Below are 61,369 nucleotides of genomic sequence, written 5' to 3'. Positions count from 1 at the left end.
AGCTGCATTTGCATGGGGTCCAGTTTTTCTTCTTGTGTGTAATACCTATCAAAATCCTTCAGCAATTTACAAAATTTGGAGAACAGATCTTCCTTTAGGTTTATTGCAGCCAGCTCATTACTTTCCATGTCATGGATTCGTTTAATTTCATAATCCTCTCTAAGCTGGCGCATGATTTCCACAGACTGACCTTGGTAAGCGGGTGCGAGATGATCACAGTTCAAAACCATCTGGACCATCCCAGGACTGCCTTTTCGAGATGTGCGACCAAATATTTGTTTCTCGATTCTTTGGTTGTGTGGAAAATAAGTGAGAAGAACGAAAAGACCACCACACATATTCACACTTTCATTAACCTTTATGTCTGTCCCCCGTCCTCCAAGATTTGTAGCAATGATGATTCTGCCTGCACAGAATTCCTCTCTTTCAATGTTGTGCTTCTCACTGATTGTGTACAGAGTTATCTGTTCTGCCTTAACTCTGCCTCCATCTTTTATTCTCTCATGTAGTTCATCTGCTGTTTTAACATCTTCACAAATTACCAAGACAACTTGTCCTCTTTCTGCTACGTTCCATGAAGTTTCACAAATAGTCTGGATCCACTGGTGATTTCCACCTGTCATCTCGACTGGAAGCTCCACCACCCTTTTATGGCGATGTGCAGGCACAGCATAACTGTTTACTTTATAATGTCTTGCCAGGAATTCCCGATCTGCCTTACCTCCTAATGTACCAGAAACACCAAATATACCTCTCCCACTGAGGTACCTTTTAAAATAATGGACATTTGACATGTAGTTTGTCACATTGGATAACGGTGAAATTGCAAGCTGGTGCTTGAACTCCAAAAATTGCTGCAGACCATTCCCCCACTTCTTGTTTTTCTCCAGCACACCACTTGCTTTGAAGTCCACTGGAATTATTGCATTATACATGTGTCTGTCATGACAATCTTTCTCAGCAGTCGGTGAGCTGTCGATCAGGTATTCTCTGCCCTGTGACATCTCAACAGCCCTTAGTGCATTCTCAACAAAAACTGGTAACTGATTTTCAACATAACTTTTCATGAAAATAGGGATGACATTGAATTTGTTGGATTCTTCAGCTGTTTGGAGGTCATCAGAGTACTTTATAGATGACTTTATTGTGCTCACAGTTGCATCAATGAGCAATTTCTCAGACATTATTTCGCACGCCAGTCCTCCTTCCAGCAGTAGCATTTCAACATTGAGGTCACCTTGTTTTTCCCGAGCTTGAAAACATTTGGCTTTCTTGTTCTCTAAAGAATAGCACTTAAACACTGCACTGTTCTCCAAGACCTCCTCAAATACAGTCAGAAGATCGTACTGATGTGAAACTCCAAGTTTTTTCATGACTTCAGATAATGCTTTGGACATTTTGTCCTCATTCCCATCATCTTCATTTTCTTTCTTGCTCTCAGCCTGATGCATCATTTCGATATCCTCCTGGGTGTAGAATCCCAAAGTTACTCCAGGCAACAAGATCTCTGTGACGAGTGGGGCGGGGCCGAGAGCCGTGGGAACGGAGCGAGGCCGGTGGAGTGATTGGGAAATGAGCGACACCTGCTCCACTCACTGGTCTCGAGTCCACCGGAGGAGATTGGGAGGATACAAAAGAGGAGCGACAACAGTGAAGGACGAGAGAGGACCAGGCCTGGGTTTTATTTTGTGTTGGTTTTTGTTTGTGCGCGGCAGTCGTCCGTGAGGGGCTGTCGCGCTGTTTTGTGTTTATTTGGTTATTAAAGTTTTATTTGAATGTCCGCCGGTTCCCGCCTCCTTCTTCCCGTGATTATGGAGTTTTATCGTTACATCCAATGGTTACAAACAGCGCGACAGCCCCTCACGGATGACTGCCGCTCACAAACAAAAACCAACACAAAATAAAACCCAGGCCTGGTCCTCTCTCGTCCTTCACTGTCGTCGCTCCTCTTTTGTATCCTCCCAATCTCCTCCGTGGGACTCGAGACCGGTGAGTGGAGCAGGTGTCGCTCATTTCCCAATCACTCCACCGGCCTCGCTCCGTTCCCACGGCTCTCGGCCCCGCCCCACTCGTCACAATCTCATTTGCTGAAAAGTAGTCTGATGTTTCCTGTCCCATAACAGCTGCAGTTACAGCTTTATGAAAATATTGTATTCTTGTCGCCCATTTTATCTCCCCTGTTTCAAGCATTTCAATTGGTTGAAAAGTAGATATCATGGGCCATATATTAGAAAGCACTTGCTCCACATGCCTAAATCCAGTAGATTCATGGGACAAGAATGTTACTTGAACTCCATTGTCCAAGGTCATATAGTCCACTTCATCCACTATTACAAGCTCAAACTGCCTTTTACCGCGAGTAGCCCTCCTCTCAAATTCCTGTTTAAGTGTGTCTGCTGCAAAGACTTCCACTGTCCCATATACTATTTGTTGCTTGTAAATATCTTGAAGGGGTGGATAGGCACTTGAGTAATGTGGAGGTACTACAGATGAGGTGACATCAAACATTTTAAAAAATCTCGATGGGCGAGAACTGGAGAGCTTGTCACAATGTCCACTTTTGTTCCACGAATGGCCAGAATTGTTGCAAACAAGGCTAAAATACAGGACTTGCCTTCACCTGTACCAATCTCTAGAAGGCACCCTTTATTGTCTGTCAGATGTGCATGGAGAAGCAATAGCAATGTTGCTAATTGTGTAAGTCTTGGAACATAGCCTTGAATCTTGCAGTCTTGCACTGCTATTGACATTCCAATTAATACATCTTTCAGAATTGTGATATCTGGGTTTGTAGGGTTGAGAAATATTATCTTCTCTTTCAAATCTTTGATTTGTTTCTTGGTAAGTTTCCCCGATTGATATTTTGGGAGTTCTGACTCTATGTCTCTAAGCACAACCTTCAACAGCACCAAGACTTTCTCTGGGCAATTTTCTTCACAAAGTTCCTTCACAATTGTATCAGCATCTTTTTCCTTGTCATTTTTTATTTGTTCTTGAAGAAACTTTAAAGGGTTTTCATTCATAAGAGCAGAGAGAACAAGGTTGCAGTCCAGATGGTATGTTTGTGCTGTGTGGAGAACTGAGTCGAGTTGACTTGCTAGACTTTTGCAAAAGAAGATTATTTCTGTTGGTGTCCAGATTCTGTTGAACAACATTTGACCCAAAATGGCCCTACTTTGTATTGAAAGCTCTGTCTTCATGTCAAGTACAGTTATTAAAATGCATCGGACTAAAGTTGGATTTGTGGCATGAAGCTGCTCCATCAAACCCAAGAGAAAGTTGTACCTCTTCTCCCAGGCAGGCGGCTGATCTTCATCATTTTCAGCATCTTCAGTGCTACTGTGTATAATGAACTGTAGAGATGCCTCAAGAACTGAGAGCTTCTCTGTAAGAGACAGTTCATTATATCCTATAGCATCACCAAACTGAGAGCATACTGAATGGTCTTCTCTACAATATTGAACTGCGAGTTCATTCTGGAGCATCTTAATCCTGTCACAAATCTGGAACTGCTGCTTCTCTGTATCTTCTGTGATCTTGAACTTTAACAAAAGCTCTTCATATTTTTCTTCAACGTCAATGACCTACATAAATAAATGTGCAAAACAAAAATGGGTGTCATTAAAAAGTGATATTTTATCATATTCTGTATATACAGTTATGCTGTAATTTAGGTCATTCAAAGTCATACCTCATCTCTCTCGAGCGCAGCAACATCTATTTGCTGATGGAGATCTATTTGCTCATGTTCTATTTTTTTAATTTTTAAAATGCTTGTTAAATGAGTTTAAATATATGTAATATATTAAACTATTCTGTATTCATCCAAATAAAAAATTCTTATTTTTTGTCCATGGATGTTCTTGCTTATTAATAAATATTCCATCTTTTGATTATTGCTGTTGCCTCTGTAATTCTGTGTGTGATTTTTAATTTCCAGCCCATTTTAAACCAGCACTATAATAATTTTTAAACAATAGTTGACTTAAATAAAACAACCCAGCATGTTGGGTAAAAACATTTAACCCAACCAGCTGGGTCAAAATAACCCAGCATGTGTTCTTTCCAATATTTACCCAGCGCTGGGTTGCCAAATAACCCAAGTTGGGTTGTTTTTAACCCAGCATTTTTTAGAGTGTAGTTTGTCTCTAGCTGTTGTATCTATGTTTATACAACTAATTTGTCATGGCAAAGAGTGCCAAATGAAAATGTGATCAGGTGTTGTTGGTTAGGTTTTGACATAACCATCATGTAGGGATATGAATCACTGATCTTATTCAGTATTCCAAAAATTCAATATTTACGCCAGTATAGCTGCTATACATGAGCTGATGAGTGAAGCATGCCAATTGTATTGACTGTGCAATAGCACAGACAAGTGAGCACAGACAAACACGCATCCTTTTCTCAAGACATCACTGAGAGGTTTGTAATTTTGGACGTAAATGTAGGTATCAAAGAAAGTAAAATGATGCACCTATTACTAATGTTACTTGACAGTAAGTAGAGAGAGACGGCGTGCACACTTCTGTTGCATGCACTTGATTGCTGATTGCTCACTCAGCACACGAGTCAAGCCACCTTTATGGATACAGCACTTTATACAGTACAGATTGTTTCAAAGCAACTTTACAGTGTTAAACAGGAAAATAACAATTCAGTGATGCAAAAACAGGAAACAAATTCTGATGTACAACAGCTCTAAAAAGATTGTTGATTCAGTTCAGTTCAATAACTGTGTAAAGTTAATCAATTATGAAATTGTCCAGTCCAGTTCATCTATTAAGCAGCTCTGGAGAAAACAGTAATGTCGTCATTATCCAGGGAAAAAAAATATTATGTGTGGAAAGTTCAGAACTTAAATGTTCTAATTAAGTACACTTAATTTTCCCCCCTTTAATTTAAATATATTAAATTGACTTTAACAGTTAAAACAGTTGAATTTTATATAACTTTGAAATTTAAATTAATTTGAGGACCATTTATTATAGTATTGTTACATCTAAGAATAAGTGATTTGGATTTAAAAAAAAATTAAAAATATGTTTAGTCATTCTTCCTCGCTTTATTTGTGATGAGTGCATATTAGTTAGCTCTTTGACAAAAAAGATCTGAACAAGGGCAAATGGAAAAACAGCTTAAGCATACAAAAATAAAAATATTAACAGAAAATGTCAGAGCACACACACACACACACACACACTAACTAAAAGGGGTGGAAAGTAACTAATTACAAATACTTTAGTTACAGTACTTGAGTACATTTGTACATTTTTTCTACTTTTTCTTGAGTATAATTAAATTGTGGCACTTTTACTTTTACTTGAGTAGAATAAAGCTAAAGTATTCAACTTCGCTACATTTATTTTTCACCAAAAGTACAAAGTACACAAAAAAAAAAAAAAATAGACAAAGAAAAGGCGCAGATGGAGAAACGGAGCAAGCCAGCGTTTGATGGGCGCTTTGCAAACTCCTGGGGTGGAGCCCTGCACTTCAGGCAATAACAGACAAAAACCAATCAAAACTTCCAGTTCAGCTGGGGGCGGGCCTTTCAAACAGTGCTTTGCTTTGACTGTCAATCACTGGCGTTGTAGTTTTAAATCATGTTAGCTCCTCAAATGGGTCAAACCTTTGATATTACCAGAGCACACAGCAGTATAAGTAAATATAAACTTGGTCCATAGAAGGGCAGTTATTGCATGGATGGAGCAAGAACAATGTAAGTGTCTAAAATACATGCACATAGTTCAGCTGAATGATAAAAATGACCCTCTACAACAGTGCAGTTAAACTAAATGTACGAAGCAAAAATATCCTCAACGTTAACAACAACATTGAAATAAGAGCGCATGCATTTTACGTGCATCTGGATGATTGATCAACCATGATTTATCTGTCAGTCAGATGCATTTAAAAGAATTTTTTCTGTTTGTGTGCTCTGGATGTGTGTGCACATGGGCGAAACAAGATAGACTATGTATGACCGGACAATTTATTCATATCCAAAACGAGACAATGTGAACATTACGGAGCGCTAAACAGTCTCATGCAGTGTATGTTTCATTCATACTTGAAGCCGGAGGAAGCTTTTGTGCAGAAAGTCCAAAATGGACTAATAGAAGTAATAACTTATGGCGTGCAGGAAATCCCTAATCTGGACAAAGGCATCCCGGTATTGCTGGAGCTAAAAACTTAAGGTAATCCAGTAAGGTAATAAAAACATCATCAAAGTAGTCCATGTGACATCAGAGGTTCAGTTAGAATTTGTTGAAGCATCGACGTACGATGCTAATGACGTGTTTTCTTTGTTATTGGGCGCACCAGAAAACATGTCAGCAGCGTCGTACGTCAACAGTCACAGCAGTCGCACTCACAACAGACCCGGAAGAGAAGACAATGCTGAATAAAGTCGTAATTTTTGTTATTTTTGGACCAAAATGTATTTTCGATGCTTCAACAAATTCTAACTGAACCTCTGATGTCACATGGACTACTTTGATGATGTTTTTATTACCTTTCTGGACATGGACAGTATACCGTACATACATTTTCAATGGAGGGACAGAAAGCTCTCGGACTAAATCTAAAATATCTTAAACTGTGTTCCGAAGATGAACGGAGGTCTTACGGGTCTGGAAAGACATGAGGGTGAGTAATTAATGATAATTTTCATTTTTAGGTGAACTAACCCTTTAAAAATAATGTGTTTTTTGAACATTAAAGCATGTTAACATATTGTGTTACACCAAATACACAAAATATTGATCTTTAAAAAAAAGCATCATATGACCCCTTTAAAATTCAAATGTTGCCCAACCCATACTACACATAATTTTTTACTGGCACCTTTCTATTCACACTGTTTTAAACCCTTTCTTTTCTTTTAAAACTTCACTTTTCGAAATTAGTTATAAAACAGTTGCTCCTGGCAACAGGGGATAGGTAGTATGTTTGCTTAACATAGTGTCAAACATGACCATTTATGAGACTAATGTCATGTTTTGCTCCAAAATCACTATATCCTCCTGACTACCAGCTATGGATTTTTGTACACTGTAGAAGACATTATGTTTTAGGGATTTCTAAAATATGACCTTCTGTTATGAAACAGGACATTGATTTTTTTACATGTCCACTGTAGAGGACACCAGGACTTAAAGCATGTTTATTACACATTTTGGGAGACGCAACAAATGAATAGAGAAAAAAATTATATATCAATATTCCTATTTAATATTAGATATTATTATGAAAATCTTGCTAATTATTACTACCGTTATTGCACGTATTGTTACAAAATCCACTGTTTTTGCCTTTTCATGTCTATTCATGTCTTTTTATTTTTTTAAGAAACAGGACTTTTTAAAGTCCCGACATGGCATAACATATGAATAAAATATGAATGTCAATTAGCGTTGCATTATAATTGTGTGTTTATTGTCTAACCGAATTTCATCAGTCAAAGTGTCTATATCTGCATGTTATTCAGCTGTAGTGATATCTGATGCATTTGTCCACATAAGGGATTTCCTGGGTCTCACTTGTAAAACAAACATTACAGTACATAAGTGTTATGGTGAGTTCACACCAGACACGAATGAACCGTTAAGCGCGAGTGATTTACATGTTAAGTCAATGCAAAGACGCGATAGACATCCTGTGGCGTGATTTACGCGAATGACGCAGCGCGAATTGAGCGTTTCGGGCATTTGACGTGCGTAACGCGTGATTCGCATGAGTTGAAAAATCTGAACTTAGGCGAAAATTCGCGCCGCGTTAACCAATCAGGAGCGTGCTATAGTAGTGACGTGATTACGATGTAGCGAGCGGAGGCAGAAATCTGAAACAACAATGGAGGACAGAATCATTGTCGTTGAATGTGGATACCCAGAGCTGTACGATACATCTTCATACTTTTATAGAAACCGGAATAAAAAGCATTTTGCTAGACTTCCGGTTGACGGCTGATTAGTATGGCGGATTAGTCTTTGAGCTTATAAGTTTAACAAGAAAATATTATTTCTATGTTAAGACTAGAATACTTATGGCAAACATTTTTACATTAATTCTAATTATATCCCATTGCAAATACACTCACAATAGTATAGTAAAAATAGTTATTTGTGATTAGACAAGTGTTGTGGTATAGTGTAATGAGAATGCAGCAACGAGACAGGGATTCCTTTTGGAGGCTAGCTCCATTTATCATTTGAAAACAAGAAAACTATAACAATCTAAACTTGAACAAAAACATCACTGCCTCCTTTTGTTTTTATTTAAACATATTAATAGCCACAGAAATGTAGTTCAGGGAAATGTGTAGGCCTATATAGCCTACATTACAATGAAACGAAATATTATATCAAACAGTATTGCCTCTTTTTATTTTAATTTTAACATATTAATAGATTAATTGAATAAAGACCAAAGATTATCTGATAGATTTACCCAAAACAAATTATATTTTATGTTTAACCACTAAAGAGACATCAGAGCCAGCGGCAAATGTCAGAAGGACTAGCCGAGTTGAGACTGCTCTCGTCGGTAAACACGAGCACTGAGCTCCCGCTGATCGTGTGGAGCTTTTTTAAATAGGCGCTGTCTTTATAAATAAACTGCATATTTGAGTTTTAAACAACTACATTCTCGCCTGAAGTACTTTTAAAACTACATTTCATGACACTATAACAGTAATATTTTGAAAATTATCCAAATAAATGGTGGTTGAATTCACAATGTTGCATGAACTCAACTGGCAGAAGCCCCTCCCATGACGCGAATTCGCGTCTGTTGTGAAGTGAATTTCACACGCGAATAAAGCGAATTTCACGCGCCAATGAAGCGAGTAAACTCAAAGTGTTCAAGCGTCCAACTACACGTGAATAATGCAATTTATTCGCACAAGTTGCGTCTGGTGTGAACGCACAGTTAGGGTTAGGGTTAACCCTGCTCCATAATGCTCACATCGTCTCATTTTGGGTAAAATAGAAAAATAACACCAAAGTACTTTGTAATGCAGTAACTTAAGTAGTTTTTCAGTAAACTACTTTTTTACTCTTACTTGATTCATATTATTTATTATTTATTATTATTTTTCAGTACTTTTACTAGTAGCAATACATTTACTTAAAGGGTTAGTTCACCCAAATATTAAAATTCTGTCATTAATGACTCTCATGTCTTTCCAGACCCGTAAGACCTCCGTTCATCTTCGGAACACAGTTTAAGATATTTTAGATTTAGTCTGAGAGCTTTCTGTCCCTCCATTGAAAATGTATGTACGGTATACTGTCAATGTCCAGAAAGGTAATAAAAACATCATCAAAGTAGTCCATGTGACATCAGAGGGTCAGTTAGAATTTGTTGAAGCATCGAAAATACATTTTGGTCCAAAAATAACAAAAATTACGACTTTATTCAGCATTGTCTTCTCTTCCGGGTCTGTTGTGAGCGCGTTCACAACACTGCAGTGGCGCTGCTGACGTATGACGCTGCTGACGTGTTATCTTTGTTAGCAGCTAGCAGCGTCGTACGTCAACAGTCACAGCAGTCGCACTCACAACAGACCCGGAAGAGAAGACAATGCTGAATAAAGACGTAATTTTTGTTATTTTTGGACCAAAATGTATTTTCGATGCTGCAACAAATTCTAACTAAACCTCTGATGTCACATGGACTACTTTGATGATGTTTCTGGACCTGGACAGTATACCGTACATACATTTTCAATGGAGGGACAGAAAGCTCTCGGACTAAATCTAAAATATCTTAAACTGTGTTCCGAAGATGAACGGAGGTCTTATGGGTTTGGAACGACATGAGGGTGAGTCATTAATGACATTATTTTAATATTTGGGTGAACTAACCCTTTAAGTCCAATTTCTGAGGACTCTTTCCACCACTGCCATTATCACAGCAAAAATCTTTATTACTACTTGGATATCACATTTTTTGATTAAAGGGGTCATCCGATGCTACATGCACTTTTACAAGTTGTTTGAACTGAAATGTGTGTTGGCAGTGTGTGTACACAACCACTATATTATAATTTTATAATGATAAAAATCCACCCAGTGTTTTTTTTTTTTTTAATCTACTGAAATCTTCACCCCTTTCTCAAATCGATCTGATCTCAGATGCCTGTCTGTGTGACGTCACAAAAACAGGCCCCTCCCACGATAGTTTGATTGACAGTAGCGTTTCAGCACAGACTGGACTGGTGTCTTACCTCAGACCCGCCCTGAGTGAGCTGTGAGCATAAGGTTTTTTATGAATCTTTGCAAATCACATTTCCTAATAATGTGCTAATTAGCAAATTTCATGATGAATGCGGCTAAAGTAAACAGTCCCTCAGAGAGTAGCTCCGAAGAGAGGGGCGGGGTCAGCAGAGCTCATTAACATTTAAAGGAAAATGCTACAAAACGGCTTGATCTGAAAAGAGCAGTTTTTGACAGGGTAAAAAGGGTGTTTTTTACAGTACCACTGATAAATTTTAACCAAACTATGTTACAGACTTTTCATTAAGACCCAAAAAAAATCATATCAACTTGTGGAAAATGGGCATCCGATGACTCCTTTAATTTAATCCGAGTACATTTAGATTTATAATGGGTCTAGTTCTCATCTTATTGATGAACAGGTATCGTAGTTTGTAAGTAAAGTTGCAAATTCCACCATTAATCTCAGCTGCCTCTATAATAATCCTCTGATTTCTCTCTGTTAGCGAAAGGACAGTTGCGCTTGGGCTTTAGTGCAACTGTGCCTAGTGTGAGTATGCCCTTAAACAATTTTATTAAATATATTTTACTCATTTTAAAATAGAAATAGGTTACTACCTGTATAAATTGAAAGAAATAATAAAATAACATGGCGAAAAAAAAATGTAAATTATTTTAAAGCCTTTAATCTATTGTTTGAATAATTTATAATTATTTGTACTTGTTATGGACGTGATTTTCTTATTGCTTTTCCTATTTTTTTTTTAAATTGTCTTTGTTGATTATTATATTTATTTTGATGTAATTTATGTTATTGCCCTTGTATGTTCATGGTTCTAAAGATTGTAATTAAAAAATAAATTAAAAAATAAATAAACAAAGGACTATTATTTTGTTGAATGGAATGCTGGATTTGCACATCGTTTGATACTGAAAGATGGAGTGGTCCCAGCTATGAAAGATCCCGGTCATGATTCAGAACTGCAGACGGTAAGTGAAACGGCATCAAATGTCTGTGTTTTGTGCTCAAGGAGCTCAGCTGTTTTCGTAGAGAACCGTAAAGCAGCATATTTCTTTTATGAAGTAGATAAAACTAAAGACTTTTTGGAGATATGAAGGATGCAGTACTACTATATAGGTACTCAAGATCAACATGAGATTGGGTGAACCTGTGGGATATGTCCCCTTTAAAAATATAATGAACCACAAACTAAGCATATTAAATAATGGATTTTTCCATTTTCCAGATCTTATTTATTTGGGTTACAAAGCAAGTAGGCTATATCCGTCTTATTCATTTTGTTTATAAATGTTAGATGTTTAATATATGCAGATTTGCCATTGTGCTTTTTATGGCTGATGTGTTTTAATTAATAGGCTAATAATGAATCAAAAACTACAATCACTTTAAAGTAAGGGGAAATCCAAAGACCATTTATTTATTTGTTACAACATGGGTAAATCATATCCTTATTCATCCTATTTATCCTTATTAATTTTGTTAATAAAAGTTCAAAATTTAATAAGTAAATTTGTCATTGTACTATTTTACTGTATAGCCTACTTTTTTATTAATAATAATGAGCCACAAACTAAGCATCCGTTTTAAAATAAAGGGGAAAACCAAAAACCTTTTATTTACTTGTGTTACAATGTGAGTATACATCAGTCTTATTCATTCTGTTCATAAAAGTTTTGTCATATTATTATTGCTGATGATGTGCTTTTTTTTCAGTAAGAGTAATACTTTAAGTCAATTTGATTCAGTTTAACTCATGTTTTACTGTTGCATATCAGTAATTTTAATGAATATACAACTTAATAAAATTAATGTAATACATTTTGTTCTGAAATTTTCATTTATTTATTTTTAACATCACAAATCACTAACATTTTGATTTACTGTAGTAACAGTAACTGTGGTATTGTGACAGAAATGTTGCATATTTATACAGAATCTTCTTATATTATTAATGTATAGGCCAATTTAATGTAATTGTAAGGGAGTTATGAAATATAGGCCAAATTACAGACATTTTTTATATAAGCAGTTTGTGCTTTCATGTGTTAATAGACTAAATACCATAAAGCCATTCTATGTTATAATTATTAAAGCTTTAAAAACAAGATATTTACAGATTTTTGTTCTCAACAAAACTCAAGCTACTGATACTGTCAACTCAACATCATACATTATATATATATATATATATATATATATATATATATATATATATATATATATATATATATATATATATATATATAGTTACGTCCTTCGACGTAAGTTATTATTTGTATTTATTTGCATTGGTATATATTGTATTGTGTGCTACGGATTATGCACAGTTCTCTTTTTCCCTTCCTCCCTCTCTCACCCTCTCTCTCTCCTTCTGGCAGCGCTTGATTGGGACCAGCTGCAGGAGATTGCGTGGTGAGTGGGAGCATTTAAATGCTGGGAAGCAGAGCAGTGTTGGAGCGCTTCTGTAGTGTGCGTGTCGTGAAGCTCCGCCACGGGTGTCGTGGCGTTCTGTTCTGTTCTGTTCTGTTCTGTTCTGTTCTGTTCTGTTCTGTCCTCTGTCTCCTGCCCCAGACAACAGTTGGTTGTCTAGTGTTGTTAAACGACGGTGTTATTGACTACGCTATATCTGAGTCCTCTGTAATCCGATCCCTAAGAGTTTTTGTTTATTAACAAGTATTCGTTATTTGTATCATTTATTCGTTATTTGTAAACACCTATTTGTTATTTCTGAAGCAGTAGGTTGGCGATTGCCATTTATTTTTGTGAACATCGTTTTCTCCTGGGTTTTTTTGGCCAGAGAGGGAGTCAGGGAAGACCTCTGTATTTCTTTTGGGAATGTTTATTTGATAGGCAATTTGAACTTTTTATAAACCCTTAGTTAGTTTCCCTTTGGTTTGTTATTTTGGCCTAGATCCCCTTCCGAAGATATGTGCTTCCAAACATCACTTTTCACAAACATTTTTTCTCGTGAATAACCCTCTCTGTGGTCATTGTGAGCTGGGACAGGAGAGGAACAAAATTTTTCTTTAATTTTATTCTTGTCATCGGCCTTAACAACCCTAGACTGGTCGGGTCATGACAAGGTAGAAGCATCTGGTCCCCCCAGTGTTTCCATATCATCAAATCCATCCCCCTTTAGGAAAAGTTTGGACACCCCTGTTTTAAAGTATTGGATGGTTTGTATTAACTATTATGAAAACATTTGAGAGTTGTTTGCACCGTGTTGAGACCATTATTTGCATGATTTGTAATTTGTATGAAATTAATGAAAATGAACGATCTTTTTAGGAAAATTACAAAGTGTTCAGATCGCTGTGATAACTGCTTTGAGAACAGTGCCCTGAATTTGGAGAAATGTGTCAAATCGTTATCAGTTTAGGGACAATTGAAAATATACCATGTTCATTAGATAGTACGACAAATTAGAGTTTTGTTTGTTGTGTTTGGACAAATGGTTCATAAATGTTTGTGTAAAACCAAAAATAGAAGCGGCAATTGTTTTTTTTTTTTTTTTACTGATATATTAAAATTTTGATTGCATACAAATTACAATGTTTATGACAATTACAAAGTATTCAGTTCACTGTTAACTGTTTTGAGAACAGTGCCCTGAGTTTCGAGAAATGTGTCAAATCAATTGAGAAAAAACATAACAAATTTTATAGTATATGATTTTATAGTTTTATTAGTTTAATTTGTCACATGGGTGATAGGTGTTGGGTAAATGTGTATTTTCAATTGAGTATTTGTGTATCTATAGCTGAATATGTTCTATAATAATCAAGAGAGAACACGCCTATAGTTTTGATGTTAATATTTACTTTTAATAAATGCATAATTAGAAAAAAATGAAGTGCTTTATTTTGCGGTATGTTTGAGCTGTTTTTTTTTTATAATTTTGTGTTTTAATTTTGTGTTTTAGTTGTTTTGTTTGGTATTACATTACATTCGAGAAAAGTGTCTAATCGACTGAGGAAAAACTGTAAATCAGTGAAGTTTTGACTGAGATTGTGGACAACTTTACTAAAATTCACCTCCCTCATTTATTTGCCTCACTGCCTCTCCCTCTCTCTACTGTAGAGGCTTTTGGCTTTGATCTACTAAATGTCTGTCTGTGTCTGTACAGACCAGATCCTGTTATTCCAAAATGGTTACAATCCCATCCGGAAAGACGAGTTACGTGAGGAACTTCTTGAATATAATTTTACAACTTGATTTATCTGGTTATTTTCTCTAATACTGACAATGGTTTACAAAGACAGCTGGTCTTAGTCAAAGTATAATCCCATTTCATAACCCCTTGTTACACTTAGGTATTGGATAAATATTATAAACTAACTCCACCCCTAAATGTGTATTACTACGTTAAGCATGTCACTGTGCTACAGGCTCCGGTGAGGACATTGAAATTTGGACTGAGCCTGGCCAGCTGTTCCCTTTCAGTCGGTCACTTTCGATGTCACGTCGGATGACTGATGAATTGGCATCTCACTTAGAGAGACCAATCTACTTTGAGTGTAACTAAACGAGCCAATGCACATTGGCATGCAGTTATTGCATCCAGCTGCTGCTGATCACAGCGTGAGTATAAGTAGACAGCTGGTGCAGTGCATATTCAGCTTTTCTGGCGGCCGCCAGGGGGATGCTACTTCTGGCAGTAGCAGGACTGGTCTTACTGTGATGGTGAGGAATTTCCCTCCGAAGAACCAACCTCCGAGGGCTCCTCCTTCCACCGGCACTTCGCAGCCAGTGGAGCCACTGAAAGAACAGGCTGGACCCTCTTGTGGGGCACCACTTGAATCCTTCGGTGCTCCCCCCGATGATCGGATGTCGATCGCTGCAGGGTGAGCCAGACCTTTCTGGAGATGATGATCCGGCAGCGCTGGCACCTTCTGGGCAGCCAGTAATGCCGGATACGGATCCAAAAATGGTGACTATGCTTGCCCGGGCAGCTGAGAGGATCAGGCTCGAGTGGAACCCTCCACCACGTCCTGAACCCTCGAGGCTGGACGATTGGTTTCTCAGGGGGGCTCATGCTGGTTCTCGGGGCCCCATCCCAGTGCCTTTCTTCCCGGAGGTGCATGATGAGCTCACTGGGTCGTGGACGGCACCTTTCACTGACAGAAACCGCCCCAGTGGCTCGTCCTCCCTCACCCTCGATGGTGGGGCAGTGTGGGGGTATACAGAGATCCCGCTGGTGGAGCGGTCGGTTGCAATGCAATTGTCTCCAAATACCGCTGCCACCTTGCGGGGCAAGCCGTTACTCCCCTCCCGGGCCTGTAGGTACTCGTCGGCCCTGACCGTCAGTGCTTATGTGGCCTGCGGAGAAGCTGCTTCTGCCCTACACACCATGGTGTTGTTGCAGGTTCATCAAGCCAAGGCACTGAAGGACCTGGATAAGGGTGGGCATGACCCAGAAGTTCTCAAAGAACGCTACGAGCGACGAAGGTCACTGCCCGGTCTCTGGGCCGTGTGATGTTTACTATGGTGGTCCAGGAACGCCATAGTAAACTGAGGCCATAGTAGACTACATGGTAGCTTAGCACCATTCATTCTTTAGGATCTAAACAGGGATGAATTTAGAAGCTAGCAAACACTTCCATGTTTTCCCTATTTAAAGACGGTTACATCAGTAGTTACACAAGTAAGTATGGTGACACAAAATAAAAAGTTGCGATTTCCTAAGCGGATAAAGATGATCACTATAATGTATGGTGGAAGAGCACTTCTCAGGAAAACATTAAATAGGGAAAACATGGTTTGGTGGCTTCTAAATTCATCCCTGTTTGGATCCTAAGGAATGAATGGTGCTAAGCTAAATGCTGGCATAGTGGCGCCGCGCGCTATAGCGATTGAGTGCACGCACTGAGACAGCAGAGGTACGTATCAACTCGTCTAAGTAGAGGGAAGAACATAGTGGAATGTGGAAAAATGGTGGTGTTTTCCTTTAAGTGACTTGACCAAAAATTCAATATTAATATTTAAGCCAAAATCCCAAATTTTGTGTGTAATTCAGCTAATTTTGCATTTAAGTTGCAGTTTTGTGTAATATAATTTTGAAACATATGTATAATGTATAAAGTTTTGATTCATGCTTATTTTTTTTTTTTAAAACGGAGTGTCTATTTACTGCCTTGTTGGCAGAGGCTATTTACACTAACTCCACCCACAAACGTGTGATTGGGCAAGTCAATAATATAAAAGAGTTAGTCTAACAGCACCTCCAGTGGCGCAGATGGTAAAGCTTGTGCTGACCCGGGTTCAAATCCGCCTTGTGACAAACTTTTTTTTCTTTTCAAATGTCATATCACATCGGAAAGGCAATTATTTTAAATTAAAATTAAGGAAATAAACGAAAAGTTGAAAGTATTGGGTAGGATAGGTGTAGGGAGGGCTTATATTGTCATCCATTTAATAGTTTGAATTAAAATTATAATTTACACTCAATACGTTATTATTGCATACTGTTTTATAATGTAATACAATACTGAGGTGCGATAATATCCACTATTTGCAATAAGTATGAATGGAAGAAAATCTTGCTATTTTTGCATAGTGTAAATAGCATCTATTGCTATTTGCACTTTATGTAAATAGCCTCTATCACTATTTACACTTAGTGCAAATAGCCACTGCCTTTTTAAAATGTGTTTTTTATTCACACGATTTTTGACCATGTTGTTTGCCACAATAATTTTGCATTTATTTTTCCGTTTTGTGCAATATATTTCTACAGATGTTTTGATTCACTGATTTTACAGGTGTTTTAATTCTCAATTATTATCATGCTTATTTTGACCTGTGACTTCAATACTTTTGGCAGAAAATTAATCCTCTAAAAGCCTTACAAGAAGAGTAAAGCACATTAAAACAACAAAGGGGAAATAAATCTGGAATGGGATGCTCAAAAAGTACATGGGAGTGATGGTCAGGGGTGCACATACTTTTGGCTGTATAGTGTAGAGCGGAACTGATGCTTGCAGAAACTTACCATAGTTGGGACAGAAGCGACTGCCACCATCAGAGGTGCAGTGCATCTGAATCTGGGAACGGTCACGTGTTTCTGTTAGGATAATAGAGGTGCCGACTTTCTTGGTGCTAAACTCATATGAAAAACTATCCCTGGTGTCATTTTCATATCTGAAGTAGATGAAGCGATAGTCTTGCCAGTACTCCTTATAGGATATTGTGTCACCAGCATTGATGCGTGTATACTGGGGAACACAATTATACGTCACTTTCTTCACACCTCACTGATATTGCAGTTATTATTCATTCTAACCAGAAAAAAAGTATAAAATTACACAAGTAATCTTGTGTAGTGATGCACTTTAAGTCATTACCTCTTTGTCCTGGGTGGCAAAGTACCAGGTATAAGGAGTCTGATTGATGACTGAAACTGAAGGCCAGGAACCCATCTCTAAGCATATTCTGTAACATTAGACATTAAACATAGGTCAGTATTTGATTGTGATGCAACATAACTAAAAACAAATACAGCTGCATTAATTATAACTAAAGTAAAAAGAAACGGAACCCATCACACATCACCAGCCAAGTTAGAAACGAAGTTGTGAACGCTTTCATTTATGAAACTTGTTAAAATATATGAGTAAATTCTGAGTAATTTGCAAGTATAACAGACCTTCTCGAAAACTTTCTTCCGGATTCACAAACACTTAATAAATTTCCGATTTTATAGTTAAACCTGCGTATGTTAATGAATTCCAATCATTTGTAAATACGGCACTAGTGTACACATTCACAATTAGCATAATCCCCGCCTATGAATTACAGCTACGCAAATTGTGTGTCCAGGAATGCAGTGGAATATTCTGGTCTACTTTCTCAGGTTTAGCTCCTGCATATTGCATAAATGCAGAAAAGGCTAATAGGCCACATGCCTAACAATAAATATTCAGTAACGTGTCCACCAAAGAGTTTTTAGCCAGCTGAAAAAATGTCAGGCGCTCTTCTTAAAACGACCCGCTGGTGGCGCTTAAACACTTTGGTGGCACAGCGTTTTTCCAGCTGAGACTCTTTGGTTGCTATGATTTGGAATATCCACGGCAACGTATAACTAGTATCTGATTTTTAAGAATTTTACTAAATATAAAAAAGCAATAACCAGTAATATTGACTTCTCCATTGTAGGCAGTCACACAAGGGGAAGTCGTGGCCTAGTGGTTAGAGAGGTTGACTCCTAACCCTAAGGTTGAGGGTTCGAGTCTCGTGCCGGCAACACCACGACTGAGGTGCCCTTGAGCAAGGCACCGAACCCCAAACTGCTCCCCGGGTGCCGCAGCATAAATGGCTGCCCACTGCTCCGGGTGTGTGTTCACGGTGTGTGTGTGTTCACTGCTGTGTGTGTGCACTTTGGATGGGTTAAATGCAGAGCACGAATTTTGAGTATGGGTCACCATACCTGGCTGTATGTCACGTCACTTTCACTTTCACAAGTGGTCAGTATTTGTCCCGCCCCTCTTCTATTTATGGCTGGGTAAATAGTGACAGTGACAAGCGCTGCGTTTTACAGTTATCAACTATAAAAGGAGCAGGTGTACATTTTTTTTCGTACCAACTAACATTTTGAAAATACGAACATTTTCATGAATTCGAAAGTTTGCGTCAGAACAGCTTTACGAATGATTTACACAAATATTTATTCTGCTTGTGTTTCATGAATGAGGCCCATTGTATCCATTTAGTAGTTGTTAGCTACTCTTGTCTATCCCTTTGTTAATAAAACCCCTTTTATTACACTTGTCTTCCTTGTGTTGACAATACAGTAACCGCCTCTACAAGTTAATGATATCTCACAAATCCTTCAGATTGTTCAGACTACAACTTCCTATAATTTATGTCATTCTTATTTATTCAACAGTCTTCCATAATTGTTCTTTACTGTGATGGTGAAATTCCTAGCTGGTGCCCCACAAAATAGTATGACCAAAACTAAATATTAATATTAATATTGAAGCCCAAAAGTCATTACACTGGTGGTGTGACTTAAATTTAAAATCACTACATTTAGTGGTGCCCGTGTGAGGCTATCTAACATCTGCTAGCATATCACTACAATGGGGAGGCATTTTTAGTGTACAGCATCTGAAGATGCATACAACTTTAGCAGCCTTGATAGCTGCAGTGCATTAAAGTTTGATAGTTACCTTCATCAGATGAAGAAAATGGTCTGCTCTGGAAAAAATGTTTTAACGCATATAGCAGATTGTTTGCAAACTTCAAAGCTGAAGCTAGCAAATAAGAAAAGTGGCATTTTTGAAAGCCCTGAGCAACGTGTTTGTTTTAAGCTCTGAAGAATGCTGTGAGGTGGTGTCAGAAGAAGTGGACAACACAGTGTTATGCAAAGTGTTCACCCATTTACAGTCATTTATTATGACGCCATGTGATTCCCGTGTTTACAGAACATATTCTGCTAATATTAGGCACTCACAAATGCGACGCCTTGACAGAAAGTTACTTCAGAGGAGGGCATTCATGGTGGAGGAACACCATGGTATTAGAATTGTGGTGTCCATACTTAATACTTTGTAGGCTGTGACAAGATGTACAGTTATTCATTTAGTTTGAATACATGAAGCATCAGCACCTGTATCTCAAGACTCATGTCTGTCGGTAGAAGAACATTTTAATCACAAAACTGAAATAATGTGACATCAAACAATGAGGATGGACAATAACAACTTTACCAATTGTGTCTGATGCTAAACAACAAAAATCTTAATTTAATCACAAGGTTAGAGTAAGTGACCTATATTCAGGGCTCGAATTGCAGGGGGATGGCAAAAATGACAAAAAGCATCCACTCTGTAAAACCACCCCCGCCCCCCTTACCATTCTCTTTAGATGAATAATGTTGCGTAAAACCTATAATGCAAATGAAATATTAAAATTCCCTATAATAACTTATGAGATACATAACATAACTCGATATTGTAACAAGCTGGGCACAAGCTCAAGAAAGTTTTCAACATTTTTCACACAAAAATGTTCAAGCGCAATTTTTGACATTCTTAAAAAGAAGACAACAGAAGGTATGACATTTCCTTGATTGACATTATAAAGTCAATCAAAGAAACAAAAAACAAACACTTATTGAGTCCAGAAGCATTCACTGAGTGATAAATTCTATTAGAATGTAGTTAGATTGCCCTTATAATTCTAATTATTAAAGAAAAAATATCTTTATGAGTTTTATATATATATAAAGCAAGAGTGCTTTCCTAAATATCAGCATGTGCGAGATCGCAAATGTGAATGTGTTATGAATTTTATACAACATTTGTAGAGCAACACAGCAGTGTTTTGTTCCTGATTTAATCTGTTTTTGAACGAAGAGAGCGAGCCAATAATTCAATGGTCCATTCATAAAGACTAGAGGTCAACAGATTGATCGGCCGGCTAATTAATCTGGCCAATTTTTGGCATTTTTTTAATGAATTGGGATTGACCGATTGTGCTGCAAATTAGGCTGATTAATAGACAGGCACATCTGTGAGCAGCTAGGCATTGTTGTGGAACACGTAATGCTGCCTCTTGTGTGAAATTCAGATGAAATTTCTGGATAAAACGTGCACATTAACATCATTATAGTCATTAAATGTGTCTGTGGGTCCAACATAGCCTCCACACTGTAATCGCTCATGAGCAGGGCACTTTTTGAGCAGTTATGAGCAGCACAGGGATGCAAACTTGTGGATTTGAAGTAAAGTTTTGTTTGCATTACAGGACCAAACATTCACATACTGTTTCAGGAATGACAAATGTGAGTAAATCCACTAAATTGTTCCACTAAAAAATCAAAAAGTCATTATTGACAGTGATAAAATGTAGCAATGGACGGAATTAACTATTTGACAAGCTGATGTCAAAATAGAGCTGTGCATTAATGCAGAGTAAATTCAGAGTAACAAAACTACAGCAGCAACAAGTCTGTGTTGACTGAATATAAAGCAACTTCTACAGTTAAAGATAAAACTTAAGGCAATGTTTAAAAATGTAGTTTTTAAATTAAATCTTATACCATTTCAAAATATTTAATCCATTATTATTTAACTGTAAATGCTAAACTTTACACTTAAGTACAGTAAAAGTAAAAAAAAATTGATACAAGTTATTTTATAATAAATTCAAAACCAAGATGAGAAAACTAGGAAGTGGAAATGGTAATGGAGCTAATGAGTAATAATATGCTGCCATCTACAGGATATAATGGTAAGTACATGTCATTTTCATCATAAAATTCTTTTATTCTTTTATATCAGTATTTTTGGCAGTTTTCTTCATGTCATCTTCATGAATGAAAAGTGAATCTTTAAAGTGATTTTTTTTTTGCACAACTGTAGAGTTAAAAATATAAGCTAATGTGTCTACTACTGTCTCCTAAACTACCGTGTTACTGCGTCTAGCATTAATATATTGTTCAGTCATGAAACTGTAGATTGCGCAGGCGATGGGTTGTTAACGTTACTGATGATATTCAGAGAGTTAAATGACTTGGTACAAGCTGATTGGTTCATGCTGCATATGCAACCAATGAGCAGGGCCGTGCACAGGGGGGTGGCCCGGTGGCTAGAGCCACTGTCCCTTTGCCCTCATTGGCTGAGGTGCCCCTCTCACCAATCCCTCCATCATCCCAGCCAGGGTGGCACCAGAGAATTTTGAACGCAGGTGCTGAGGGGTGCTAGATCATTGACGGGGAGCTGGGCAATTCAGTGTTCCAGACTCATTCTTCCCACTGGTCGCTTTTTTGCAACTAACTTTCTCTGTTCGTCGCAGGAGCACACTTTTTTTTTTTTTTTTGTTTGGTTTTTTTTTTTTATCAATGACTCAATGCATGCTGATAAACTTTTATCATAGTTTATAGTTAGGCCTATATGGAAACAAAAGTGGTTAACATTCAACCCGTTCTTTTTCATTAGTAGTATTATTTGCGATGTGAATTTTGTGAACGGGAGTCTGAACTTTTGCTTTGTTATAAACCCGGCTTCGGATGCTTTCACTTTCGATTTTGCGATCTTGTCACTTTTTTACAATAAAAGATAATTGTCTGTTTTGCTTAGGCTACATCTATACACCTTTCACTTTTTAAGACTAAACAAACAATGGATTCATTGTTATTTTTCATTAAAAAGCACAACAACATTAAAACAAGATACAATGACAACCTAGCTTACAAAACGTTTATTAACCAAAACGAATAAGATGTGGCATGGCATACACCACATGCTGTATTATATAATGCTTAATAAATTACATAACGTTTAGCAAACACTGAGGAATCAAAAAAAAAAAAAAAAAAAAAAAAAAAAAAAGAGTCTCCATAGCATAATGTGAGGTAAACAATAAAGATAAGTTTTCAAAATGAAAACAAAAAGAAAAGTAAAACTAAACTTGCAGTGACAGTGCTTGCATGTTGGCCTACTTAGCACAAGGAAGCACTCGATTTTTTAAATAAAATGCAATAATGACATTACAAAGTTATGCGTATAAAGAGTCAAATGTTTTTTTTTTATTATCATCTTAATGCACCTGCTAGCCCCTCCTTAGCGCCGCCCATGATCCCAGCTCAAAGCTGTCTGTTACCGCTCCACTAAAGATCCGCTGATTCTGCTAATCCACTCTGTGTTTCCTGCCGTTCCGCAGCATTACTCACAATCTTGTGTGCCGCTTTCTGGAGAGTGGAGACCACAGTCCCCGAAGCTCGTTCATTACCAGGTAAATGCATTACGATCCACATTAGTCAATGCTTGATCCGCTGAATTAGTAATTAGTTGATAGTTTGTTTTTGTTTTTGTCGGTAATGTCTCGGCCTTCTAAAAGTGTTGTGCAAAATATCCATGTTCTTAGAATTAGATTGTCTAATCAAATTATTGCACCTGATCAGATCTAATATAGCACACCAAAACACACACCAAATTTACTGTTGTTGGCACACTTTGTAGACGGAAAAAAAAAATGCCTTCACTAAAAAGAAGACAGAGAGAGAAAGAGAGAAGGGAGGCTGCTAAAGGCAGTTCAACAGTGCAAACATGAATACAAAGCTCCAGCAAGCCAGCAGGTAAATCATCATATATCTTTTAGCAATATTTAGCAATTTGTCACACTTTATTTCTTGTAATTAAGTATATTTCCTATTATAATCACTTGTCTTGATATTAGTAATCTATAACACATCATATTTTATTAAAACCATATTAATAGTAAGCCTATAAATAGTTAAAAACGTAGTAGTGTGTGGTCCTCAAGATAAGGGAAAATGAAGCAGAAGTATAATGAAAGTATCTGTCCTATCCTATCCTTTCCTAACGAAAGTATTCCTATCATTTTAAATGATCAGAATGTATCTATGACAAAGGGTTCTAAAATATAGCTTCTTATAAAAAAGTGTTCCCATGGCTCAGTTTGCCCCAGGTTTGGGGTAATTTGAGCCGAGTCAAGTCAGTGGGTAAGATCCACCATCTGGGTGTAAAATGACCATCTGAGCAAATCTGGTTCAAACCCATGTGAAATAAATAATTTAAAAACTAATTTAATAATTCTTTACAGACAGTCATATGTCTTTTCTTAAAGTTAACTTTAACAACATAAAACCAACCAAATTAAGTTTAAATTTCAATATTTAATTGTTTGTTTCTGAAACAATATGTTGAACACCAAAGTTGTAGCCTTCCTAAAAGTAGACTAAACAGAGAGTTTGCTGGCCATTAGTGACAACAGGTGGAAAGATATATTTAATTGTTTTTATTTGTTTTCATAGCAATATCTGGCAACACTTACAGAACTTAAACTGATAGTAATCAAAAGATCCCACAGACATGTTATTGCTGACAGGATACCACATTCGGTAAGGCAAACTCAAACACACACACACACACATACACACAAAAAAAAAAAACCACATCATGATATTGTCTGAAATGTTATCAATGCTATCAAAACAGTAACATATAACACCAGTCCAGAGATCTGTAGAACAATTATGTTATGTCTATGTGAAAATTTAACTACAGTATGAAATAGCAAAGTCGTGCCAACAACATTCATATGGGCACTAGACAAAGTTATCATTTATATAGCAATGGTAATTAATGAAAACTATAACAGTAAAAGGCTTACAGGTGCATCTCAATAAATTAGAATGTCGTGGAAAAGTTCATTTATTTCAGTAATTCAACTCAAATTGTGAAACTCGTGTATTAAATATATTCAATGCACACAGACTATAGTAGTGAAGTAGTAAAAGTCTTTGGTTCTTTTAATTGTGATGATTTTGGCTCACATTTAACAAAAACCCAGCAATTCACTCTCAACAAATTAAAATATGATGACATGCCAATCAGCTAATCAACTGAAAACACCTGCAAAGGTTTCCTGAGCCTTCAAAATGGTCTCTCAGTTTGTTTCACTAGGCTACACAATCATGGGGAAGACTGCTGATCTGACAGTTGTTCAGAAGACAATCATTGACACCCTTCACAAGGAGGGTAAGCCACAAACATTCATTGCCAAAGAGGCTGGCTGTTCACAGAGTGCTGTATCCAAGCATGTTAACAGAAAGTTGAGTGTAAGGAAAAAGTGTGGAAGAAAAAGATGCACAACCAACCTAGAGAACCACAGCCTTATGAGGATTGTCAAGCAAAATCGATTCAAGAATTTGAGTGAACTTCACAAGGAATGGACTGATGCTGGGGTCAAGGCATCAAGAGCCACCACACACAGATGTGTTAAGGAATTTGCTGAACCACAGACAACGTCAGAGGTGTCTTACCTGGGCTAAGGAGAAGAACAACTGGACTGTTGCCTTAGTGGTCCAAAGTCCTCTTTTCAGATGAGAGCAAGTTTTGTATTTGATTTGGAAACCAAGGTCCTAGGGTCTGGAGGAAGGGTGGGTGAAGTCCAGTGTTAAGTTTCCACAGTCTGTGATGATTTGGGGTGCAATGTCATCTGCTGGTGTTGGTCCATTTTGTTTTTTGAAAACCAGTCACTGCACCTGTTTACCAAAAAAATTTGGAGCACTTCATGGTTCCTTCTGCTGACCAGCTTTTTGACGATGTTGATTTCATTTTCCAGCAGGATTTGGCACCTGCCCACACTACCAAAAATTGGTTAAATGACCATGGTGTTGGTGTGCTTGACTGGCCAGCAAACTCACCAGACCTGAACCCCAGAGAGAATCTATGGAGTATTGTCAAGAGGAAAATGAGAAACAAGAGACCAAAAATGCAGATGAGCTGAAGGCCACTGTCAAAGAAACCTGGGCTTCCATACCACCTCATCAGTGCCACAAACTGATCACCTCCATGCCTCGCCGAATTGAGGCAGTAATTAAAGCAAAAGGAGCCCCTACCAATTATTGAGTACATGTACAGTAAATGAACATACTTTCCAGAAGGCCAACAATTCACAAAAAATGTTTTTTATTTTTTATTTGTCTTATGAAGTATTCTAATTTGTTGAGAGTGAATTGGTGGGTTTTTGTTAAATGTGAGCCAAAATCATCACAATTAAAAGAACCAAAGACTTAAACTACTTCAGTCTGTGTGCACTGAATTTATTTAATACACGAGTTTCACAATTTGAGTTGAATTACTTAAATAAATGAACGTTTCCACCACATTCTAATTTATTGAGAAGCACCTGTGTATTGCTGAATGAATAATAAACAACTGATAAAATTATATACCCCTAACCTAAAATAATGGTGCAATGTGATTGAATTTAATAATGCTCATTTCTCCAAAACAGAGAAAACATCTTTCACAAACATCTACATATCTGTCTCTTTTAAAGTGTTTAGTGTATATAATGAGTGGGGTTATTATAGCACAATTCCCACCCAGACACCACTAATCTTCAAACCCTGGCTACAGCCGTGATGCCTTCCATTCCCCCCAGTGTGTTTCTCCTTTTCACAGTCTGGCAGAAATGATGGGTGGTTCCAAAATACATGGTCACATGACAGTAAAAGTGTACAGTTGCCAAGATGCAGGGGGTGGATCAACTTACCCCACTCTCCCCTACTTACACTGAAGATGAGACAGAAGCAGGTTCAGAGAGTGAGGGAGAGCCCACTCTTATCAAAATATCTACAATAATGTCAATTATTACAGAGTGTGCTATCTTCTCTTTTGTAATAACTGGACAATTTCTATTAAAAAGCATCCACCCTCCTTGTGCCCCTTTTTTTTGGTTTGGGCCACTGCCCCTCAAAATGTCTGTGCACGGCCCTGTCGCTTCCCACTTTGATAATTAGTGTAGTTCCCATGTTCTGAACATTACATCCTTAATTTCCCCCAGATGTAATCTAGGTGGTTGAATAAAAATATTTGGACTTCTTATCTAAAAAGTATCTCAACTTAGCACCAGCAAGCTTGTTACCTAGACAGTTAGCATCAGCTAACAATATTTACTTATTTTCAGTATGGTTATGAATAAACAATAATATCTGTCTACTCGGCTAGTTAATCCAAATAACGACATATATACTGTTGATAAAAACAGACGTCACATAGGGCTAAATGCGTAGCATTTAAATAAAACTTTCGGCAGAGGGGAATTTGAACGTGCATGAGTTATTTAATTTAATTTGTGTTATTTTAATGTTTAGTTTTTTTTACCTAAAACATTGAGACAATGATGTTGATGTGTTTGCATTCAAGCATTTCAGTGGGCTTGAATAGATCCCCCTATTCAGCTTTGTCTGCCGCCTCTGGGGACACTGCAGCCTCTTCGGCCACCTTCGGGGGCTTTGCAGCCTCACCGGCTGCCGCTGGAAGTGCTGCAGCCTCTTCGGCCGCTTCTAGGGGTGGCGCCACCGCCGCAGCCTCGGGGGAACTGTGAGCGGACGCGGACGCCGCCGCCACCTCTGAAACCTTGTGAGCGGACGCCGCCGCCTCTGAAACCTTGTGAGCGGACGCCGCCGCTTTGGGGGAACTGTGAGCAGATCCCTCTGCCATGGGTGGATTGTGAGCAGCCATTGTCTCCCTCTGTTGTAACTTTTGTTGTTGAATAATTATTTAAATTTTTCTGAATAGAAGCATATGTGATGCTAAGTGTAAATAATTAGAAACACTTTATTATTTTTATTATGTTTGTGTTTATTTTGAAAGATCACAATGATGTGTATCTCACCCTGATATAGCCTACTTGTGTTACACACTAAGCATACTGATATCGTTATTAATCATTCAGCCTTGTCAAGTAGGTCAGTTGTGTGGTTTTTCTTTTTGTGATCTGAAGTAAAAGAACGAGAAATTTGACATCCGTGTATGACAAGCGTCTCAATTTTCTAGAACTTTCACTAACAGTTTGGTGCCGAAACCCGGGATAGCGTCACAGAATAGTCGCGGAATAAGAATCTCGGAGTTGGAAAGTGAAAGTGAGTTGAAGGAAGATGGCCGAACAGTTAGAACGGATGAAGAAGAAGAGGAAAACAATCCGCAGCTCGACGACGAAGTTGCTGACTCATTTGCAAGAAGAGATTGGTAAAGAAGAACCAGACTGTGATAAGCTGCGCGAGTTGCTTTCAATGTTATCGACGAAAGAGGAAAGCTTAGTGGATCTTGACAGAGACATTGAAAACGAAACTCCCACAGACGATCTGGAGAGAGAGATAGAGAGTGCGCTGGATTATCAGGACCGCATTATCAAAATCCCGTGCAGTGAGACTGATAGAAAGGGAGCGTGAACAAGAGAGTGAACGGGTAAGAAATGCCAATAAAAAATCATGAAAGATTGCCAGAAAAACAGTCTGTCAAGCTCCCCAAATTGGTTATTGACAAGTTTACGGGAGAAATAAGCAAATGGCAGGAGTTTTGGAGTCAGTATGAAGCCGTAATTCATTCTAATGAAGCGCTGTGTAAGAAAGAGAAATTCACCTATTTGAAAACATATTTGGCTGACGCAGCGGCCAAAGCAGTATCAGGGCTCACTCTGACGGACAGTAATTATGATGCAGCTATCTAAATGTTACAGAACAGATGTGGAAGAAAGGATATTGTTATCAGTGCTCACATGTCTAAACTGCTTAATTTGACTCCTGTAAAGAGATCGTCAGACGTAAACGTGTTGAGAAGTTTATATGATGAATGTGAAATTCAAATTCGTAGTTTGGAATCTCTGGGTGTTCCATGTGACATGTATGGCAGTCTTTTATGCCCTGTGTTATTGCAATTGATGCCAGAGGACATTGCTTTAGCTTATACTCGTCAGTTGGACTCTGATGGTGAATGGAAAGTGCCTGAGCTTATTCAATTTCTACAAAAGGAAGTGCAAAGCTGAGAAAGAGCACTGCAACTAACTAGACCAGAAAGTTTGAAAAGGGACAAACAGCTGAGTAATAGATCTTTCGCCAAACCTGAGATGACTCATGAACCAAGGCATAAAAAATGGACAATGTCTTCTGCAGCTGCCCTGCACACTGTTAGTCATGCTCCCAAGGCTTGTATATATTGTGAGAACCTGAACCATAAGCCTGAAAATTGCTCTGAATATTCAGTGTCTGCTCGAAAAGACAAGCTAAAAAAATTGGGAAAATGTTTTGCTTGTTTGGGGCCTAAACACATAGCAAAGTTCTGCAGGGTTAAAGGAGTTAACTGTGCTAAGTGTGGACGTAAGCACCATCAGTCAATCTGTGAGCAAATTGACAAGCAGCCTGATGATAAGAACGACAGTGTGGAAGATAGTAACACTAGCTCTGAAGCTGTAGTGTCATCTGTGTCGAGCACTGTAAAACCAAAGGCTGAAGGGCAACCAACTGTGCTGCTTCAAACAATTAAGGCATGGATAGAAGGTCCAGCAGGTAAAAAAATAGTATGTTGTTTATTGGACGGAGGCAGCCAAAGGAGCTTTGTGCGAGAGAGTCTAGTGAAAACACTAAAATTACCAGTGCTGAATAAAGAGACTTTGAATCTTCACACTTTCGGAGCTGAGTGTCCTGTGAGTACAGAACGCAACATCGTGAAATTGACACTTGAAAGTGTATGGAATGAAAATCAAAGAATAGAAATCACAGCAATAGGGACGCCTCAGATCTGTACTGCTGTTATAAAAGTTCCTGGAGAACATGTGCAAAAGAAGCTTAAAGCTAAGGGTCTGCAACTTGCAGATTTTTTCTCTGAGGACACCAATGATTCTGAGCTTTCCATATTAATAAGAGCAGACTACTACTGGCAAGTAGTATCAGGTAGAGTTGAGAGATTAACTGAATCTCTTGTAGCCCTGGAAAGTATTTTCGGATGGACTGTTCAAGGACCAATTCCCATGTTGAGTGTAACTGACACAACCTGCATGCAAATTTGTTTAGAAGCCTTTTGGGAAGTAGAGTCTTTGGGCATACTGAACAAGACGACTGAGAGTCCAGAAGAAATAGAAGCCGTACAACACTTTAACCAGACAGTAAGGTTTAAGGATGGTCGTTATCAGGTTGAGTTACCCTGGAAACCAAATAAACAAGAACTACAAAATAATTTCAAGGTGGCTAAGAAGAGGTTTGAAAAGCTGCAGAAAACCCTAAAAGCTGATGTAACCTTTTACACAAAATACAAAGACGTAATACAAGACTATTTACAACAAGGCATTTGTGAAGATGTTCCAGCCAATGATTCACAAGCAGAGAAAACAGATGCTGTTGAATATTATATACCACACCATGCTGTGCTCAGAGAAGACAAACCAACAACTAAACTAAGGGTAGTGTTTGATGCATCCTCACATGAGGAGGGTTGTCCATCACTAAACGACTGCGTGCTCGCTGGACCAAACTTGAATCCTTACTTGCTAGACGTGCTTGTCAAGTTCAGATTGCACAAAATTGCATTTACTGCTGACATCACAAAGGCATTCTTGCAGATCGCTTTGGCAGAAAAGGAAAAGGATGCTGTCAGATTTCTGTGGCTACGCGGTCCTCCAACTGATGATAAGAAAAATGAGCTACGCATTATGCGAATGTGTAGAGTGGTTTTCGGAGTGTCCCCAAGTCCATTCCTGTTAACTGCAACTATTAGGCATCACATTCAACAAAAAGAGTCAGAACAGCCTAAGGCAGTGGAAGCCTTGAGAGAATCGCTCTACGTGGATGATTTCATTATGAGTTCACGTGAGGTGAATGAGGCACACACTATTTCTACAGCTGCCAGAGACATCTTACTGGATGCAGGCATGAAATTGTGTAAATGGGTGACAAATTCACCAGAACTGAGAGCAAGATGGACAGGAAATGCAATGGAGCAAAACCTAGTATCGGATAGTAGTGGAAATGTACTGAAGGTATTAGGTTTAGTATGGTGACCAGAAAGTGATGATTTTGTGTTTGATATCAAGCAACTGTTGAGTGTTTTGGAGAGGAAAGAAAACACAAAAAGAAATGTGTTGCAAACCTCATCCCGTATCTTTGACCCCATAGGATTCCTAACTCCCTTCACTGTTAGAGTGAAATATCTTCTTCAGGAAATGTGGGAAAGAGGACTTAGTTGGGATGAACATTTGCCTTCTGAATTGACAAGAATGTGGAATCAGTGGTGTAGTGAAGTGCCACAGCTTCGTTTGATTGCCATACCAAGATGGTACAAAATAGAGATTCAACCTAATGTTCAAGCGCACAAATTGCACGTGTTTTGTGATGCTAGTGAAAAGGTGTACAGCGCAGTTGCATACCTGCAAGGAAAAAATTAAAATGGAGAAACTGTAAACAGTTTTGTAGCAATCAAAGGCACGAGTTGCTCCTTTGAAGAAGCTTACTTTACCACGTTTAGAGTTAATGGGAGCTCTAATCAGAGCTAGAATAGGACATAATCTGCTTCGTCCCTTGAAGATGGAGAAAAATCAAATTCACATGTGGACAGATTCAGTAATTGTCTTACACTGGATACAGAGTTCTGCACAAAAATGGAAACCATTTGTAGCTAATCGAGTAGCTGAAATACAGAATCTCACAAACCCTGAATCGTGGTCCCATTGTAATGGGAAAGACAATCCCGCTGATTTAGCCACTCGAGGAAAGAGCGTAGATGATCTCATACAGAGTGAACTCTGGTGGTATGGCCCAGCATCTTTAGTTCCAGCTCACTTGGAAGACCCTGAGCAAAATTGTGTTGCTGAAATGAACACTGAACTGAGGTCTAAGTTTCAGGTCACCGTGCAGTTTGGTGGTGTTGCAACAACCGAACCTCTTTTGGATTTATCAAAATTTTGCAGACTGAAGACAGTGCTGCGAATAACTGCATGGATAAAGAGGTTCATAACTAATGCCAGATCCAGATGTAAAATCCAAGGTGAACTCACAGCAAAAGAACTTCTTGCAGCTGAAATGTATTGGGTAAAGATAACTCAGGAACAGAGTTTCAGCAAGGAAATAAATTTGCTCAAACTAGGTCAAATGGTTGACAAAGACTCAAAGATCAAGGATTTGAAACCCTTCTTAGATAAAAATGGACTCATTAGTGTAGGGGGACGATTACAACAGTCTGAGTTCAGCTTCAGAGAACGGCACCCATGGGTGCTCCCCACGAAGTAAAGATATTCAGAATTACTAGTTCAGAGTTATCATGAAAGAGTGATGCATTCAGGTGTAAGGGATACACTGGTTCAGGTGAGAGAGAAATATTGGATTTTGCGTGGCCGACAGCTTGTGAAGCAAATAGTAGGACACTGTCATGTTTGTAATAGATTGACAGCCAAGGCAGCTCAGCAAACTACTGCACCTCTGCCAAAGGACAGAGTTACTGAAGCACCACCCTTTGAAGTCACGGGGGTCGATTTTGCTGGCCCATTATATGTCAAATCTAATGGTGTACCAAAAAAGGCATATATTGCACTTTTTACGTGTGCTGTTACTCGGGCGGTACATTTAGAGTTAGTGTCTGATCAGACCACAGATAAATTTCTTCTTGCTCTGAAAAGATTTATAGCAAGAAGAGGTCTGTGCAAAGTAATATACTCGGACAATGCAAAAACATTCAAAAGGGCAGACCAAGATTTAAAGGAACGGTGGAGATCATTTTAAACCTCTGAGCTTACGGATTTCTTTTCTTCAAATTTTATTACTTGGAAATTTATTGTGGAGCGTGCTGCGTGGTGGGGAGGCTTTTTGGAGAGACTTGTTAGATCAGTAAAGAATTGTCTGAAGAAAGTCCTAGGAAAAGCCTCACTAAGCTTTGAAGAGATGACTACTATTTTGACAGAAGTAGAAGCAGTACTAAATTCTAGACCACTTTCATACATCAGTGGGAAACATATAAGCCTGAAAAAAGTTTTTATTTTTTACTTCAAATATTAGGCATAAAAAATATTGAATTGTGTTGTACTGACTCTTGCATTTCCCAAAATATATGTGGTCTTTTAGATTTTGTATTTGAAATTGGATTTATTCACCAATTTGTTGCATTCGTGCCTAAAATTGTCATATGGTGTGACATAAAAGTTATTCTATATAAAATGAAAATGGAATATACTCTCCCTAAGTAACTAACTTCAACATAAATCGTTATCATTACTATCTTAAGATTAAACATTTATTTTGTGCAGATTCATTAGATTTGTATTGTTTTTCTAAATCATCATGCAAAGTAAGTCATCTCTTCTCAGCCTTTCCAGATATTTTAGATTAATTATGTTAAACCTGGTTATAAATCTATGAAAATGCTTGTGACTCTTGCTGATACTATTTCTCTTGTGTTCCATTGACTTTTTTATGATTTATAATTAAGAAAGTATTTTTACTGGCACAATTCTGAATGTCACACCAAATTATATAGTGTCACGCTATATGATGAACTGCACCACTTCACAATTTGTCAATGCAAAAAACTGTATTTTATTTGCATTCAACATTCAATTAATTCAATTCAGTTAACATTAATAAGACAAAAAGTAAATAAAAAAACATACTAACATTGTTTTAAAACTTTTAAAATTATAAGAAACTCAGAAATATGAACCATCTCACTTCAAGAACATTCAACATGAACAATTTAAAATTAGAGGAGAGTGTGTGTTGTAACAACAATTCTAATTGTTAAACAGTAAAAAACAAATCAATTTACAATTAGTTGAATGTTTTAGATTGAAAGTTTATAGATATTAGTAAAACCAGATACAGTAAAAAACATACAATGTATCATTTGCATATGAATTATCCAATGAATCTTTAAACAAAAACAAAAATGTGTATTTCACATGGGATCTTTAAACATCAGTTGAAGCTGAAAAGCCGAAAGCCGATAATATTTCAGACCATATTAAACTTCAGCCAGTCAATCTTAGAAAGCTTGGTAGATCTGTGAAGAGGTTCTGGCTCAGATATTGTGCAAACTATTTGATCACAGCTGTAAAATATGCAGTCTGGTTTATTTGGCCAGATGAAGTTATTCTTGTCACCAACTTGCTTCATGCAATTAATCTCTGCCTCGTTGTGACATATCTTCATGATCTGGCCCACATATGGCCTATCATCGTAGTTGACAATGACAAACTTTCCAACAGTGTAGCTGGTGTCATCATCAGAATCAGTGCATTCTGCTTCAGCTGGGTGGTTTGCTTCTTTTGGTTTCACACAGGTAACATCTTGGAGAAGAGCACTTTGCTGTTCCACATTGGCACTGCCAGCTTTAGAAGCAGAGACGTCAATGTGAAGTTTCTTCGGCTGATAACAAAGACACATCTCTGGGTACTGACAAAAGCAACTCAGGCGTCTATATAGTATTTCCCCAGGTGAAAAGGAGAGCACTTGGTGTGTGTTACTAATTCCAACCACTGGGCACACTGTTGAAGGAAGCAAGCTATCCATGGAAGAGATTTAATCTTCTTCAACTCATTCAATGGTCACTCTTTCTGTGTTTTGGCAAAGATAGTTGAACAAATCTTTAGGTGTTTAAAGATCTCCACCTCCATGGACATACTTGTCAGCAATACGTTTGAGAGCTCTGCCTACTCCATCAGGAGCCCCCTTGCCATGTGACCTCTCAGAAAAGTTCCAGGTAATCATTTTGAAACCCCAAGAGTATGGAATGCTGCTTAGAAGAAAGCAGTTTGCACGATTACGATACTGGGTTGCAGGACCATCACTTAGGATATGGAGTGTATCAATTTCATGATCACTCTTGGCCTTAAAGTCCTCTATGACTGGCTTGATGTGAGCCCACAGTGCCCTTTCATCATGTCTCAGAGACTGCGATATAGTTGCATAACTCTGGGACCCACCAATACCATAGGCCACCCCTGTGTGTAGAGTTGCTTGTTGTCTGTTGCCTCCAAAGTGAAATGCTTGAATTTCAGTGTTAAGCTTGCAAGCATAGTTTTCACTAAAATCAATATGAAGGACCATTTCATTGTTTTGCAAGTTCTCTTGGAGATGTCTGAACTCCCTAACCTGATGAATCCAATCGTAGTGATGACTAGCCAGTTCCTCAAGATCTTTCTGGATGACTACTAGCAGTTCTCCAATTGAACCCGCTTTGGTTCTTTTAACCCAGTTCTTGTAGTTTTTTTCTCCGACTGTAATAGGCTCTCTCTGCCACTGTTCCCATGTGACCCTCTCAGCGGGATTATGCTCTCTGAACTTAACCTCCTCAAAACAGCATTCTGTGCATTGCCGCCTCATGCAGAATTCATTATCCATGCTGCAGCATATGGATGACAGCAGTGTCGAAAGACTTTTTGTTAACTCTCTTTTTAAAAAGAGTTGCAATCAGAAGCCTCATGTTTTCATGCTGATGGCATGCACAGGTGTTATGATCACATGGTTTTGGTTGAGTGATGTAGAATGGTTTGTATCTGGTGAACTGCCTGTAAGACATTCTGTGCAATTTATCACTCTTATCATTAAAGACTTTATGAAGGTCTTTAAGTGTGCTTGTGAGGATCATTCTTTGTTTCTTCTCTTTTCTTCCAATTGTGTCCTTTTTTCCAGGAAGTAAAATGCTGTTCTCATCTAATTGCAGAAAAGCCTCAATCCTTTTTCTCCTCTCAATGGCCAATTTTTTTGCTGCTTGGTTAAACTTCTCACTAACAGTGCGAGCACGCTTTTGCTCTATTTTTCGTTTACATTTTTTCCTGTATCTTTCTGCTTTGGAGTGTTCTTCTTTCAGTTTTTTCATAAGTACCTGATTCTGCCTTTTAACTTTCTTAAGTTGTTTCCTCAGCTTATCATTCTGATCTATCATCTTGCTTGGGATGGACACTTCAGACACCTGTAGATTCTTAGGAGGGCATTCAGGAGGAGAATTGGTAAAGGAATGTGACTGGACAGAAGGCTCTAGTGTGCTGTTGTTTGTTGGTGCCACAGCATTATTTTCATTCAGTGATGCTTTAAGAGATGGAGGGATCAGGTTCATAATGGCATTCACTTCTTTCTTCCTTTTTCTGTATTTCTTTTGTGCATCTCTCCACATCTCTCTCATTTTTTTCTCTCTTTACTTTTTCCTCCTTTCCCTCAGGACCTCCTCTCTCCTTGCATGGTCAGCATTGAGTCTTTCCCTGTATTTTTTTTGTCCTCTCTTTACCTGACATTTCTGCCTGACAGACAAAACATTGCATCTTTTAATAGGCAAAGCATTGCAAATATGGTGAAACATGGTTAAATTAAGTATAAAATTGAGAAGAAATACATTAATTGTATAGGTAATTTAATGTTCACTATTACATTCATTGAATATGTTTTGAATAGTTATTTATTTATCATTAAAAAAGGTGTATGTAATATTGTGTGACAAATATATCATATGGTGTGACTTAGAAAAACAGTCACACCATATGATACAGTGTCACACCATATGACGTTTTGTTCAGTTAAGATAATCTCTTGGTTAACTAAAAACAGCTAGCTTATGCTTAGCATGTAAATTGCCACATGGCAGGAATGATTTTTAAGAATAAATAAGTAAAATTTGTATAAAAGTGATTCTTTTTTATGTAAATAAAATGTCACACCATAAGACATAAAATATTGACCATTAGTGAGCATATCAGATACAGAGCTTTTTAATTAAAAATTAAAAAGCCAGAACTCACCTCTTGACCTTGCAAACTCCAGAGATGACACTGCAACTTCCTGGTTGAGTGTGGACCTCTTCATCATAATGATGTCCAAATTATTGCCCGTTCAAAATATAAATTGCAGTGTCACACCATTTGACCCCCATTTTATGGACAAAATGTATTTGGCCAGAACTTGCTTTAAAATCATACACAGACATCAACACTTTCTGTGTCTGTTGAAATAGCCTAATTCTGTTACTTAAACTGTAAATCTATCAATTATTTATACTTTGCTGATATATATTGTCATATTAGTAAGGTCACACATATCCCGGACAGTCACACCACATGACAATTTTGATGTTTAGATAAAAATTTGAATTAGAGGTCTTTATACACCAACTACAGCTATGGTTTGCTGTAATCGTATCTTGTCAGAGGAACCGCATGAAGATATATATTTTTAACAAATACTAATTTTTATTAGGTTATGACATCATGGACGGGTAGAATTGCATGTCATGTCTCCCACCCACATACACAATGATGCGGATGAGCCCCAACCTCTAACGCCTTCACATTTCCTGGTGGGGAAAAGACTAACCTCTCTGCCACCAAAGACTGTGGTCTCAGAGTCTAATTCCTCAAATCTGACTAAAGAGCATGCTGTTCGCCGATGGAAGTACCGACAGAGACTTCTAACTACATTTTGGAACCGCTGGCGAAAAGACTATTTGATGGACTTAAAGTCAGCTCATAAGAGTGATTCAATAAAAGCAACTATGCCAAAGGAAGGTGATGTTGTCCTAGTTGGAGATGACAAAGTACCCCGACAAAGTTGGAAAATGGGAAGAATTGAAAAACTGAATTCAGGAAGAGATGGCCTGGTACGCTCATGCATTGTCCCTACTTCATCAGGCAGTGTGTTAAGAAGACCTGTGCAACTGCTATATCCCTTGGAATTAGTTTAATTCAATGTCCTTAAAATGAGTATAGATAAACCTAGTTCATCGGGTGGGAGGATGTTATAACTTTTGTTGTTGAATAATTATTAAAATTTTTCTGAATAGAAGCATATGTGATGCTAAGTGTAAATAATTAGAAACACTTTATTATTTTTATTATGTTTGTGTTTATTTTGAAAGATCGCAATGATGTGTATCTCACCCTGATATAGCCTACTTCAAGTACACACTAAACATACTGATATCGTTATTAATCATTCAGCCTTGTCAAGTAGGTCAGTTGTGTGGTTTTTCTTTTTGTGATCTGAAGTAAAAGAACGAGAAATATGACATCCGTGTAAGCGTCTCAATTTTCTAGAACTTTCACTAACACCCTCACCGACATCAGCGGAGGATCCTTCACGCTGCGTCTAAGCCCGAGGTGCCCAGAGAATGACCCCAAGAACTGGGAGGGGGGCACCATCCAGCAGTTCCACTTCCTTCAAATAGATGATGTGGTCGACCATCTCCCAGTAGGACCACATATCCAGCTCCCCAAGCTCCTCTCAGTTGACAGGCCCGCTAGAAACAGATGGATGAGGGTGCTTTCCTCAAGCCCTAGCTCCTGGCCTGCATAGAAGAGATCTTCCGCATACAGCCCAAAGGGGCGATTGTCTTGTGGGCAGGGATGTGGCCCATTGGCCAGGGTCTGGATCCTCTGTTGTCTGGCAACTGGGTATAAAAAAATTCCAATTGCCACTGAGTCTTCAAGCTGGCTGATCTGTTCTGTCACAGTGAGAGAGAGGTGAAGACTCAAATGCAGGCAGAATGGTCCTTCTTTTAATACAAAAATGATGGTGTCCGCTCGGCACCGGTGGCCACTCAGAAAGCTCCAGAGATGGCGGTGTCCATTCACGATTCCCCCAAGGTGGCGGTGTCCATTCACAGTTCCCCCGAGGTGGCGGTGTCCGTTCAAAGTTCCCCCGAGGCGTCTGCTTACGACCCTCCCGAGGTGGCGGCGTCCGCTCACAATCCTCCCGGGCGGCGGCGTCCGATCACAGTTCCCCCTAGGCGGCAGCGGCGTCCGCTCACAGTTCCCCCCGAGTTCTCTTCCACTACACGGGCCTTGATCCGCCTCCACTCCGGCTCCCTCCGTGATTTCTTATTCTGGAACGTCTGGAATCCATTCCTTAGACGAGGGGTCCTGTGATGAGTCTGGACCCGGTGTTCCTCCCTCTCACCTCCAGAGGGCGCCTCTTCCCTTTCTCCCGGACTCATTTACCCCAAACTCTACACACCTGGTCACTCAATCACACACACAGCTGTTGCCCATTGTCACGGACTATATATTCTCATCTCACGCACCACTCTGCCTGGCTGAATTGATTGTTATTTGTGAATTGTACTGCAAGCGTATTTCTGGTTGTATGTGGCGTGGTTTTCCGGTCGTCGAGTTTGATCCTGTTTTGTTTTGCCTTGTTGGTCTTTTTGGTTCAGTTTATTAAAAGTGCTTCCCTGCATCTGGACCCAGACCCTGTTTATTCCATGGCGCTCTTTGCCGTGCAGTGACAAACTGCCCTTTCACCTGTTAAACCACACCCCTACCCCCAGCAGAAGAGTTTATCCGATGTTGAGAGGTGGTAGGTAAAATGTAGTCCCGCAAAATTAGTTTTCTTTGTAACTTCACTATTGTTAATTTCACAAATAATATTAAGATAAATGGTTATTAATGTTGTGTAACAAGATATTGAGTGACTGTGATTGTATTTGATGAACTTTGTGGAGTTTAGGTGCAATTTGCTCAACATGTGCTTGCATGGCTGACGCCATCTCTTTGAATCAAACACAGGTTTATCTCTCCTTTCTGTTTGCTCTTTTAGATAAATGTACATGTGTATAAATGCCCACTGTCGCCAGGGGATGTATTTCTCTCCTTGTTGTGTTACAGGTATGTTTATTTGTTTGAATATTCCATGTGCATGAGTGTTGTTATTTCACTTGATTAAAAAATCGAGTCAAACATGTTTCTACACATGAAATATTGAAGCAAGTAGACATAATGTTTTGTATGCAGTTATTTATTTTTTATAACAATAAAGGATGATTATGACTGTTAAATCCATATATGAGATACATATCTAAGGAAAAAAGCATTGTTGGTTGGCGCCACCTAGCATGCAGGTGTGAATTAGCAGAAGGTGATCAATCATTTTGCACTTGGTGTGAAAGCACCGTTCGTCGGCAAAAATGGCCTTAATGCTGATGTTCATGTTCATGTATTCTCAGTATATAAATATTCATAATATTAATGCTCTGTTTTGAAATTTAAATACTTTAGAAATGGTACTTTATACAAGTGTCCTAATTACTGAAAATACTTCAGTAATTTAAGTTATGATTAAATGTACAATACAATACACTGTATTTGAGTTCTAACTGTTGAGTATAAAAATAGTATAGATAAAAATAAATGTTTTGATTTGCAAATAATTATAATCATAATGGTGCAGTACTTTGTATAGTTATGAACTTTACCTTTTCAATAATTTAACCACACTTCAAATAAAAAGCAGCTTTACATACATATGTGACCCTGGATCAAAAAAACAGTCTTAAAGAGGTCAAAGGATGCCCATTTTCCACAAGTTAATATGATTCTTTAGGGTCTTAATGAAAAGTAACATAGCTTGGTTAAAATTTCTCAATTTTTACCCTGTCAAGAACAGATCTTTTCAGAGCAAGACATTTTGTAGCATTTTCCTTTAAATGTTAATGAGCTCTGCTGACCCTGCCCCTCTCTTCCGAGCTGCTCTCAGAGAGACTGTTTACTTTAGTCGCATTCATCATGAAACTGGATAATTAGCACATTATTAGGAAAGGCGATTTGCAAAGATTCATTAAAAAAACCTTACACGAGGGGGGCGCTAGAGAGCCCGAACAAGATGGCAGCATAGTTTGACGGCTCCATACAACATCGCACATTAAACAGCTCCAGACCTTTGCAAACCTGGTCAACTACATAATACAAATAATGCCTAAACCCCGTGTACCAAAGGAGTGTGAAATCTTCTCGAAATGATGTTTTATTAACAAGGTTCGGGAGGAGCGCGTCAGATAATTAGCCTAATCAACACGGGTGGACCACAATCAAGTAATCAATACCACAGCATAAATACCGCTGACTTACCTCTATCCATTGACGGTTTATCAGCATTCGCCTTGTACCTTTTGCCATCATATGGCAGACTCAGCTTCTCCCATTTAGAAGTCGAGGTCTATAATGGGGATTTTTCAGTTCTCTGGCTAATCTGCCGGGCCCAGGATCGCTCCTTCTCCGCCAGACACCGCCGCTGAGCTCTGTGTTCCATTGCAGCCGCTGCTCTGCTCGACCAGCCACTAGCTCCGCACGACGCCGAGGCTTAACCTCGCCTCTACCGGCATCACTTCCAATTTTTTCCCCGCCATCCTTTTATCTTTCGGCTGTGCCTACAATTCCTCCAATCGGGAAGTTGACCGCATTTAATCCTGAGGCAAACGGCGATTAATTCAGACGCTCCTTCCTTGCGAAGGTAAACAAAGCAGATCTGTACGAGACAAGTTGTTATTATTCTAGCAGTAATCCGAAAATCATTACTAAATAATCCAAAAAAAGGGGGGGGAATATATCGAGCAAACCTCTCAAGGCCCCGAACTCGCCTCGCTCGACACCTCCATTACCCCGCGGCGCACAAGACCGGGCTCTCCTTAAGCGCGGACTCGCAGCGGCAGGCTTCCAACGAGCCTGGGCCACGCCCCCGATCTCACCGCAGCAAAGCCTCACTGGCTTCCCGCTTCGACTAGACCTTTTACCGTGGCTCTTCCGGCCGCAGCATCATCATGCAGCCGGGCCTCAAGCTCTTGCGCTAGCGGCACAGGCCGTGTTGCAATACAGTTTTAGGTAAGTCGCTAAAAGATGTCGTTGGTTGCTGAAAGTCGTTAAACGACGTCGTGACACAAGGATCTTGATATTATTATTATTATTATTATTATTATTATTATTATTATTTAGCCATGTCGCAAACGGCGTAGAATACAAAAAAATTCTACGATTTTCTTAATTTCGCGAGTATATTTTCCTGTATTTTAAATTACACTTCACTCAGATAAACGGATGAAAAAGATTGATTTGCTAGAAAATGATTGAACTATGTACCTAAAACGACTATCGATTATAGGCACATAAGGTGTACCACAAAGAAACAATCAACAAGTGCAACCTAATTCACATGTGACGTGAGTATTACTAGGCACCTCTCTCCAAGTCTAGCCAACGTGCGCATCGGCTAGTTTTTCAATACTTTTTTGCGCGATTAAGAGGAAATGCATGTCTTTTTAAACCTAATAACCTTAAAGTTGAAAAAAAAAAAAAAAAAAAAAAAAAAAAAAAAAAAAAAAAAACCCGCTACCGTTCTCGCTCCCTCAGGAGTTTCTCCCTATTTTTTCCACTGGCCCAGCAGCCCCCGCTCCCTCAGGAGCTTTTCCCTATTTTCCCCACTGCTGCTACAGTAGCCGCTCCCGCAGGAGCCTCTTGGTATTTCCCTACTGCCGCAGCAGTGTCTGCTCCCGCAGGAGCCTGTATCTATATTTCCACAGAAGCCAAGGAAGAGGGGAAATAAAAAGGGGGAAGAAAGAAAAAAAAAAAAAAAAAACGCTACTGTTCTTGTTTCCTCAGGAGTTTTTCCCTATTTTTTTTTCACTGGCCCAGCAGCCCCCGCTCCCTCAGGAGCTTTTCCCTATTTTCCCCACTGCTGCTGCAGTAGCCGCTCCCGCAGGAGCCTCTTGGTATTTCCCTACTGCAGCAGCAGTGTCCGCTCCCGCAGGAGCCTCTATCTATATTTCCACAGAAGCCAAGTAAGAGAAGAAGAAAAGAAAAGGGGAAAAAAAAAAAAAACTTAACTAAACAATAGCCTTTTAAATTACCTAAAATACATATATAATAGTAATGAGGCCATGGTGACTGGTTTAAATGAAGTATGAAAAGCAATTACTGATACTGTCCTATTGAACAAACTTATAATATTATAAACAATATAATGTACATGCACATTATATCAAAAGCCTTCAAAGGGCACCAACGTCCCAACAATTGTTTCTACGTGTCACTGTGCAGTCTAATCCTTGTTTGGCTAAACATTTTATTCAAATGTACACAATCTTTAACATTGGACAATTCTTTATGACAGAAATGCTACAGCAATCATAAATCCTCGAACGTGGACATCAAATGTTGCCATTTTTCATTACGTTCAGCAATTCCAATGAAATAATCTGTTCAGCTTTCCCCCATAGGCGGCACGAATTAAAGAAGGGTTCATGATCAGCCCTTTCGAAGCCCCGCCTTCTCAGTTTTGCATTAGCCCATTGAAGTGGCTACTCTGAAAATTCTGTGACAAGAAACTCCCAATCGATCCGCCAGCTCCATATAATTTGCCGCTTCCAAGCATTATCACCTCGATTGCTCTTAATGAATTCCCTCTCTCAACCGTAGAACAATGATCTTGCAACCAATAATAATAATAAAATAAAAAATAATAAAATAATGGGTCTTAGCACTTGGCTGGCAAAAGTCGACATCACCTCAGCTTTCAAAGCTATGCCCATGCATGCAGATTCATGGCACTTATTTGGGGTACACTGACACAGGAAATTCTATTTTTCCGTACGCTAAACTTTTGAAGGCAAGCCGCACCAAGATTTTCTGACTCGTCATCGGAAGCATCTTTTCAGATTCGCTAAACAATTACGCAAAGTAATCCTCATAGCATCCACCCCTTTTAGACAACTCAAATTGCTCTGAGTATTGAACTCCTGGTCAGGTGCTGCAAGAGTGTTTCCCTGCGGAACAAACGTTTCTCTTTCAAATACCAGCAAGGCTCACCCATCTGATGCAGCAAGTATCGAATTCCCGTCAGATGCCGCAAGAGCCTCCTGGTCGAGCAAACCTTGCCTTTTCCGTCCAACTACCAGCGAGGTTTACCCGTCTGATGTCGCAAGTATTAAACTCCCGTCAGATGCTGCAATAGCTTTCCAGGTCGAGTGAATGTTTTCTTTCAACTAACGGTGTTGCTTACCCGTCTGTGCACCGAGCATTGAGCTCCTGTCGGATGCCGGCGAGAGCCTCCCGGCCACACAACTTTACCTTTTCTGTTTTACGGCCAGCGAGGCTTACCCATTTGATGCAGTGTGCTCCCATCGAACGTCGGCGAGAGCTTCCCAGTTAAACAACCTTAACTTTCCCCTTTTATGTTCGGCGAGACTTACCCATCCGGCGCCGTGAGTATTGAGCTCCAACCAAATGCCGGCGAGAGCCTCCCGGCCACACAACTTTACCTTTTCCATTTTACGGCCAGCGAGGCTTACCCGTTTGATGCAGTGTGCTCCCATTGAACGTCAGCGAGAGCTTCCCAGTTAAACAACCTTAACTTTCCCCTTTTCCGGTCGGCGAGACTTACCCATCCGGCGCCGTGAGTATTGAGCTCCAACTGGATGCCGGCCAGCAAGGCTTACCCGTTCGATGCATGGAGTTGGAGCTCCCATCGGATGTAGGTGAGAGCCGCCCGGCTACTCTACATTGCTGTTCCGTCTTACGCCCGGAGAGGTTTACCCATTCGATGCCTGGAGTTTGAGCTCCCATCGGATGTTGGTGAGAGCCTCCCGGTTAGACAACCTTACCTTTTCCGTTTTTTGGCCTGCGAGGCTTACCCGTTTGATGCATGGAGTTGGAGCTCCCATTGGACGTAGGTGAGAGCCTCCCGGCTAGACAACCTTTTCCGTCCTTCAGCCAGAGAGGCTTACCCGTTTGATGCGTGTGCTCCCATCGGATGCCGGTGAGAGCCTCCTGGCCAGACAACCGTTACCTTTCCATGTTTTTCGGTCGCCAAACCGATCTACCCAATATGCAAGCCGTCCGATGCCGCGAGTATCAAGCCCCCCGTCTTATGCTGTGAGTAGCAAACTTCCATAAAACGTTGACGAGAGTCTCACGGCCACGCAAACTTACCTTTTCCATTCTATGGCCCGCGAGGCTTACCCAGCCGATACAGTGAGCAGGAAGTCCCTGTTGGATGCTGACAAGAGCCTCCTGGCCATTTAATTTTACATCTTCCGTCTTACATCCGGAGAGGCTTACCTGTTCGATGCGTGTGCTCCCTTCGGACGTCGGCAAGAGCCTCCTGATTAGACAACCGTACCTTTTCCATTTCTATGATCAGCGAGGCTTACCTGTTCGATGCGTGTGCTCCCTTCGGACGCCGGCGAGAGCATCCTGGCCAGACAACCTTTACCTTTCCATTCTACGGTTGGCGAGACTTACCCGTTCGATGCGTGTGCTCCCTTCGGACATCGGTAAGAGTCTCCTGGCCACACAACCTACCTTTCCATTTGACGGTAGGCGAGGCTTAACCGTCCAACGCTATGAGTCTCAACCTCCCGCCAAACCCTGCCTAAAACCCTCTCAGCTATCCTCACATCTTTTAACCCCGCCTGGCGAGGCTTACCTGTTCGATGTTCTGAGTATGATACCCCATCGGATGCCGCGAGAGCCCTCCCAGTCGGGTTTTCCTTTTCACTCTCCCCGTCCAGCGAGGCTTACCCGTCTGATGCGTGCGCTCCCTTCAGACGTCTGGCGAGAGTTCTCCTGGTCGGGTTTCTATACTTGCCACCTGCAAGCAAGTCTCATCCATCCGATGCCGTGAGAAGCAATCTCCCGTCGGATGTCGCAAGAGTCCTCTTGTCGGGCGGCCCAAAGCCTGTTTATCTACTCAGCTGAGAGGACCCAGACGTCCGTCGTCCTGAGTCTTAATCTCCAGTCGGAGGCTTCATGGGCCCTCTCGGTCAGCCATTTTCCCTTCGCCCAACGAAATAGCAGGAGCTTGTTAGCCTGTAGGGCCCGTACGCCGACACCATGACCTATTCCAGTCGAGGCAACTCGGGCCCTCCCGGTCGGGCTATACAATCACGCTGCTCCTCCTCATCAGCCGGTTGGGCTCACCCGTTCCAATGCTGTGAGCTCCCGTTGAGCATCGGCTCGAGGCCTACCGACCGGGCGCCCCAAACCACGCAGTCCGGTACCAGCAGCCGGTGGGGCCTACCCTTCCAATGCTTAAGCCGCTCCCACCGGAGTACGTAGGCTCTTCCGGCCTGCCAACCAGCCGACTTCTCAGGAAAATAAAAAATTAGCCCCCACCAGTACTTACAATGCTATTTTTGGGGGGCGTTCTTAATCTGGCGGCTGTCCTTCGTTCAATTGCTTTTTGGGGGGTACTCTAGGTTCGGGCCATTCCCGAGCTCGAAGCCCTTCCCCGGACAGCACGCCAAATACGCATTGCATACCTCAGCTAATAATATGTAAGCGTGAACTAGTGAATGCTCGCAAAACAAGCTCACGAAGCGTGAAGATATCTTTTCGGTCGAGAGTGTCGAAGCTAACAGCATGGCTAGTGTAACTGACATGCTAACTGAGCTTAAATCACTCCGCTCTGAGTTCAGCTCGAAGCTGGACGGAATAAACAACCAACTGGGGGAGCTGATGAACTCTATCTCGGTGATGGAGAATAATTTAGGTGAAATTAAACGAGATGTGACAGCTAATGAAAAACGAATCGAGGAGGCTGAAGCCCGCATAGTCGCTACAGAGGACGCGCTGGATAAGAGCGAGAGGGATCTGGCTAAAGCAACAAGGCGGCTCGCATACAGAGACCTAGAAAACCGCGGTAGGAGGAAAAATATCCGGCTGTTTGGTCTTAAGGAGGGAGCTGAGGGTAAGCGTCCTCTTTTGGACTTTATAACCGATATGTTACCCCAGTGGCTGGGCATCGAATCCGACAGAGTATTCATATTAGAAAGAGCCCACCGTACCTTGGCCTCAGCTATCCCCAACCAGAATCGAGCCGTCCTCCTTCGCTTTCTCAACTATCAAGATAAAGAATTCATCTTACGCTCCACAAGACAACGGGACATTACACACGACGGATCCAAACTCGCATTCGTCCAGGATTTCTCCGCGGAGACGATCCGACGAAGATGGGAGTTCAACACTGTAAAAAAGCTGTTTGTTGACATGGGGACCTTCCGAGGATTTCACCTCCAACCATGTAAACTGAGAGTGCTACACAACGGGAAGATCCAGATGTTTTCCTCCCCACAAGAGGCTGAGGAATTCCACCGCAAAATCACTGCAAAATAGCCTAAATTTGACCAGGTTTGAACTGAACTGAATCGTTTTCCATACCTGATGAGGGGTGAGTACATACATTTTTGTGCAGAAATCAGGCTCACCATTGGGCCTGATGGTGGCCAGTTAAGCCAGGTAACGTTGGGCTCTACATCGGTGGGAAATATGAACAATCCGCAGCAGGCACACACAGGCTACTATCAAACAGACTCTTGCTTTATCTTTATTTTATTTATTTATTTTCCGTGAATATTAGCAGCCTTTGTATATGACTGTCACTTTACTTTGGATATATTTGATACTTTTCTAGCATGGTATATAGAAGAGAGCAAGGCTGAGCATTGCTTTTTTTTTATTCTTTTTTTATATATATATATATATATATATATATATATATATATATATATATATATATATATATATACTTGAGAACAATTATTATACATTTATCTTTTTTATGCTATTATATTGTTTATTTGGACAAATATAAAAGGTTTTTTTTTATTTATTTTTTTTTATTACCTGCATGCTTGCTATTAAGTGGAGTGAAGTACCACCTAAGAAATTTAAGCTTTAACTCTTTTCTTGCCGTTCTCCTGCACAGAGATGCCGCCTTTTTCTAAACAGATGTGCGCTGTTGACAGTTAGCTGTTACTTGCCGGTCAACTTGAGGGTGTTACGTGTTTCAATGGGGTTGCCTTGTCGTTTGGGGACTAGGCTAGGGTTTTGGGGAGGCGGGGAGGGAGTGGGTAGAGGGGGCCCCTCATGCTCTACCCATGTTATATTTTTTGCTTTTATTAGTTCGTTAGTCTTATATTGTTTTTTCTTTTACTTTAACTCTATCATGGTCACAATGAAGAGCACAAAAAACTCAAGAGAGATTGGGTCGGGCAAGTTTATTTTTCTAGCTTTACTAGCAATAAAAGGGGAACTGCAATACTTATTCATAAAAGAATACCTTTCATATTTAAGGAGCAATATAGCGATTTTGGTGGCAGACAAATACTAATCAAGGGGATGCTATATGGACAAGAACTGACATTGTTGAACGTATACGCACCAAACGAAGATAACCCTAAATTCATGATGGATATAATCAGCCTATTTAATCAATATAATACAGACTTTGGAATAGTTGCTGGAGATTTTAATTGTCATATGGATAGTAATCTTCAACCACACTGTCTAACCCCAACGCTTCTAAGACTCTGAGATTAGCCTCGGCTGATGTAGGCCTGGTCGATGTTTGGAGAGAACTTAATCCCACAAGGAAAGACTACACTTTCTATTCGGCTAGACACAAATCATACTCCCGTTTATTTTTATTTTTTTTACCCCAAGATCATCTCTCATCCATAGTTTCATGTGATATAGGGCCCATTCTTATATCAGACCACTCACCAGTCTACTTGCGGTTATCCCTCCCCCAACAGACAAATCAAACCAAACAATGGAGATTTAATGCCTCACTTCTCACAGACCATGAAGCCTGTAAAAATGTTAGAAAATGGTTAGAGCAGTACAGACAGGATAATGCGTCCTCCCCTGTTACTCCGGCAGTGATGTGGGACGCGGCTAAAGCAGTAATTAGGGGCCAGTTGATCTCATACGCATCTGCAAAAAAAAAAATCAATTACTAAACAAGGAGAACAACTTAAGAAAGAGTTAATCGATTTGGAACAATGTCATAAACAATCTCCTACAGAGGAAAACTTGAGAAAACTTTATGCAGCCAGAACTAATCTTAATCTCATTCAAACAGAACATATTAAAAAATTTTATTCTTTACTAAACAGAAACATCATGAATATGGTAACAAGCCGAGTAAATTTCTAACCTATCAACTCAAAAAAGAACGTGCAGAAAGCACAATAAAATGCACATGTAATGCGGCAGGCCAGTTGAAATATGATACACAATCTATTAAGTCCTCATTTCTTGATTTTTATAAACAGCTTTACGCGTCAGAAAATCCCTCCGCAAAAGATATCCACAGATTTTTGGAAAAAATATCCTTACCCTCTATCTCAGAGGATGAGAAGGAGCAGTTAAGTGCCCCATTCACCCCAGAGGAAGTGTTACAAGCAATTAAGTCAATGCCCTCCGGAAAAACCCCAGGTTTGGACGGATATTCTGTAGAATTCTATAAGGCTTTCTGGGTGCAAATCGAGCCACTTTTCATGCCCATGGTTACTGATTTTTTTGAAAATGGCGTTCTTCCTGACACTATGAAGACAGCAATAATATCTTTAATACACAAGAAGGACAAGGATGCTGCTGAATGCGCATCATTTCGCCCAATTTCATTACTTCCAGTTGACTTTAAGATATTATCCAAATTAATTGCACACAGGCTGGAAGACCTTTTGCCCCAGATTATTAATCCCGATCAGTCCGGCTTTATGAAGGCACGCTATGCATCTGACAATATCCGGAGGCTATTAAATATAATTGACCACTCATCCCTACACAACAGAACAGCCTTACTACTTTCGCTTGACGCAGAAAAAGCGTTTGATAGGGTTGAGTGGTCATATCTGTTTGCCGTTCTGGAGAAATTTAATCTTGGTGAAAAATGTATTAGGTGGGTCAGAACTATGTATAGCAATCCACAAAGTCGTGGCCTAGTGGTTAGAGAGTTTGACTCCTAACCCTAAGGTTGTGGGTTCGAGTCTCGGGCCGGCAACACCAAGACTGATGTGCCCTTGAGCAAGGCACCGAACCCCCAACTGCTCCCCGGGTGCCGCAGCATAAATGGCTGCCCACTGCCACTCCGGGTGTGTGTTCACAGTGTGTGTGTGTTCACTGCTGTGTGTGTGCACTTTGGATGGGTTAAATGCAGAGCACGAATTCTGAGTATGGGTCACCATACTTGGCTGTATGTCACGTCACTGTCACAAGCCCAAATATGTATAAATGGTACCCTCACTGAAAAACTTGATTTGTTTAGAGGCTGTCGGCAGGAGTGCCCTTTGTCTCCATTTTTATTTAACTTGGCAATTGAACCACTCGCAGAAGCCATACGGGCTAATGAAGAGATTGCTGGTATAAATATCGGGAAAACACATATCATCGGCATAAAGTGAAATTTTGTTCTAATTCTATACTTAACTATTCCCGAGCAATCAATCCCAGCAATATTAGACCTTATCACTAAATTTGGAACAATATCAGGCTATAAAATCAATTTGACAAAATCCGATGCCTTATTAATTAACTCGTCAGTTTCGAATGGACTCAAGGCAATCTCACCGTTCGCCCTGGGCTCAAAGAAGCTTTAAATATCTTGGGGTGAATGTGGCTCTAAAACTTAAGGACCTCTACCTCATAAACTACATTCCACTGCTTAAAAAGATTAAAGAAGAATTAGAACATTGGAAATTGCTCCCCATCTAATTTCTCGGACGAACTAATGTAATTAAAATGAATGTTCTGCCCCGTTTTAGTTATTTATTTCAGTCACTGCCCTGTTACTTGGATAAAACTTTCTTTAAATCTGTAAACAAAATGTTAACCTCACACTGGAAAGACATAGAAGAAGAACTTTGTACTCCTATTTCCACAACCTTGCTACCATTCATTAACAACATAAATGCACTACATCAAATAACAAAAACGTATGTAGTTTACAACATTCTTCGGGCTTGGCAAGACACAAACAAGTTCTGTGGGAATTTTGGTAAAATCTCCAGGCTTTCCCCCTTATCCTTAAATCCAGATCTGCCACCATCTATTGGTGGTTCCTTGTTTGCAAAGTGGAGAAGTAATGGTATATACCAATTCCAACAATTGTTCGATGGTGATACGCTCAAGTCCTTTGCTGTTTTAATGTCAGAATATGAAATTCCGAAACGGGACTTTTATAAATACTTACAAATTCGCCACCTAATAAACACCCTAAAAGGGGAAAAACGCCTATCTTTGGGGCTAACAAATCTTGAGGAGATTTTGGTAAAATCGACATCATTAAAAGGAAAAATCTCTGAAATTTATAGCACTTTGTTGGACCATTACAGCTCTTCCTTAACCCCACTTAGGAACGTATGGCAGAAGGATATGGGATGTGCTTTTGATGACGATCAGTGGGATACGATATGTCAGAATGTTTTTTCCTCACTGTCCTGTAATAAAATAATCAAACAAAATTATAAATTCATGCACAGAATGTACCTTACTCCGCTCCACTTAAGTAAAATGTTTCCTAATTCATCCCCCAGATGTCATCGTTGTAAAACATGTAAAGTGTCAATTATGCATGTTTTTTGGGAATGCAGGAAATTAAAACATTTCTGGAAGGCAGTACATGATCTAACTGTTAAGATTGTGAAAACCCCGCTGGACATTACACCAACACTGTACCTCTTTGGTACTGAATTGGACAAGACACTGGACACCACATGTAGGAAGAGGATAATCTTAATGTCGTATATAGCAAAGAAATGCATCTTGCTCAATTGGAAACAACAAAGACCCCCATCATTCAATCTGTTTAAACAAATCCTAAATGAAACTTTAAGGCTGGAACAACGCACATACGTCCTAAAAAATAAGTGGGATGCCTTCAGAAAGATATGGGAACCGCTTATGGACCTCTGACACTACAATGTTTGGCATGTTTACATAACATTTACAAAGGTTGAACTGTGATCTGTGACCATGGACTGACTTGGTTTAATTTGCTGTATTTTTTTATTTTTTTTTTTTTATTATTATATATTTTTTCTCTTCTGTCCGTTATGTTAATAAATTGTTAAAAATCAATAAAAAGATAATTCAAAAAAAAAATAAAAATAATAAAAAAACCTTACACTTGTTTCTGCATGTGAAGCTGGATCAAGGATGATTTGTGCAAACATAGATGCATTTATGTAGATTGGGGGCGCATTCTCTTAAAAAAGAAATGTAATCCACTGCGTCTTCAGCGGCTCAGATGTCAGGAGTAAATGACAACTGCTATGTTCATTATTACATCCAACAACAAAACATCTCAATCGCGTAGGAGAGGAGTCATTATTGTCTACATCTGCTCTGGCGGTGAAACAATGGTGGACTGATGACAGCTCACTCAGGGCGGGTCTGAGGTAAGACACCAGTCCAGTCTGTGCTGAAACACTACTGTCAATCAAAATTTCAAAGTTTATTGAACTGTGACAAAAAACTCTGTAGATTAATCACCCGGATAGCAAAGCCGCCAGCGTGGAGGTCAAACCGGCTTCTGCAGAACCAGCGGTGAAGGGAGGTGGTGAGCCAGCAATTGAAAAGTGAAAGTGAAAGTGACGTAACATACAGCCAAGTATGGTGACCCATACTCAGAATTCGTGCTCTGCATTTAACCCATCCAAAGTGCACACACACAGCAGTGAACACACACACACACACACACCGTGAACACACAACCGGAGCAGTGGGGAGCCATTTATGCTGCAGCGCCCGGGGAGCAGTTGGGGGTTCGGTGCCTTGCTCAAGGGCACATCACTCGTGGTATTGCCGGCCCGAGACTCGAACCCATAACCTTAGGGTTAGGAGTCAAACTCTCTAAACATTAGGCCATGACTTCCCCACATTTGATAGCTGACTCTGAATTCCAAAAGCAGCACAGAGCGTGAGCAGAGAGGAATCGGCTGCCGTGAAGACACAGGCTTATGGACAGCGAGAGCCAAGGCGGACAGCTCACCAGAGTCCTAGAGGAGCAGGCGGGTAAAAAAGGAAGAGATGACAAAACAGGAACACTAGACCGAATAGACTGGGAAAAATAAGCAAAACAAGGCTTGGGTCAGAAACACGTCAGGCAACGAGAAGATCTGAGCTTCTACACAACGCTTACAGACTGACACAAGACGGCAAACACAAGGGCATGATGAAGGTAAAGTAACCATATATAATTCGTACACTACATGATAGAATGCATAGTGCATAAGTACATAGTGTATAAGTGCATAGTGCATCATTTGGGATGCAGCTTAAATATACACAAAAGTGTCCCTGCTCTTGATATACTGATGAACATCTTTGATTTTAATCAGAAAAAAATACAAATGTCTACTGCGTATCTATGTGTTTATTCACTGATGTGAAGAATCTCAGGCGTAATAATACATTGCATTATAGTACATGTAAGAATGAAACTATCAAGTTAAACATGATTTCTATGTTGACACATTAAACTCAGTGTAGCATTATATTAGCGACCCCTCCCCCCCCCCGCCCCCCCCCCCCCCCGACACACACACACACACACTCCTGTCTCACCCACTTTTTAAAACACAGTTACACCACTGGTCATGAAAGCTATGGCCGAGGCTATCAGCTATGCAATTTCCAACCTCTGTCTGACTCTCAAGGACGAAGACAAGGAAGCTTTCCTTGACTCCCCTTTTCCCACAAAGCATTAAGTTTAAAGCAGTGCTCAATCCTGTTATCTCAGGGAACCAAAGTTACATCTGTAACCAAGGCATTTTGTGTGTTTGTGTTTGTGTCTGTGAAGTATATAGTGAAAATGGGGGAGAAATAATGTGGATCAACTTGCTGCATGCTTAATATACATTTATACTATATAATAAAATGTATAACTGCCACAAAAAGCTATACTTTCTGTGTCTTATTGATTATGAACTAGACACTTGCGTTTTCCGCATCCCGTGTTTTTGTGAAATAGGTGACTATAATGTATAATGGCTGATGTTCAGAATGCAGGCAAATCAGATTATTTCTCGAATCAGACCTTTTCAGGCAAACTGTTCACAATTTTAACAGCAAGTGCTCCAATCAGATTTGTCTGTCCAGGCATAAGCAGTCTATCTGCATGGGTCACTTTTGTGCCACGTATGTAACATATCTTTCAAAACAGATGCAGGAAAACTCAGCATCTTGCTGTCCAAATAAGCGTGCTGTCGAGTCACAGTGCAGAATTTCTCCATCACACAAGAAAAACTCAACTATTAGGCACAAGGATCCTTATGTATTAAAAATATTTAACTGATAAAAAATAGCAGTGATGAAGATAAAAACAAGGTTTAAACACACACACACAGAAACCTACATGAAGACGTCCAGGGATCGGTCACAGAAGACATTTAGGGGACGGTCTGGTGTTTTTTTTTTTTGTTAGATAAGCACATACTAGGGTTGCCAACTGTTCCGTATATGGAATATGGAATCATCCCATTTTTAAGGTTTCAAAGAAGCATTCTGTATGAAAGCACTACGGAACACAGTTTATCCGCATTTGTATGCATAGACAAACACTGTATGATCACCAGACCATACGAATAACAAATCCTCAATTGATAATTAATCATTCTTTTCGGACAAATCATATAGCACTAAACATCAACACAGTCATTGAGAACCATTTTATCATGGATCTCCAATCCTACAAGAAGAACTTCCAGGGCTCGTATTCACAAAACATTATATCTTACCACTAGGTGTTCTCATGAATAGCAGTAAAGTTTTTAGCTAAAAGTTTTTTCTTAAAACCTATTCACAAAGCTGCTGAGACAAACTTTTACTAAAGAATAGACAGAAGTCTTAAACTAAGAGTAAGGGGCGGGGTTGACCTTGTTGCTATGGATGATGTCAGCATTCTTACTATCTATGCACACAGTGATTGGCTGATAGTCTCTGTCAGAGATTTATTCGTAGAAATATTGTAGAGCACAATATTATGTTGCCATATACAAGTAAAGGTTTTAAAATAAAAATGTTAATTGCCACATTCAAATAAAGATTTTAAAATCCAGACTAAGTGTCACTTATTAAACAAGTAGGCTATATATTATATAATATATAATAATGAGCCTTTAATTGCCTACATAGCCTAATAAGAACTCAAGCGCATGCAAAAAAGGCTTGCCTCAGTGCACCGGCAAATATAATAATAATGAATGTGTTAGGGAAAAACAGTAAGTACACTGCATTAACGTTTTAATAATTTATTGTTACACTAGGGCGTAAGAATAAATTACGTAACAATTTTCCCAGGGCGCCGCAGCATAAATGGCTGCCCACTGCTCCGGGTGTGTGTTCACGGTGTGTTCACTGCTGTGTGTGTGCACTTTGGATGGGTTAAATGCAGAACATGAATTCTGAATATGGGTCCCATACTTGGCTGTATGTCACGTCACTTTCACTTTTAGTGCTTTCTGTTTTCAGTTTAAGAGATGAAGTCGGCTACACAGACTCATTATCTCTGCAGTAGTGGATGTGCCTGTATGCATGTTTCATACGGATTACATAATCTAAGAATATTTGTTTTCTGTTTGAATTGGTTCATTTAAAAGTTCCACTCTCTATAGATATATTTTTCATGTCTTTAATAAGGCAAGCATCCAGAGTTTCGAAGTGACGTGCTCAAGTTCACAGAGTCTGAGAGGGCAGAAAGCACATCATGTTTGCTTTAATTAATTTTCAAAAGCGCAACATTTTGTTGTTATTCTGAGTGCACATGAATAAACGTAGAGTCTTTACAGATACAAAAGATGCATTACTCTTATCTGTATTACTCTTATCTGTATGACCAAAAATGTTGAAGTATTTTAAGATCAAATGATCGCAGCGGTGCCTCCATCTGTCTTGCAGTAGCCCAAGCGCGCTACTGTTCAGCTTCCACACTCTGCACAAACATGCACACTTTTTTCTAGGCTAACATTAGATTGAACTGCCATGTAAAGTTGCTACTACATACATATCTCAGATGATACACCATATTTGAGGTCGATGAATGTAAGGTGAGCATATGGATGTCCTGCCCAATGTACTATATTAGCACACAGACCAGCTGTTAAGGATTTGTCCGTCACGAACTGTGTGATTTCGCCACTTCATGTGGATTTTTTTATTTTTTTTTCTGTGACTAAGCGACTAATAAAATGTTGGTAATATGCTTATAAACAGCTTTTTAATTAGCAGATTAGAAAAATCATGGCTGATAGTAAGACATGCAAACATAAAAGAAAAATCGGCGAGTTATGAGCTACTTTTAACCATAGGTTTTTTTGTGAATACAGGCCCTGATCTATAAGGGCCATTAGAGTGATTGCTGTGAATTCAGAAATCTGTTCGAGCCAAGCATTTGTTCCCATTTGTCTGTTCTGCAGACTGCTTTTCCCAGCTTTAAAGATTAACATACATTAAGCTGAAGTAAACTGAAATTAAATAAATTCAGGGATTGTTCTTGCTTACCTGCTTTTATCCTGAAGCCCTGAAGAACGTCTGAGCTGTAGCTTTGTTCTGATGTCTCCTGGATGACTTTCTCGAGACCTTACATACACTGCTGATGTTATTGATTTTTGTGTTTGCTGCAAAGCTTTTATCTTCCACGTGACATTTTCAGCATCACTCTCAGTATCACTTTCGATATGATGAACAAACAGTGGCTTGCATGACATAGCAGAGTACAGTGATAAAGGTATTATTGAATTAATGTAGCCTAATATTGAGTCTTTCAGTCTCCTGCACAGTAACTCATGTCTGATTTAAAATTACTTTCAAAATGACTATAAATCAATGATTAACAGTTATAACTTAGCTGTTTTTTAAACTCACAGGTTGTAAATGCTTAATATACGTATTATTTCACTCAAATCCAGTAAACTCATTTATTTCATGACTCAGCAAAAATAGACTATCATAATGAGACTTAAGAGTGTTGTATTTGTGGTTTTCTGATTAATATTATGTCACTTTTCTTATGATGTTGCTTACCAAAAGATTCTCTGTCTTACTCATTATACTCTTCTAAAGGTGCCTATCCACAGCAATGTATAAAAACTAATATCTTGTTTATTAAGATTAATTTATCAAGCTTTATTTTGGGGGGAAAATTATTTTTTTTTGGAAGTGTTTACTAAAATAGTGCGTCAATAATCAAATACATTTCACCACAAAAATACTTTCTTCTGTGTGTGCATTAATAATTAATAAATGATTGATGCGTGTCCACTTTACAATTAACAGTGTCTATTTACACTAAGTGCAACTTCGCCCACAAACGTGTGGTTGGGCTAGTCAACGTTAGCTGAAAAACGGCTCCATTGGCATAGATGGTAAAGCGTTTAGCGGTAACTTTTTGTTGCGATCAACTCGAGTTCAACTTTTCTCTTTTCCATCACATGTCAGATCAGATAGACATTTATTTTCAATAAAATTAAGAAAATAATCGAAAACTGGCTCATAGGTGTTGATCGGTTAGGTTTGGGGGGGCTTTATTGTCCCAAGGCAGAATCTATTTAATAATTTTAATAAAAAAGATAATTTACACTCAATACATTATTGCATACTGTTTTGTAATGTACTACAGTACTGAGGTGCAAATATCTGCCTCTTGCACTTTTCATTTAGTGTAAATAGAATCCATTGCTATTGCTATTGCACTTAGTGTTTATCATAATTTAAGTTCAAACATTATAATCATTCAAAATTAGCACCCTCATTTGAGTACTTGGTTCACTCGTGCTGATAGTATCAGCATTGAATCAGTTCTGTTTAGTCAGTGCTAGGTATCTGCAGCTCATCAGTTCTCTGTATTGACCGTGTCTGCTGTAACCCCTGTAGCAGTATGTGGACATTTGGTACACACATGCTCAGTATCACAGGGTTATTCCTGGGTCAGAAAAGGTCTTTAGTGGTGGCTGACTGTCATCCACACACAGTGAAAAGTACCCTACCCCGGGCCGTAGCTGGGGTTTGCAGGGACCTGGTGCAGGCTGTACCTGTGGGGCCCTGTTTGAAATTGTGTAAATAGCACAAATAAATAAATAAACATTGTATAATTTGTATCTTTATTCTAAGTTTTTTCAAGTTTGTAGGTGTTCAGGTACAGAAACCAAATAATCAAAAATATAATAGCATTGCATTGTCTTCACTGTGTAAATTAAATATAGATTTATTCTTGTTAAAAATACAAAGCAATTCAGTAAAGATGATAATTGTATGTATTTGTTGGTTTAAGAGCAAGAAGAGTCAAAACTTAATTTGATGTTCAAGGGCTAGTACGCTGTATGTACAGAACACAGCATGCAGTTGCTGAATTAAGCTTTTCACATCTTTTTGTGTTTGTATGTTTAAACTGGCTAGGTCCCTAGGTTCTAGGACCCTATAGAATTTTTTATTTTTATTTTTTTGATTTTTTTCTATGTACGTGTGTATGTAAGTATTAGTGGTTCATGCTATTTTACAGCACTAGCTATTCAATTCTTTATATTATATTTTTTATGGAAATATGTAGTTGTTTAATTGTATAAACTAAATTATTGTTCTAACCAACTCCTAACCCTAAACATACCTGTTGGTAATCCTCTTGAAATATTTAACCTAATTTATATTAATATATTCTATATATATTCTGGTTTTAAATTCAGTTTTCTTGGGAAAAAGAGACTTGTGTCTTTGTGAGACTTCAGTTCATTAGTCGCTGTGCAGCACTTCACAAGTGCAGTAAATGGTAAAACTACTTATTTGGGCTACAAATTACTGTATTTGTATAATGTTAATAAAATAATTTAAATACAGATATCAATTTACAACATCCAGGAGCAAAATAAACTGTTTTGCTGATGCCTCCTCGAACACTCAAGTTCACGCTAGCTCTTACATTAAAAATAAGATAGAAAGATAAAAAATGAATAGTTTCCATGCATCTAGTCTTTGCATCTGTTTGTTTGAATAGAATTGGAATAGAATTGGCTTGATGGCGCTGTCACAAAAAATAGGGTCCTAAAAACGGCAGCCTTTGGTAGTACAAGGAAAGAAAATGATCTGTAAAATGTGTAAAAACATGTTTTATGACGTATAGCAAACAGGCGAGCTCCAGTAAGCACACTCACGTCTCCAAAGTGGATTTACATAAACCATAAACATCTTACATATACATTAACTAAACGGCAAATTAGTGTTAAACCATAATTGCATAAAGCGCCAGTGGGAGGGAAAAATTCTGTGTGTGATTTACTGACAATGCACACATTAAAGAACACAGACGCAGTCAGATCATAATGATCATAAGATCATAATCCATAATGACCAGCGCAATCTACCAAGACCAGTGCAAAATTACCGCCTGCTTAAAGACATGCTTTTTTGGGCATTAAATAATGGTTCAAATACCAGTAATTTGATGAGCACAAACAATAGTAAATCATATTGTGTGATTCATTTGAATACTTTCCTCCCATAAATTTTGCGTCTGAAAGGGAAAACTCCTACAAATGCATATTCAATAAGGTCAGGCACACAAATAACTGTTTCCACGCCTTTTCAGTGCTAATGCATGTCTTGAGTAAATCCAGACAGTACTATTTAAACGTCAAAAGACAGTTTGCGCTGGTGCAAGCTGTTAGTAAATCTGGCCCTAAATGTCTATTTATTATGTGACAGATGAACACATCACATCATGAATCAGACATCTGAGTGAGAGATGTATGTGCACTGTTATGTAGTAAAATTCACTGTCAACACTGCTTATATTAGATATATGTAAATAATGTAAATAAACAAATTCACATAAGAGTTTAGAGTTTAATCACAAATACCACCTCCAGCAAATTCTATAATACAGCGGTGGTACAGAATACGAATTTGGTATAGTGAAATGGGTCCCCCAAAGAAGCTAAAAAAGCTTATAGGTGGGGGCCCATAGTTTATGAAAAAAAGAAAAAAGAAGTGGTACTGTCACGGAGACGAACCCCGTGATTCCCTCTGCTGGCCAGCAGAGGGCACCCTCACCTGAATACTGACACACACGCATCCACTCATTCATCTACACTGACTACACTACATTTCCCACAAGCCCCGTCCTTGGACTCTGATCACCGTCACAGGTGCTCATCATCAGGACTTGTATATAATCTGGACTATCACTACAGCTCAACGCGAAGTCTTGATTTGCTGTGTCTGTCATTTCTGAGCGTTATTACCCGTGTTTGATTTCCTGTTGCCGATCCTGTTTGATATCCCTTCCGTACCTCTGCTGCCTACCTACCAACCCTTGCTTGTTATTGGATTTTGATTCTCTGTTCTTCCTACGTTGTTGATATTGCTGGTATTGACCATTGCCTGTACGACTACGAGTCTCCGCAATAAAGCCTGCATATGGATCCCATGTCGAATTCTGGTTCATTACAGGTACAGACAAGGTACACAGTTACCACCTGTAACCAGACAATGGTAAATGAACTGAAAGCACGCAAAAGCGCACCAATACAGACAAAAAAATTCATACATATACAATCATACACATACATCCCAGTAGACCATGAAAAGACAGTTATATATTAAATATAGGTTGATAGATAATATTTTTTTTTAGTTGTCTTTTAAAGTTGGAGATAGAGGGCAACACCTTAAGGCCATCATCAATCCCGTTCCAAATCTGCGGCCCCCTATAGACAACGCTCATATTGGCGCGAACATGGCGGCGATATTTTCCAGATATGAGTGATTTGGTTCTCGTTTGGTATGTGTGCTGGGGGCTGAAGATAGGAACAAGACTACTCAATCTAGAGTTCAGATTATTAACAATTTGAAACATAAGGCAGGCATTATGATATTTATTTAGCTCAGTTAGTCTTAGTAACTCAAAGCGATAAAATAGAGGGTGAGTAGGAGAAATTATCTCTGACCAGGACAGAGCCCGTATGGCTTTCTTTTGCAATGATGCAAGGTTTTTAAGATGACTTGTAAAGGTGTTGCACCATATCACATTACAGTAATTAAGATGTGGTTCAAAGAGAGTTTTATACAACAACAGTAGGGCAGACAACGGAAGAACATGTCTGATCTTATAAAACAAGCCAACATACTTTGACAGTTTGTTTACAAGATGATCAATATGACATTTAAAGGTAAGAGATTCGTCAATGAGGACCCCCAGGAATTTAGTGGAATGCACTCTTGTTATCAGTTGGTCATTAATTTTAATCAGGAAGTGGTCAGTGTTTTTAAGTAATTTTTTCTTGGTTGATTTGAATTACATTTAATGATAATAGTTACATTTAAACCAAGAGTCAACTTTGATTAACTCTGAATTGACTATATCTTGTAAAATAATTGGATTGCTATGTGATGTAAACAAATTTGTATCATCTGCAAAGATGATTTTATGGAATAATGTCGATGAATTGAAAAAATCGTTTATATATAGAATAAATAAGAGTGGCCCTAAAATGGAGCCCTGTGGGACCCCCAAGAATATGGGCTTACAAGTAGAGTTATGATCATTGACATGGACATACTGTTCCCTCTCTTATAGATATCTTCTGAACCATTCAAGTTATAATTTGTGCAATAAGATATCAAAATCAATGGTATCAAAGGCTTTTGAAAGGTCCAAAAAAATACGAATACCACATTTCTCCTCTTCAATACAGTCATTAATTTGTTCAATTAGGTCTAGTATTGCCATACAGGTTGTGCTCTTTTTTTCTAAAACCGTATTGAGAGGGAACAAGAATATCCAATTTATCAGGATAGCCACTAAGTCTATTGTATGCTACCTTCTCCATTACTTTAGAAAAAGTGGGTAGAAATTGATTATTTTGATTATTCAGTTTATGTAATAGATCTTCCAGTTTACAATAAAGAGTGTCAAGAACAGAGTCTGGTGGAAGATAGATTACACAGACGATAAATGTTTTGTCATAATTGTTAATCTCAATGAATAAAGACTCACAATGATCATCCTCCAAACAAAAATCACAGATATTTACTTGGAGGCTACTCTTAACAAAAAGACAGACCACTCCACCTATTCTATTTGGTCTGTTCTTAATGTGTAGATTGTATCCATCAAGGTTAAGTAGATCGGCATTTGAAAATTCATTGAGCCAGGTTTCACTACACCCAATAACATCAAAATGCTTAAGTTAGATAGAAGAGAAACTAAATCAGAATGATGTTTGTTTAAGCTTCTGATGTTTAAATGTAACAATTAATAATTATATATGTGATTTAATAGTTTTAAGTTATCAGAGTCAAAGACATT

The 61,369-nt window shown here is 39.0% G+C and overlaps 1 protein-coding gene across 1 annotated transcript; it reads right to left on the bottom strand.

Moving 5' to 3' along the window:
- Positions 1-16,985: 16,985 nt before the first annotated feature.
- On the bottom strand, positions 16,986-55,991 carry LOC109102473. Its single transcript, XM_042722969.1, has 3 exons — positions 55,573-55,991; positions 17,583-17,670; positions 16,986-17,453 (listed from the first exon to the last, which is right to left on the bottom strand). Exons 1-3 carry the CDS (start codon positions 55,776-55,778, stop codon positions 17,067-17,069), a joined length of 681 nt encoding a protein of 226 aa, XP_042578903.1. The 5' UTR covers positions 55,779-55,991; the 3' UTR covers positions 16,986-17,066.
- Between the last annotated feature and the right edge of the window lie 5,378 nt (positions 55,992-61,369).

Source organism: Cyprinus carpio, chromosome B4 (assembly GCF_018340385.1).
Source record: "Cyprinus carpio isolate SPL01 chromosome B4, ASM1834038v1, whole genome shotgun sequence".
In the NCBI taxonomy this organism is placed as follows: domain Eukaryota; kingdom Metazoa; phylum Chordata; class Actinopteri; order Cypriniformes; family Cyprinidae; genus Cyprinus; species Cyprinus carpio.
The sequence above is the reverse complement of the archived record's forward strand: the minus strand, read 5'-3'. Positions and strand labels throughout refer to the sequence as shown.

What these genes read in the sequence shown, in the direction of transcription:
- LOC109102473 (XM_042722969.1), bottom strand. Translation starts at nt 55,778, where the DNA reads ATGTCATGCAAGCCACTGTTTGTTCATCATATCGAAAGTGATACTGAG. An exon ending in GGGCTTCAGGATAAAAGCAG is followed by an intron (nt 17,671 to 55,572) that starts GTAAGCAAGAAC and finishes CTAATGTTACAG; the next exon opens with AATATGCTTAGAGATGGGTT. An exon ending in TTGCCACCCAGGACAAAGAG is followed by an intron (nt 17,454 to 17,582) that starts GTAATGACTTAA and finishes TGTGTTCCCCAG; the next exon opens with TATACACGCATCAATGCTGG.